Below are 72,089 nucleotides of genomic sequence, written 5' to 3'. Positions count from 1 at the left end.
TAGTATATATGTAGTATGTATGTAGTATGTATGTAGTATGTATGTAGCATGCAGTATGTATGTAGCATGTATGTAGTATGTATGTAGTATATATGTAGCATGCATGTAGTATGTATGTAGCATGCATGTAGTATTTTTTTTTTTTTTTTTAACATTTAACACATTAGCCGGATGATGGGACTACTACTGTCCCATCATTGGCTAATGTGTCAATCACTGTCATGGTAGCAGGCATCGCCCGATGGGACTTGTAGTCCCATCGGACGATGCTTGCACAGACCCCCGGACATCAGCACAGCCCCCCGGCAGGCCGGCACAGCCCCCCGGCAGGCCGGTACAGACCCCCACAGGGTGCACAGACCACCGGCAGGCCGGCACAGCCCCCCGGCAGGCCGGTACAGACCCCGGGCAGTCCACACAGCCCCCCGGCAGGCCGGCACAGCCCCCCGGCAGGCCGGCAGAGACCCCCGGAAGGCCCGAAATGACGGCGCATCATGATGCGCACACACCGCGCATCATGATGACGTCAGGCCGTCAATCAACTGAACTTCCGATTCCGATGCCGAATTCCGATATTGAAAAAATATCGGAAGTCGGTATCGGAATTCCGATACAGCAAGTATCGGCCGATACCCGATACTTGCGGTATCGGAATGCTCAACACTAGCTGGGACCAATGTAACAAGGCCTACCATAAGTAACACACTACGCCACCATGGACTCAGATCCTGCAGTGCCAGACGTGTCCCACTGCTTAAGCCTGTACATGTCCGGGCCCGTCTGAAGTTTGCTAGAGAGCATTTGGATGATCCAGAGGAGTTTTGGGAGAATGTCCTATGGTCTGATGAAACCAAACTGGAACTGTTTGGTAGAAACACAACTTGTCGTGTTTGGAGGAAAAAGAATACTGAGTTGCATCCATCAAACACCATACCTACTGTAAAGCATGGTGGTGGAAACATCATGCTTTGGGGCTGTTTCTCTGCAAAGGGGCCAGGACGACTGATCCGGGTACATGAAAGAATGAATGGGGCCATGTATCGTGAGATTTTGAGTGCAAACCTCCTTCCATCAGCAAGGGCATTGAAGATGAAACGTGGCTGGGTCTTTCAACATGACAATGATCCAAAGCACACCGCCAGGGCAACGAAGGAGTGGCTTCGTAAGAAGCATTTCAAGGTCCTGGAGTGGCCTAGCCAGTCTCCAGATCTCAAGCCTATAGAAAACCTTTGGAGGGAGTTGAAAGTCCATGTTGCCAAGCGAAAAGCCAAAAACATCACTGCTCTAGAGGAGATCTGCATGGAGGAATGGGCCAACATACCAACAACAGTGTGTGGCAACCTTGTGAAGACTTACAGAAAACGTTTGACCTCTGTCATTGCCAACAAAGGATATATCACAAAGTATTGAGATGAAATTTTGTTTCTGACCAAATACTTATTTTCCACCATAATATGCAAATAAAATGAAAAAAAAACAGACAATGTGATTTTCTGGATTTTTTTTTCTCAGTTTGTCTCCTATAGTTGAGGTCTACCTATGATGTAAATTACAGACGCCTCTCATCTTTTTAAGTGGTGGAACTTGCACTATTGCTGACTGACTAAATACTTTTTTGCCCCACTGTATATGTGTGTGCTCTAAGCCCTACATTCTCAATAGCTATATGTGTGTGCTTTGAAGCCCGATATTTTCAATAAATATACTGTATATGCCCAATTTTATTGTTTTTGTATGAGGGCACTATAAGGCTAATAATTTATTCTGTGCATACTATCACTATAGGTTGAATGGTTTCTGCACATATTACATTAGAATGCCTATCAGAGGGAGCACTTAGATAATCCCAATACTTCCTCCCAAGCGCAGGTTCACAATTTCATATTTTAGTTCTGAAAACAGGTCTCTGATCCGATGTAGCAACTCTGAGCACTGTTGCTTTTGGGCATGGGACAGTGTCTCTGCCATCTTTACCTCTTCCACGTCAGCTTCAGGAATGGACTGACACTTGGCCAGGAATTTGCTCTCCATCATTGGTGCCAGCACCAGTACCCAATCCCCAGGGTTGAAGTGTCTCTCCCTCGCCAATCTATTCTACACCCTCGACTGTGCATCTTGTGCTTTGAGGAGGTGTTCTTTCACGATGAGCATCACCTCGGCAATCCTCTTGCATCTGGGCCCCATGTTTGATTACAGTCCGGTAGTGTGTAGACTCCACCTCCCATGTCTCCTTTGCTACATCCAGGAGCCTATGGGGGTGTTAGTCATGCAATAGTTCAAAAGAGGAGAACCAATAGAGGCCTATGGGACTTCTCTGATGGTGAATAGAAGGTGCGGCAGTAGACAGTCCCAGTTTTGGCCTGTTCCCTACGACCTTCTTCAACATGGCCTTCAAGGTTTTATTAAACCTTTTCCACCAAGTTATAAATCTGTGGATGGAGTTGTGTGATCTGCAGGGTTTTGTACAATTTCATCATCACCTTTGACCTGAATGGGATCTCTTGGTCCGTTAGGATCTTCTTGGGAAACCCCGTTCTAGAAAAGATGTGGATCAACTCCCGTGCTATACACTTGGCGGAGGAGTTTCATATTGGTATAGCCTCCGGGCACCATGTAGCATAATCCAGTATGAGGATCTGTAGTAGGAGACAGTGGTCAACTATCAGATTCAAGTATATAACCTTAGCTAACACTAGGCATGAGATAACCCCTTACGCGTTTCACCACTCTTTTGTTACTGCCATGATTATCAGAAGCTAGCAGTGTACATGATATCTCAATTCAGTTCAGTAGCATGATAGTTTTACTATAATGTATTGGCATGGTTGCTGGCCACGTCTGGAGGCCAAACCTGCATATCTTTATAGGTAGGAAAGTCCCACCTTCTTCCTCCCTAGTTTCCTCAATAACCAATCATTAAATGGAGGTGTGTCATATGATATCCGCTTTCCAACCTATCGCCATGCGTAGGGCTTGTCCCTGTCATCCAATCAGATGTAGTCATTGAGCTGACACAGCATAGACATCATGTCTCCAAGTTTTTAATTGTAAATTCACAGACTAATCCAATTGGAGTGATATATAAAAAAATACTTCTATTCTAATTCTTTAAAATTACACTCGTAAAATTAAAATCAACTCTATAAACAAATCAAAATTTCCAGCATCAGACATCTAATTCAGACTTTTCTTGTTCAAGAGGCTCATCTAGATCATTTAATCATGGTGGATAGCAAAGATCGAGAAACTATCAACGTTCAAAAAGAGGTTTTTAGAACAACAACGTCTGATACATACGGAATGAAAAATACAAAGGAGATACACGAAACGTTAGATATGAAATCAGTCATATTAATATTGAATACTAATAATATCATAAATATGTCTTCTCATCACCTAACAAAGGAAGAAATTACGCTGTTGTCTAAAGGCCTTTCATTTGTACCTGCAAAAATATTAATAAACAACAATGTGAAGAACTTGATATTTCAGACGATGACTTTTATATCTTTTCCACTTTAAGATAGCTATCACCAGAGGGTCAGTGGGAGGAAAGAAAAGGCCCTTTTACTAATCTTAAAAAAAGGAGCATGAAATCTCCCCCATCAAGTGAAAGAACTCATATTGATCTCTTTGTGGAACTTGCCACAGAGAGATTTGAAGAACATGAAAAACAAAAAAGTAGACATGTCTCTGCAGAGTAATCTGGATCCAAGGTATTCTCATGCAATTCAATCATTGACATTAAATAATCATATAATGGGAAAACCAGCAGATGAAGGCCCTGGTTATCATGGACAATGATAAATACTAAACAATGTGTCTTAACATTCTTAAAGATCGGAAGTATTATAAGAAATTAGATAATAATCCACGCCCCCAATTTCAAGAAGAACTGAGGAAGCTTCTGGGGGAAGCTAGGATCAATGGCCTGAGAGACAAAAGAGAGCATGACTTCTTACTTATTGATTTTCCACAAATTTCAAAGGTTTATAGTATCCCCAAGATACATGAGGGACTATTGAATTTGAAGGGACGTCCTATAGTATCTGGGGTTCGGAGTTTAACTCAGAATATCAGTATTTATGTGGAGAAGATATTGAAGAATTTTGTCACTAGTCTGCCCTGATATGTGAGGAATACTATGGATATACTTCAGAAAGTTGAAGGATTTGAAAAACCACCGAATATACTACTGCTCAGTCTAGAAGTTAAGGCACTGTATTGTTTCATTCCTCATACTTTGGGACTTGAAGCGGTACATTTTTATCTGAAACTGATGGGAACGTACTTCAGAGACCATAACATCTTTGTTCGTCCACTGTTACAATTAATTTTGACAAAGAACGTGTTTACTTTTGGCGACCACTTCTACCACCAACAGCTCAGGACTGCAATGGGAAGTACCTGTGCACCAAGTTTCGCAAAACTTTATTTGGATTGGTGGAAAGACCGAATAGTGTTCTCTGACTCAATGAAACAAAATACCTCATCCATACTATTATGGGCGAGTTATATGGATGATGTCTTCATACTCTGGTTGGATACAGAAGAAAAGTTCATAGAGTTTGTTGATTGTCTCAATGACAATCAAAGTGGCCTGTTTTTCATGAGTGAGATCCAAAGGGAATGTCTCCACTTTCTGGACATCATAATTATGAATACCACCTATGGTCAATTAGAGAGAGCACTTTATCGGAAACTGTAGATCACAAATAGTTTGTTGTCCTGGAAGAGTCACCACCCAGCCCCCTTCTTAAGGGGATTTCAAAGAGCCAATACATCAGACTGAGGAGGAATTTCTCCGGAATGAGTGACTATGTGGTGTTTGCAGGTAACGAGTCGCGAAACAATTTGGTGCTTTCTATAGTAACGTTTATAAGACTACAGGGAACTTTCCTCAGTCATGGCCTGATCAACAAAAGGGAAAACACGGATTGCCCTCGCAGGGGCTCTATACAAGCAAACACAAACAGGTAGAACACAACTACTTCCGGCAGTAGCCGGTCACTATAGGGCAGTGGTATGGTCGACTACGGGTCCTTAATTATATAGTCAGCTTAGCCGTCCAGATGTCCCTTGCCATTCGGGATGGTGGTCTTTCGGCGTAGTAGTCGCTGGGCCCAGTTGCTGAGGCGTTGACGAAGTCTTTGCACGCTTCGGCACGCTGATGACACTGGAGCCCCACAGGCCCCGGTGGAGTCCTTGGACGGATGGGCCGCATCCCCTGGACTGGGGCAAGCGGCAGCGATGCGGGGTGGCGGGTGATAGGCCACCTGTGCAACTAGTGGCTGCGACGGGGACTCCGCGGTGAGCAAAGACCCAGCCCTTGCCGCGGACCGGAGCAGGATAATGGTGGCCGCCGACGGCACTGGACTTGCCGCGGCCACGGGTGAGAGCAGGGCAGCTGCGGGTGGTGGGAGACAGGCCGCAGCCGCGAGCTGGGGCGAGGCGACAGCGGCTGCGAGCGGCCGCGGGCAGGCCGCAGTCGCGGGCTGAGGCGAGGTGGCGACAGCCGCGGGCTGAGGTAAGGTGGCGGCGGGTCTCGGACGGTCGTCGCGGCGCCGTCCCTCTGATGTCCTCCGTGAGCGTCTCCCCTGGCACTGGTAAGTCTCTCTGGCTCTCAGTCGCTCCCATGGTCTCCTGCTGCTTCTGTCCCGGTCTGCTGACTCATCGTCCCAGGAATTCCCCGCCTCCTTTATACTGGTCCCTCCCCCAGTCCATCTGTCTGTCACAACAGTCCGTCCCCGAACTCTGTCCCCCGGGGACAGTTCCCCCGGAACCTAGATGGCTCCCTTGGTTCCGGCCTGGACACTAGATGGGGGCTGTTCCTCCCACACTCCCCCGCCCTGTATGCTCGCCAGTCCTCGGGCGAGGGTTTTTGTAGACTCGGGTTAGTCTTTGGAGATGACAGTTCTTGTCGCCATACGAACTGGTCCTGTTCGTAGCGTTCAGGGGGCTGGCCAGCGGTTGACCGCTTGGAGCGTCTAAGTTCGACTGTGGTGGGACGTTTTGGGATGGTAGATGGGGGTAGGCTGGTCGACTCTGGCGGGCTAACTGGGTTTGCTGCAATGTCACTACTTGGAAGGCTCGCGGATGTGGCTGGGATGTCCTCTTCGTCATCCAGGTCCCAGACTGGTGATTGGAGGCCGGGGACCTGAGGGATCGGCTCGGGTCGCATGGGATCAGTGGAGGCACAGGGGCGCAACATATTTCGGTGCACAGTACAAGTGAGAGATGCGTCATTTCCTTCAGATTGTATTTCATACACAGGCCCGTCGGGGCTTATCCGGCGCAACACTCGGTACGGTTTCTCCTCCCACCGTGGTTCTAACTTGTTCTGGGGGCGCTGATCTAGTACGAGTACCCGATCCCCAGTCTGGAAGTCAATTGGTTGGGGCAGCGCTCCCCCCGGGTGTTCTAGATCCTGGAGCTTTGTATGGACGATTCAGTGGAGGGTCTGCAGCTGGTGCCGGTGGTTTCGGACCCACGAGGATACTCCGGTCCAGAGTTGGGGTTCCCCCGGGTTTATCTCCACTTCCGTGATTCCTTTGCCCTCCTGTCCAAACAGCAATGAGTAGGGGGTGTAACCAGTCACCCGGTGTACCCGGTTATTATATACCCACACCAGCTCAGGGACGTATTCAGGCCAGCGGGCCTTTCGGTCACTCTCTAGGGTACGAAGCATTTGGATTAGTGTCCGATTGAATCGTTCGCAGGCTCCGTTCCCCTGCGGGTGGTATGGTGTAGTCCGAGACTTATCAATACCGTAGAGACGATATAGTTCTTCCATGACTCTTCCTAGGAAGCACGCTCCTTGGTCTGAATGTATTTGTTGCGGGCAGCCGTACATTTGGATAAAGTTTTTACAAATCGCGTAGGCAGTCGACTCCGCTGTTTGGTCTCGGGTGGGGGTGACCACGGCGAACTTGGTGAAATGATCCACCATAACAAGGCAATGTTCATACCCCTGGTAGGCAGGACCTATGGTCAGATAGTCCACTGTGAGGAGCTCGAGGGGAGCTGATGTTACAATTGTCTGCACCGGGGCTCGTTGTGCGGGAGGCTTAGCGAGCTCGCACGGGCGGCAGGTTCGGCAAACTTCTTCCACAGCAGCATGCAAGCGTGGATGGTACACTATCTGCTGCAACCATTGCAAAGTCTTTAGAGCACCAAAGTGAGCCCCCTTTTCGTGGGCTTCCCGAGCCAGTTGGCTGAGATGGGTTCCGGGCACGATCACCTGCCATACTGTTGCAGACGTTGTTCGTGACACGGCTCTCCGATATAAAAGTCCCTTTTTGATGACTAGTTTCTCAACATTACAGTATCCCGGGCTTCCCCGTCCAACACCATCAGAGCCACCTCTGCCTCTAGGTCAGGGGCAAGCAGATGCATCCTAAATAACCCACGCATATGCCCCGTCCAATTCCACAGCATAGTATTGCTGCCGGAGAACCTGGGTAGATTGCTTAGCTTAGCCCCCAAAGAAATCCTGGGCCGGGGGCCCTCGTTGTCCGCACTCGGAGACTGCATCCTGCCGACAAATGTGGTGTTTGCAGGTTCGCAGGATGCAGTGACGAGTTGCGAGACAATTTGGTGCTTTCTATAGTAACGTTTATAAGACTACAGGGAACTTTTCTCAGTCACGGCCTGATCAACAACAGGGGTAACATGGATTGCCCTCGCAGGGGCTCTATACAAGCAAACACAAACGGGTAGAACATGACTACTTCTGGCAGAAGCCGGTCACTATAGGGCTGCGGTATGGCCGACTACGGGTCCTTAATTATATAAAGCCATCCAGACGTCCCTCGCCATTCGGGATGGTGGTCTTTCGGTGTAGTAGTCGCTGGGCCCAGTTGCTGAGGCGTTGACGAAGTCTTCGTGCGCTCCGGCGCGCTGATGACACTGGAACCCCACAGGCCCCGGCGGAGTCCTTGGATGGAATGGCCGCAGCTCCTGGACTGGGGCAAGTGGCGGCGATGCAGGGTGGCGGGTGATAGGCCACCTGTGCAACTAGCGGCTGCGACGGGGACTCTGCGGTGAGCAAAGGCCCGGCCCTTGCCGTGGATGGGAGCGGGACAGTGGTGGACGCCGATGGAACTGGACTTGCGGGTGAGAGCTGGGCGGCTGCGGGTGGTGGGAGACAGGCCGCAGCCGCGAGCTGGGGCGAGGTGGCAGCGGCCGCGAGCGACCACGGGCAGGCCGCAGCTGCGGGCTGAGGCGAGGCGGCAACGGCCGCGGGCTGAGGTAAGGCGGCAGCAGGTCTCGGACGGTCGTTGCGGCGCCGTCCCTCTGATGTCCTCTGTGAGCGTCTCCCCTGGCACTGGTAAGTCGCTCTGGCTCTCAGTCGCTCCCATGTTCTCCTGCTGCTTCTGTCCCGGTCTGCTGACTCATAGTCCTGGGAATTCCCCGCCTCCTTTATACTGGTCCCTCCCCCAGCTCATCTGTCTGTCACAACGGTCTGTCCCCGAACTCTGTCCCCCGGGGACAGTTTCCCCCGGATCCTAGATGATGGCTCCCTTGGTTCCGGCCCGGACACTCGACGGGGGCCGTTCCTCCCACAACTAAATGAACAAATCCAAAGAAGAATAATGTCTTCAAAAAAGGCTACCTGAAAAAGATTCTGGGTGAAGCCTATAGCCACGCATTATCTCAGAATCGGGATTCTTTATTATCCCCTAAAAATAGGGTTGAAACCAATAATGAAAATCTATGGTATAGGCAGTTTTGACAATTGCAATAGTGAAGTGCGGAATATTCTGAAAGACTTTGGGGAATACTAAGGGCTGATAAAGATCTTTTGTACGTACTTCATAGTAGATCCAGGGTCATCTAAAGGAGAGCTAAAAACCCCAAAGACCACCTTGTACACCGCCACTTTGTAGAGACGAAGACAGCAGGCGCGTGGCTAAATAAAAAGGTGGTGTGCACCTAGAACTGTGGTGGATGTAAGGCCTGCAACTAAGTAAAAAAAATAAGTTATTTACGAGTGCCTCTACTAAAGAAACCTTTTGAAATCGATATTTTGTGAATTGCAAAACAAAAGGAGTAGTCTACACTAGTGGCCAAAATTGTGGATACACTTGAAGTTTTTAATAATTTTCGAGGCTTCTGGAAATTTCAGCGATATTACTAGCTTGATTAGTTAATTATATTTATAGCTCAGGCATACAATCTGTTACTAAAGATATTGGGAGACTTGTTTTTGATATTTTTTTCAACTTATTTTTATTGAGTTTAAAGAGCATAACAAAAAAGAAAATTGTACATATCCTTGAAGGAACAAAATTTTATAACAATCATAAACATCCTCCCTCCCACTACCCCCCCTCCAACCTTACGCTCCCCCCTACTTTCTCCAAATTCAATTATTAAGCCAATGTCTGAAGGTATAGGATTGGATCCGCTGATTCTCTGAAGAAGGTACCACTAAGTGTTTTTGAATTGTGTCCTGAGTTTGTTTCTAGTGTCTTGAGGGAGTAATGGTATGAACAGTGACCATGTACGTAAAAACTTCCCAGTTAATTTTTCCTTGCTGGTTAGTGTGTTAAGCCAATCCATCTGAAAAAGAAACATTATTTTGGAGTGTATGAGTGATTTGGGTGGTAGCAGTGGACTCAGCCAATGTTGCAGGATACTTTTCCTGGTAGCTGAGGCCCAAATTACCAACATGGCCTTAATGTGTTTTGGGAATTCATGTTGACTCTGAGTAGTGTCTAAAATATTAAAGGTAGCCCACTGCGGCATAAGTGGAAATATGATCCCGCAGAGATTCTGGAATTCAGCATGAATAGACTTCCATAATTTTTGAACTTTGGTGATACATATGATGATATATGTCAGTGTTTCCCATACCACACTTGGTGCAAACAAAAGTACTTGAGGGAGACATTTTAGACTTGATGAATGGAGGAATATAAGCTCTACGAAGGAGTAACAAGATCATGTCTGTATAACTACTGGAAGGGATGATTTTCCATTGTAATATAGTGGCTTCTATTATATTCCTGACCGTGATGTCATGGATATCATTAACCCACCGTGCAGGGCCTGTATTTCTGCCTTCCCACGACCATTGCTTGCATAACAGTATGTGGCGCCCCTGAGGCTCAGTCGCCACACAGGTACTGCACCTTCTCCTGAGGTGTAGTGCCCCACCATCCTGGTAAGTTGGGAGCTCCTTTCCGCACTCCAACACCTGCATCCCACACACAGGATAGTTCAGCACTGATCACATTGCGGCTCATGCTTAGAGGGTAGCAGAGCACCTCTGGTGATTCCTTGCTTCGTAACACAAGGTGTGCTGGGAGGTGGGTGGAGTTGAGATTCATATGAAAGAGTGGGAAAGTTTAGAATTACAGTTCAGTCTGACAGAAGGTCGGCGGAGTAGGAAGCCACTCAGTGAGGAGTGGGGATCCCGGGAAGAAGGGATGGAGGAAGGAGTGCTGCAGCTGCCTCAGTGACCTGAGCCAGCTGGCACGGGAAAGTAAGAAAGGTGGAGAGATGTAGGACTGCAACCTAAGCTTCCATGAGAGAGAGAAGGAACAGTGCGGAACGAAGGAGTAGGAGAACAGAGAGGAGGAGTGGGTTGGATAGGATCCCTGCCTATAGGTTCTTAGCGCAAGGCCGGGGCCCGGGCCCCGAGGTTGTATGGACACTTATGGTTCTGCAGCAGACACCGGTGGAGTAGTTGGCTGTAAATGCACTACTCCCATTCAAGACTTGGGACACAACAGCAAACTGATAGAGAGCCGGGATCCAGGAGCATCCCCGAGCAGGCTACAGCTGTCTGTCATACAAGTAGAGTTGTTAGGAACATCTGACAGGAGGAACTTCAGGGAACCACGGTACTGGAGTTCTTCACGCTAAAAGGCGCAATAGAGGAGTCGTTCAGGAAAGGCACATGTTGGCGGAGTGTTGGAGAGGAGAGCCCTGACTTGCCCAGGAGGTTGATTGAGTCTCTACCCCGGAGGACACGGCACGGAGGCAGGCACCAGTGTGCACCACGAACTGTGAGTAAAGCTTTGAAACTGCAAGCTCTGGTGTCCTCCATTCATTCGTCACTAACACCTTCAGCAACGCTACATCTGGGTACCAGCATCCACACCGTCCTGCACCTATCCTCATCCATAGCGCCTACACTGCCTTGGGACTACAGCTCCACCTGTGGGGAGCTACACCATCTTTGCTGCATCACACCATCAGTCCCAGTGGATCTGCAAGCAGCGTTGGCTTAACATCTTACTTGCCAAACACCACGGGTGGCGTCATGAACTTTACATATAAACTACATTACAAACATCATCCGCCATTGATATTGGGCGCCCAGGGCCACGGACCGGGTCACCGCTGCTGTGACACATCTCCCCCTGACACCTGCCCGGTACCGAGTACCCCACAGCCCTGGGTGAAGCCTGGGAGGGCGACCCAAGTATATAAATACTGCTTGTCGAGGCTATTTGCGTCCTTGCGGTCCTAAGGAAGCCATCTATAGTGTTCCTCCCCCCTCCTTCTCCTCTATCTGCTATGCTTTTTAGCGTTAGGCTCCTTGCCCGAAAAAGAAAGGGATTATATACAAATATTGGAAAACTTTGTGCTGCAACATCAAATGTAAGCGTGGAAACCCTGTCATCTAGCAGGTCAGCTGCCAAGTTGCAGCCTTGCCTAGCGAGCAATGTATAAGACGAGGGTGGGTTGCCTCTTATAAAGCCAGGGTTACCCAGGAATGGTAGGAAGGGAGAGGAATCAGATTTTAGATGATAGAGTCTCCTGCTTTTCCTCCAAGCTTGCATAGTCTGCCATAAGGCGGGGTGGTCTCCTATGTCTTTTGGAAGGTCATCATTGGTCAAATGTAGTAATGATGGTAGTGAGATGTGAGAGCTTAATTGTTGATCTAAAAGTACAGTCGCAAAATGTGAATTTCCTCTTATTCAATCAATAATGTATCTAAGATTTGCTGCTAAATTGTACCTCCCAATATCTGGGAAGTTTATGCCGCCCTCCTCCTTTAGGGCTTGTAATTTTATTAAACCTATGCGTGATTGTCCTTCTTTTCCCCAAATAAAATTCTTAAAAGCTGTGTTTAGGACTTTAATGTCTGCTTGCGACAACAAAAGGGGTAGTGTTTGGAAAACGTACACAAGTTTTGGAAATATTACCATCTTAATTAGATGGCATGGTCCCAAAAAGGACAAGGCAAAATGCTTCCAGGAAATTAAAAGGTTAAGTGTTGAAGTAACCAAAGGTCTAATATTAATATAGTATAGCGATGACAAATCTGCCTGGAGATGGATGCCTAAATATTTGATGGAGCATGTGCTCCATTGGAAACGGAGTGTAGGATTGTTCAATTTACCTTGTTTAAACAGAGCCAGAGCTTCAGATTTGTTATAATTTATTTTAAAACCTGAACATTTGCCAAAATAACTTAGGACCTTCATGAAAACTGGTATGGTCTTAATTGGATTTGTGATAAATAGAAGGATGTCATCGGCAAATGCCGCAATTTAAAGTGGAGTGGGCCCAATCTCTATGCCTCTATACATTGGTAAATTTTGAAGAGTTCTAAGTAGTAGGTCCAGGGCTATGTTAAAAAACAGGGGCAATAAAGGGAAGCTTTGACAGGTGCCCCTCTGGATATTGAATGTGGGTGAGAGTATGCCATTTATGGCCAGCCTGGACAACGGGTTTCTATATATCATCTTGATCACCTCGCAAAACCCTGAGCTGAAATTTCTGAAAGCCAGGACATTGAAAAGATGGTCCCAGGCTACCCTATCAATTGATTTATCTGTGTCCAGACTGACCACAATAGACCCTAGACACCCATGAGTTTTTCCATAAGAGATAGCCCCCAAAGCCATCCTTGTATTGTACGTTATAGATTTACCATGAATAAAACCAATCTGCTGAAGAAGTATCAGGTTGGGAATTATCTGTTGAACTCTATTTGCGAGTATTTTAGTGAAAATGTTAAAGTCTTAGTTTAAGAGCAAGATTGACCTATAGCCCTCCACCTGTGAAGAGTCTTTGCCCGGCTTGGGAAGCACTATTATATCTGCTTCATTGAAGCGATCCTGGAGCTGCCCAGTCTGAACCAGCTGATTGAAGACCTCAAAAAGGTGTGGAATAGAGTTGAGTGAAATGGGTCGGTCAAATTCAAAAGTCGGCGACTTTCGCTGAAGTCGGGTTTCATGAAACGAAACCCGACCATAGCGTGAGGTCGGCCACGAGGTTGGCGACCCGAGCGCCAAAGTCACGTTTCAAATGATGATTCCAGCGCCCTTTTTTAGCCAATGATGGAGGATGCACACTGTGGGCAGCGCGATGACATAGGCATCGGTCACCACCATCTTTGAGAAGGGCATGCAAGTGATTGGCTGGCTTTGTGTGGCGTCACAGGGGCTATAAAAGGGCGTGCACACCGACCGCCATCTTACTTCTGCCGATCTTAGCATTAGGGAGAGGTTGCTGCTGCTGATTCAGAATAAGGGAGAGAGTTAGGCAGGGAAGAAGAACCAAATAACTGCTTCTGCTGTTAGCGATTTCCACTGTACAACACAACAGTTTGTGTGCAGTGACAGGGGAGGCTATATTTTTGTGCATCAGCTCTGTTGGTTATTAGGCTGCCTTATAAGGCTCCCTGATAGCTGCATTGTTGTTTGCACACTGCTGTGCAAACTGCTTTTTTAAAAGCAAAAACACTTTTCTTCCTCTTTTCTGCACAGCTACCAAGCATTCATTTTTCCACCCTTTTGTGTGCAGCAGTGCTGCTTATTAGGCTTCCTGCGTCCATACTTGGACTGAGAGCATCATTGTCAGCCTCCTAAAACCTCTAGTGAGATCCAAATTCTCACCAATACTATTTACACCCTCCACTTTGTCGTACACCATCCAATTTCATCCTGTTACATTGAGGTGTAATCTCTTCTGGGCCTGAGACGACAATAGTTCAGTGTCCTCAAATCTATAGTGAGATTCAAATTCTCACCAATCCTATAGACACCCTCCACCTTGTCATACACCATCCAATTTCAGCCTGTTACATTGAGGTGTAATCTCTACTGGGCCTGAGACAATAGTTCAGCGTCCTCAAATCTCTAGTGAGATTCAAATTCTCACCAATACTATAGAAAAATATTCAGAATTGAGAGTCCTCAGTGGTTGATACCTTTTAATGGCTAACTGAAAAGATGGTAACACATTGCAAGCTTTCGAGACTACTCAGGTCTCTTCTTCAGGCTAGACTAATACAAAATCTGAATTGTATTAGTCTAGCCTGAAGAAGAGACCTGAGTAGTCTCGAAAGCTTGGAATGTGTTACCATCTTTTCAGTTAGCCATTAAAAGGTATCAACCACTGAGGACTCTCAATTCTGAATATTTTTCTATCTACTGGCTAATACGGTACAAAGATATACATCTTTCCTGCACCAATACTATATACACCCTCCACCTTGTCATACACCATCCAATTTCAGCCTGTTACATTGAAGTGTAATCTCTACTGGGCCTGACACAATAGTTCAGCGTCCTCAAATCTCTTGTGAGATTCAAATTCTCACCAATACTATATACACTGTATATATACTATATACATCTGTTCATTCACCTTTTGTGTCCGAGGATCTCCCTCTTCTGGTGAAGGAAGGTAGTGAGGCTGATTTGGATGAAAGAAACCAAACACCTGATCAGGTGGATTGTGACTGGGTAACAGGAACTTCAGACTGGATATAAGGCAGCCGACGCCCTTCTGAGTGGCTGGTGATTTCTCTGCTGGATTCTTGGAGACCAGTCTGATTTCTGCTTCCCAAAGATAAGTTTTTGCTCTGCTATTGAACTTATTAGTTTTGGTTTTGTTTACCTTGTTTTTTTTAGTTCAGCCATCCCCGGCCGGGGGTGTGCTGGATTCTTATTCCTTGATCAGTGTTCTCTTTTGCTCTGCTTTCAGATTATTCTGAGTGCTGATATAGGGTTTGAAGTCTAGTGACTTCAGGGTCCTTTTTGCTTATCAGTTGTGTTGGTAATATTTTTAGCAGGGTTTTCTCGGAGCTTTTCTGTCCTGTCCTTTTTAGTTAGCTTGGGCCCCATCGTTTGCTCAACCTATCTTTCTATCTGTGTTAGTGTTTTCATCTAGTTTCACCATCATTATATGTTGGGGGCTGCCTATTGCTTTGGGGTCTGCTCTGGGGCAGTCAGTTTTTCTCTTTTCTCTCTTTAGGTTTATTTAGATCTCCGGCTGTGACAAGGTGTCTAGGATCACCGTAGGAACACTCCACGGCTACTGCTAGTTGTGTGATAGGATTAGGGGTCTGCAATCTGCTAGTTTCCAACCTCTCTGATTTTCTGGGCTGAGCTTGTGTTTTGTTTTTTCCTCCTCGGTGACTCAATCATAACAGAATCACCAGCCAAACCGCAGATTCTAGGGTACTCAAAAGCAGGAAGGAATTGTTAGAAAAAAGTGTCAGGTTTTTTTTTGTGTATATTTTTTCCTCTTTTTCTCTGAGGCCGTAGGAGGAATATTTTTTTTTTCCTGATGGAGTTTAAGCAATTGTCTGATCGTGTGGAGCAGCTTGCTGCTGAAGTTCGAGGAATTTCTGCCTATCTTGCTCATTCACACGCTGCTGAACCAAAAATCCCCACTCCTGATGTGTTTTTTGGGGATCGGTTTAAGTTTTTGAATTTTAAGAATAATTGTAAATTATTTCTTGCCTTGAAGCCTAACTCATCGGGGAGCTCTGCGCAGCAGGTAAAAATTGTCATCTCCTTGCTGCGCGGCGATCCCCAGGATTGGGCGTTTTCTTTAGTACCAGATGATCCTATTCTAACTAATGTGGATGCATTTTTTCAGGCCTTGGGGTTGTTGTATGATGAACCTAATGCGATTGATCAAGCTGAAAAGACTCTGTTGGCATTAAGCCAGGGTCAAGATTCTGCAGAACTGTACTGTCAAAAATTCCAAAAGTGGGCGGTCCTCACCACTTGGAATGATGGTGCCTCGGCAGCACTCTTTCGGAAGGGTTTGTCAGAAACCGTAAAAGATACTATGGTGGGATTTCCTGTTCCCTCTGGTCTTGACGATTCTATGTCATTAGCTATTCAGGTTGATCAGCGTTTACGTGAACATAAAATTACACGGGAAATGCTGCCACCTGTTGAACAAATGTCTGAACCTATGCAATGTGATAGAGTTTTGTCTAGGGCGCAACATCAGGAGTTTAGAAGGCATAATAAGCTGTGTTTTTTTCTGTGGAGATGCCTCTCATATTATTTCTGTCTGCCCTAAACGAGAGAAATGTTTTGCACACACATTTGCTGTAGGTGTTGTACAACCTAAGTTTCTTCTGGCAATTACTCTGATCTGCTCCCTGTCCACACTTTCTGCTAAAGCCTTTGTGGATTCAGAAGCGGCCTTGAACCTAACGGATTTGGATTTTGCTAAACGTTGTGGTTTCCCTATGACACCCCTGCGGATGCCTATTCCCTTGAGGGGTATTGATGCTACTCCTTTGGCGAAGAATAAACTTCAGTTTTGGACCCAGGTGGTAATGCGGGTCGCCCCAGATCATCAAGAAAATTGCAGATTTTTGGTGTTGCATAATTTGCATGATACCATCGTGCTGGGGTTCCCCTGGTTGCAAATCCATAATCCAGTTTTGGATTGGAATCTGTGTCTGTGGTGAGTTGGGGTTGTCGGTGTGCTCTTAGTGACACTCCTGTTTTCTCCACCTCTCCCCAGTCGCATGAGGTTCCTGACTATTTGGCTGATCTTTATGATGTGTTTAGTGAGAGTAAGTCTGCGTCTTTGCCTCCTCATAGGAGTTATGACTGTGCAATTGAGCTGAGTCCGGGGTGAAAATTTCCCAAGGGTCGACTTTTTAATTTATCTGTACCTGAACATGAGGCTGTACGTTCTTATATTAAAGAGTCGTTGGAGAAGGGTCATATTAGACCATCCTCTTCACCCTTGGGTGCTGGGTTTTTTTGTGGCCAAGAAGGATGGTTCATTAAGGCCCTGTATTGACTATCGCTCCCTTTACAAAATTACTGTTAAATATCAGTATCCGTTACCCCTGATTTCTGACCTATTTTCTATAGTTGAAGGTGCTTGCTGGTTTACCAAGCTTGACCTCAGGGGGGCGTATAATCTTATTCACATTAAGCATAGGGATGAATGGAAGACAGCATTTAATACTCCGGAGGGACATTTTGAGTACCTGGTGATGCCTTTTGGGCTCACTAACACCCCTTCTGTCTTCCAGTGCTTCATGAATGATATTTTCCGGGACTTTGTGGATAAGTTTCTAATCATCTATTTGGATGATATTTTGATCTTTTCCAGGGATTGGGACTCTCATGTGGAACATGTTCGGACTGTGTTCCGGATTTTGAGGGAAAACTCCCTGTATGTTAAGGGATCGAAATGTCTTTTTGGTGTACAGAGGATTTCATTTTTGGGATTTATTTTGTCTCCGTCAACTATTGAAATGGACCCGGCCAAGGTACAGGCCATTTATGATTGGGTGCAACCCACTTCTTTAAAGGCTCTCCAGAAGTTTTTGGGTTTTGCTAATTTTTATCGGAAGTTTATAGCCAATTTTTCTGTTATTGCCAAACCATTAACTGATTTGACTAAGAAGGGCGCTGATTTGCTGAATTGGTCTCCAGAGGCTGTTTCTTCTTTTCAGGAGCTGAAGCGAAGGTTCACTTCTTCTCCAGTTTTGCGACAACCCGATGTCTCACTTCCATTTCAGGTGGAGGTGGATGCTTCAGAGACTGGTGCAGGAGCTGTTTTGCCCCAAAAAGATCCTGTAACATCTAAAATGAACCCCTGTGCCTTCTTTTCCCGAAAGTTCTCTCCTTCGGAACGCAACTATGATGTGGGGAATCGAGAACTGTTGGCCATGAAGTGGGCATTTGAGGAGTGGAGACATTGGTTGGAGGGAGCTAGACATCAAGTTGTGGTCCTCACTGACCACAAGAATTTGTTCTACCTTGAGTCGGCTAAACGTTTGAATCCGAGACAGGCCAGGTGGGCCTTGTTTTTCACACGTTTTGATTTTGTGGTCTCCTTTCTTCCGGGCAGTAAGAACGTTAAGGCTGATGCCCTCTCTAGGAGTTTTTTTGCTGATTCTGCTATTGTGACCAAGCCTGCTACCATCTTAGGTGAGGGGGTGGTTCTTTCTGCCATCTTGCCTGATTTGAGACGTGCTCTGGAGAAGTTTCAGGAGGATAAGCTTGAGTGTTGTCCCAGTGGTAGGTTGTATGTTCCTGACCAGTGGAGGAGGAAAGTGATGTCTGAGGTTCATTGCTCCGCGTTGGCTGGTCATCCAGGTATTTTTGGTACTAGAGATTTGGTGAGTCGGTCTTTTTGGTGGCCTGCCTTGTCTCGTGATGTCAGAAATTTTGTGCATTCCTGTGGGACTTGCTCCCAATCTAAGCCTTGTTCTCGTTCTAGTGGGTTGTTGATGCCTTTGCCGGTGCCCAGGAGGCCAAGGACACATATTTAAATGGATTTTATTTCTGATCTGCCTGTCTCTCAGAGGATGACTGTTATCTGGGTGATTTGTGATAGATTCTCTAAGATGGTCCATCTTGTACCACTCCCTAAGTTGCCATCTTCCTCAGAGTTGGTGCCCTTGTTTTTGCAACAGGTGGTTAGCTTGCACGGGATTCCTGAGAACATTGTATCGGACAGAGGAGTTCAGTTTGTCTCTAGATTCTGGAGGACCTTTTGTTCCAAGTTGGGAATTCAGTTGTCCTTCTCCTCTGCATTTCACCCTCAGACCAATGGGCAGACGGAGAGAACAAACCAGACTTTGGAGGCTTATTTGAGATGTTTTATATCTGCTGATCAGGATGATTGCGTCTCAATTTTACCCTTGGCTGAATTTACTTTAAATAATAGAGCTAGTTCTGCCACTTTGATGTCACCCTTTTTCTGTAACTTTGGGTTTCATCCTCGATTTTCTTTAGGGCAGGTGGAGTCTTATGCCTGTCCAGGGGTTGACACTGTGGTGGAAAGAATGCAGCAGATTTGGGACCAAGTGGTGGATAAGTTGTCTCTTTCCCAGGAAAAGGCCCAGCGGTTTTCTAACTGGTATAGGACCATTGGTCCCCGGTTTAAGGTGGGTGATATGGTCTGGTTGTCATCAAAGAATATCTCTATGAAAGTGGCTTCTCCAAAGTTTAAACCTAGATTTATTGGACCTTACAAGATTTTGGAGATTATTAATCCGGTCTCTTTTCGGTTGGCTCTTCCTGTCACATTTAAGATTCATAATGTGTTTCATAAGTCCTTGTTGAAGAGGTTTGTTGAACCAGTGGTTCCTATGGCGGCACCTCCTGACCCTGTGTTGGTTGAAGGTAACATGGAATATGAGGCAGAGAAGATACTGGATTCCTGTCTGGCTAGACGGAGACTCCAGTATTTGGTCAAGTGGAAGGGTTAAGGTCAGGAGGATAATTCCTGGGTCTCTGCCTCTGATATTCATGACAAAAGATTGGTGCGTGCTTTTCATCGGGCTCATCCTGATCGACCTGGTGGCTTGGATGAGGGTTCGGTGACCCCTCCTCAAGGGGGAGGTACTGTTGTGAACTCATCTGTTCATTCACCTTTTGTGTCCAAGGATCTCCCTCTTCTGGTGAAGGAAGGTAGTGAGGCTGATTTGGATGAAAGAAACCAAACACCTGATCAGGTGGATTGTGACTGGGTAACAGGAACTTCAGACTGGATATAAGACAGCCGACGCCCTTCTGAGTGGCTGGTGATTTCTCTGCTGGATTCTTGGAGACCAGTCTGATTCCTGCTTCCCAAAGATAAGCTTTTGCTCTGCTATTGAACTTATTAATTTTGGTTTTGTTTACCTTTTTTTTTTTGTTCAGCCATCCCCGGCCGGGGGTGTGCTGGATTCTTATTCCTTGATCAGTGTTCTCTTTTGCTCTGCTTTCAGAATATTCTGAGTGCTGATATAGGGTTTGAAGTCTAGTGACTTCAGGGTCCTTTTTGCTTATCAGTTGTGTTGGTAATATTTTTAGCAGGGTTTTCTCGGATTGCAGACAGCAGCTTTTCTGTCCTGTCCTTTTTAGTTAGCTTGGGCACCATCGTTTGCTCAACCTATCTTTCTATCTGTGTTAGTGTTTTCATCTAGCTTCACCGTCATTATATGTTGGGGGCTGCCTATTGCTTTGGGGTCTGCTCTGGGGCAGTCAGTTTTTCTCTTTTCTCTCTTTAGGCTTATTTAGATCTCCGGCTGTGACGAGGTGTCTAGGATCACCGTAGGAACACTCCACGGCTACTGCTAGTTGTGTGATAGGATTAGGGGTCTGCAATCCGCTAGTTTCCAACCTCTCTGACTTTCTGGACTGAGCTTGTGTTTTGTTTTTCCCTTCTCGGTGACTCAATCATAACAATACACCTTCTACCTTGTTTTACAGTACCATATAGCTGGTGGTATTTTGGGTACATTTTCACAAAAATGAGGAAGTATGGTGGAAGAGGCCGTGGAAGTGGGCGGGGGTTGCCAGCTGGTCCTGATAGTGATGGTGTTGGTGGTGCATCTGTTGGTAGTGGCAAAAGCACAATAGCACCTAAGGCAGGAGGTGTTGAGCCTGCATCATCGTCTGGCTCCACAAGGCCTCGAAGGCTCTGTTTTCTGGGAGGAGGTAAACCGCTTTTAAGGCCGGAGCTTCAGGAACAAGTTTTGGCTTACATTGCTGACACAGCCTCCAGCTCTCTCGCCTCCTCTTCTGAAGTTTCAAAAAATAAAAGCAGTGTCGTCAGTGGAGGCTCCTGGTCAGGAACAACACCTTTCCTTGTGTCCTTCATCCCTACCAAAAGTGAAGGATGCAGCAGGCCACACTACAGATTACTCCATGGAGCTCTTTTCACATAACATGCCTGGGTTATCAAGTCAAATTGTGAATTCCCCAGTCCAAGATGAATCTGACATGGAGTGCAACTTAGGTGCCCCTTCCCGCATACTATACCACCTTACACGGTGACACAGAGGAAGGTGCACATGAAATTGCAGAGGAGGTGATGGATGACCCAGTTGTTGACCCAGATTGGCATCCATTGGGTGAAGAGGGTGCCGCTGCCAATAGCTCAGAAGAGGAGGAGGAGGATCCGCAGCAGGCAATGACATCGCAACAGCTGTTATCTGGCAGGACCGTAGCAGTACAAAAACGGGTTACAAAAACCAAAAGAGTTACAGGACAGCTTGGCCAGATGGTCAAATTAGCACAGCGTGCAAGGCCTCAAAATGTCTTCCATAGTAGGAAGAGTGCAGTGTGGCACTTTTTTTAACAAAATCCTAATGATCAGGCAAAAGTTATCTGTAAGAAGTGCGCAAAGACCTTTAGCCGAGGGAAAAATCTGAGAAATTTGAATACATGTTGCATGCTTAGACATTTAACCACCATGCACTTGCAAGCGTGGACAGAGTACCAAACCTCACGTACCACATGTGCACCTGCTCCGAATGAAGGTAGTCAGCAACGCTACATCGCTTCCCCCACTGTATGCCCACCGGTTAGCACACCACCAGCAGCAAATGTCGAGTTGTCGTCGCAAGGGCAAAGCAGTCATGGAATCACAATGTTATTGCTGCGAAAGACTGAATCTAGGCCATCAGCAACACCACCAACACCATCACCAACCCTCTCTCAGTCCGCCATGTCCACCGCTAGTTCCACCATATGCAGCTCTCAAGTCCAGCTCACCCTACCAGAGACTCTGAGTAGGACAAGAAAGTACTCATCCTCTCATCTGCGTACACTGGCTTTGAACGCCCACATTACCAAACTAATCTCGTTAGAGATGATGCCCTACCGGTTGGTTGAAAGCAAAGCTTTCCGCGAGCTCATGGACTACGCAGTACCACACTATGACCTACCCAGTCGGCACTTCTTTTCGCGAAAAGCCTTCCCAGCCCTCCACGTGCATGTGAAAGACTGCATTGTCCATGCACTCAAGCAATCAGTGAGTGGAAAGGTGCACCTCACAACAGATGCATGGTCCAGTAGGCATGGCCAGGGCTGTTACGTGTCCATCACTGCGCACTGGGTTAATGTGGTGGATGCAGGGTCCACAGGGGACAACGGCGGTGTGACAGTGCTGCCTAGCCCACGGTATAGGAAACAGTTGGCTTTAGGCATTCGACCTTCCTCCTCCTCCAGAAGCGAAAGCTTGTCCACAGAGCGCAGTCACATGAGCACTCCATCCGCAGCTGCCAGCGTTGCACACGAGGTGTCCCACTATCGAACAGTTAGTGGTAAGCGTCAGCAGGCTGTTTTGAAGATGATGTGTTTGGGCGACAACAGGCACACCGCGGAGGTACTGGCTGACTACTTGCAGCGACAAACTGAGTCATGGCTGGGCAGTCTACATCTTGAGGCAGGCAAGGTAGTTAGTGATAACGGCCAGAATTTTGTGGCAGCCATAGCCCTTTCAAAAGTCAGACACATACCTTGCCTGGCTCACACCTTGAACCTGGTGGTGCAGTGCTTCCTCAATAATTATCCGGAGTTAACATCCCTGCTCCATAAGGTGCGAAGACTGTGCTTGCACATCCGCCGGTCGCCCGTACACTCCAGTCGTATGCAGAAGCTGCAGCGATTGCTCCACCTTCCCAAGCACCGCCTAATTATCGATGTTGCAATAAGGTGGAACTCCACCCTTCACATGGTTCAGAGGCTATGCGAACAGAGGCAGGCTGTAAATCATTTGTGGGAGGATACACGGTCAGGCGGTTTTCGGGCAGACATGGAGTTGTCTGGTGTGCAGTGGTCGAAGCTGAAAGACCTCTGTAAAGTCCTTCAGTGTTTTGAGGCATTCACACGGCTGGTAAGCGCAGACGACGCCATCATAAACATGAGCATCCCACTTATGCGTCTGCTCATGCAAACTTTGACGCACATTAAGGAGCAGGCGTCTGCAGCCGAGGAGGAAGAGGAGGAGGGAAGCCTTGATGACAGTTAGCCATTGTCTGCTCAGGGAAGTCTCGTGGACGAGGTGAAGGAAGAAGAGGAAGAGGAGGAGGAGGAGGATGTTGGGGATGTTTATTTAGGGGAGAAGGATGCTTCTCAGGGGGCAAGACAAAATGTTGGCGTGACTGGAGGGATGTTGATTTGCCAGAAAGTGCTCCTCCACCCAGCACTCCCAGTGCATCATTGACACCTGGAACATTGGTCAACATGTCTGATTATGCCTTGCAGATCCTAAAAAGGGACCCCCGCATTGCCAAAACGATGAACGATGACGACTACTGGTTGGCCAGCATCCTGGATCTACGCTATAAAGGCAAGTTTCAAAACATCATGCCACAGGAGAACCTAGAGATAATATTGGCTAACAAACATGCAACTCTGGTAAACCGTTTGTTTGAGGCATTCCCAGCACACAGCGGCGGTGATGTGTCTCCCACGAGCCGTAGGGGGCAACATGGAAGAGATGTTCGTGGTGCACACAGCCGAAGTGGCGTTGGACACAGGGGTTTCATGACCATGTTGTGGACTGATTTTTCGAGTACTGCTCACACGACTGGTAATACTGCATCGAATGAAAGTGACAGGAGACAGCAGTTGTCAACTATGGTAACAAACTACTTCCCCTCCCATATCGATGTTCTCCCTCACCGGTCATTCCCCTTTGACTATTGGGCCAGTAAACTTGACACCTGGCCTGAATTGGCACAATATGCCTTACAGGAGCTCGCTTGCCCTGCTGCAAGTGTGTTATCTGAAAGGGTCTTCAGTGCTGCTGGATCAATCTTGACAGAAAAAAGGACCCGTCTGTTGACCCAAAATGTTGATGATCTAACCTTCATTAAAATGAACCATGCATGGGTTTCTAAGGATTTTGTCCCACCCTCCCCTGCTGACATGTAGGTTGCCAGAAAAATGGCTCGCTTTTGTCCTCCTCTTCCGCGGACTTCTCCAATTAATCCATTTGCAGCTGCTGAATGTCCAACATCAACATATGCCATTTTTTCCACCTCCCTAACTGGGCTGCCTCCCCCCACAAGGCTGGGGTCACCCCCTGGCGCACGCACCCGTGTGAGTGCCGTTGCCCTGGACAGGTGGGTGGGCCCACTCTTGGGCAACGGCACTGGCACAGGGTCCCTCATAGTACAATCAAGTGTTTCTGACGGTGGGGGTGCACATCCGCCGTCAGACACACTGGCGTACTATGAGGGGCCCTGTGCCAGTACCGCCGGCCACGAGTGGGCCCCCCCTGCTTGCTCAGGGCACCAGCACTTGCAATACTTACCTCTCCCTGCTCCACCACTGTGTAGTCTGGCCTGTTAAATACTTCACTGGGACTGCCAATACAAATTTGGTGAAATGATAGATGATGGTTAAGACATAGCTATGCCCTGTCCTGCTGGGCTCTATCTTCAGATGATCAATGGCTTCCTTTTGTTATGGACGTCGACTCACAATGAGATGCAGTGGTGGTTTATCATCAGCTTTCACAGTTTTCTGACTCACAGACGTGTGACATTCCTGCCCACATTTTTAAATGTGTCCTCTCATGCCAATCTAATAGAATCGCCTACGGCCTGTGGCTTGTGTCTTTTGCACTCCAAAGTTACCTGACAGATCATGATAGGCAGTGAGGACAATGTCTACATCTCTCCCTGTGATCACAATTTGATGGAGATGAGTAACGGTGATTGATGGTTTCCACGGTACTGCGATACAGCAAACATTTCTTCACAAGAACTGTTTTCGCTGTCTCCACAGACAAAGTAATTGAAGGTCAGCATCGCCTCTGAGAATTCTCCCTGGAGTTTTTCCTGTGATTAGTAATTCCAAAATTTCTGCAATCACTCGACTTTCCGCCTGTACTTGTATCCATCTCGTTTCCTCTTGCGGAGAGTCTGGACTGTCTTACTGAGACTGAAATATATATGAAGATTGAAAAATACCCCAACAGTGTATACTGGTGTACACTTCGAATTCATAACCCTTTTTCTACTTTTTAGATTCTTGTCTAATCCATACTGAGGCTGTGAGTGTCTTTGTCGGACTCCGGAAATATACACGCAGATTTTTAATGTTTAAACTGTGCTATATATACCTGCTATCCAGTGATACTGTACCCTTTCTCAACTTTCTACAATCTTGTCGAATCCATCCTGGGCCTGAGAAAGTCTGAGTCTGCCTCCTGATTAGAGATGAGCGGTGTTCGAGTCGACCTGTTTGCCAAGTTAAAATTCCAGCTGTTTTGGGCGGTGTTCGAGCCGTTTGTCGAACTCGAACACTTTGCTTAAAATTCGGCTGTTCGAGGTTCTGTTCGAGAACGGTTCGTTCACCAAAAGCGTAACTTCATTTTCACATCAATAATGGTTTTCAATGTTAATAGACTGTTTCATAGCATAGTAGCGGTGTGGTAGCAAGCGGTGTAGTGCACCTGTCAAGGAGCTACACCGTGTGTGCTTCTAATATTTTTTTACCGCATCTTGTCCAGAAAATCCTTTAGGGCCTTGTAGCACTGTCTGCTACTCAGCAGAGGAGCCCACTAGTGAACCTAGCTATGCCGCCTGTTTATGAAAGAACCAGTTTTTGACTGCATTTAGCACAGTTAATACTTTGGGTCTAGTAACTGTGTATGCTACTCATCAGAGGAGCCCACCCGTGAACCAAGCTGTGCCGCCTGTTTATGTAAGAACCATTTTTTTAACTCCATTTAGCCCAGTGAATACTTTGGGACTAGTACCGGTGTCTACTGCTCAGCAGAGGAGCCCACCTGTGAACCTAGCTATGCCGCCTGTTTATGTAAGCACTGTCTGCTACTCAGCAGAGTTGCCCACCCGTGAACCAAGCTATGCCGCCTGTTTATGTAAGAACTGCGTGCTACTCAGCAGAGGAGCCCAGCTGTTAAGCAAGCTGCAGCACCTGTGGTTTGGACACTTAATTTTTTCATTCTTTCTGGAATGCCGGTTAGGCCTAATTCCGGAATTCCGGTTGACCTGCACTTACTGGGAAATCCTCATTCGCGGGGAAGAATTGGAATCTCAGATCCCCATCACTAACAGTGTTCAGCGGGTTATCTGCACCTGTAAGCGACACACGCTGGTCCTTTCAGTGTAGCGCGCATGCAGCCCCAGACATGTAAGGGCATGACAGACCTGTTATTGATCGATCTCGCGTGCCAGAGCCTCGCGTGTCCCTCTAGTAAGCTTGACGCGTACCGCGGGGGCATGCCGGAGTCTCGTTCGTTAACGGAATTAAGCTGACAAATCGCTAGCACAACTAAAAACGGACATACACCACTATCTACTGAATCGACAAAGCTTGCAATGTGTCTATATTTTCTGTAGCTGGCATGGTTGAGGTTTCCTGGGTGGAGTCGAATTAAGCCACAGGCTCCACTCCTGGTGGTGCCCTTCTGGACATTCCTTTAAGGTTCAGCTTTGCAACCATACTGCCCCCGGAAACCAAACACTTTGCCTTCATGGACGCTGTTTGGAGGTTCGTGGGAATAACGCCGCCCAATCGGCAGTTGGCATAATTTATGGTGGGAAGTCCGACGGTATATGATCGTCTTCGATTTTAAATTTTTAATTTTTTTTGTATTTTACATTTTTATTCCAGCCTTTCTTGACTTCATAAGGGCATGACATGCCTATATCTCCTCCTCCTCCTTTTACTCCTCCAACTCTTTTCTATATGGAGTTGCCCTTTTCCATATGCTATTTTTGTATTCTGAGCATTTTGTCTGCTTTGGGACACCTTTTAAGGTGTTTTGTAATTGTTTTCTATGTGTTAGTATGTGTTTGTGTTTGCCTGCCATTGTTTTCAATGGTGTTCGACGGTGTTCATCGAACGTTCGACGAACATTTGACGAACTTGCCTCCTGTGCGACGAACCAAAACACTAGCGGGGTGGCTCAACACTACTCCTGATATATAGACATACATTGTTAATGTTTAAAGTATGCTATATATACCTGGTATCTGGTGATACTGTACCCTTTCTGTCAGGAAGTCCTCCTCAACCCACCACTCTAAGTGTATAATTGACACCTGGAACATTGTCCCACATGTGTGATTATTTCTTGCGAATCTTCTTGTTATATTGTGGTGTGATCCATCCTGAGTGTGTGACAGTCTGTGGGTTACTCCTGCAATTTAGATGTACATTTAAAAATTACGCCAACACTAGTGTATACAGCTCTACGCTTGTGATACATTACCCATTTACTGCATTTTATATTATGGTCTAATCCAAAATGACCAAGTGAGAGTTATTTTCTGACTGTGGAAATAAATACTGAGATTGACAACAATGACCCCTACACTGTGTACAGCTGTACTCTTCAGATCCATTACCGTTTTACGGCTTTTTATATTGTGTTGTAATCCATACTGAGCCTGAGAGCGTCTGTGTCTGCCTCCTGAAATATCTATGGAGATTTAGAATATTTAAACTATACTATATATACCTGCTATCTGATGATACTGTACACTTTTTCTACTTTTTATATTCTTGTCTAATCCATACTTAGCCTGTGAGCGTCTCTGTGTGACTGATGGAATATATAGGGAGATTGACAATTATCCTTTCACTGTATAGAGCTGTACGCTTCTGATACAGTACCATATATCTCATGTTATTTTGAGTTGAGTTGCTGCAAAATTTTGAAGTTTGGTGGAAGAGGCCGCGGACGTGGGTGTTGGGGGGCCAGCTGGTGCTGATGGTGGTGGTGCATCTTCTGGTAGTGGCAAAAGCACAATAGCAGCTAAGGCAGGAGGTGTTGAGCCTGCATCATGGTCTGGCTCCGGAACGCCTGGAAGGCTACCTTTTCTGGTAGTAGGTTAACCACTTTTTAAGCCGGAGCATCACGAACTGGTTTTGGCTTACACTGCCGAAACAGACTCCACCAAATATGCCCTCCTCTTCTGAAGTTTCAAAAAATGCAAGCACTGAGTCGTCAAGTGCTGGCTCCTGGTCAGGAAGAACCCCTTTCCTTGTGTCCTTCACCCCCACCAAAAGTGAATGATGCAGCAGGCCACACTTCATATTAGTCCATGTAGCTCATTCTATCATACCATGCCTGGGTTATCAAGTCAAATCGTGAATTCCCCAGCCCAAGATGAATCTGACATGGAGTGTGGGTGGCCAGCCAGGGCACTGGGGTTAATCGGTACCGGGTCGGTGTCTCAGAGGGATGTGTCACGTTGGTGGTGATGACCCGTTCCGTGTCCCTGGGCGTCCATGCAAAGGGGTGAATAACGTTTATAGGTGAATGATACGTGACACCACGTGTGTTTTCTGATCAGATTGACCCGCGCTGCAGTGTCGCTTCTCTGAGACAGATGTTGTGGTGCAGCTAAGATGTAGAAGCCCTGCACAGGTAGGGCCGTAGTCGCAGGGCAGATGAAAGAGTTGGTAGATGGTGTGCAGTGCAGGATGTAGCAGAGCCGTGCGCCAGGTGCAGGAGAAAGATGACAGACACAGTCGGGCAGTTCCTTTACCTGTACTTGGTAAGTGCCGTCCAGGACCCAGAGTACAGATGGAGAAGGAGTTGGTCAGCCTGGAAGCAAATTTGGAATTCTCTCTCTGCAGATAGGTAGTGTGGCCTCCGTTCTAGCACTTATCTGAGGTACTCGCAGTACTGAGTTCACTGAAGTTCCCCCTGTTGACTCTCTTTTGGAACTTTCTCGTATTGCAGGCAGCCATAGCCTTTTCCTTCTGGCTCACACACGTCACTGCTGGGGCCTCCAAGCCTTAGTTGGGAACAGAGCATTTACAGCTGCTACTTCCTCCGGTTTCTGCTGCAGGACCGTCAGTGTCCCTATCAACTCGGAGACCGGAATCCGGACCATGAGCTTCAGCTAGGAGTGAGCCTTAACTCTGCTCATCCTCCAGCTCCCCTTCTCATGTCCACACACTTCCCCTTCCCTTCACAGACTGCCCTAACTTCCTTCCTCCCGACCACAGAGAGCAGCTCCTCAGCAGTCAGGTTCAGAGCTCTCCCTGCTGGCCTGGAGTGGGAACTGTGTTGTGTGTTTGTTTAACTGCTAGAGAGATCCTTCGTTGCTCCCAAGCATGACATCACACTCCCTAGTAGGAAGGTAATGCCACTGTGGCGACCGTACTCCAGGGGGCGCCACAAGTGCACTGATGCCCAGCTAGATGATTCTGCTGGTACATTGACCCAGACCACTACATTCCTCTTGCACTCTACACAGCCAGAATCTGACCCTGATGAAACTCAGGTTCCCCTTCCCGCATACTATTCCACCTTACACGGTGACAAAGAGGAAGGTGCAGATGAAAGTGCCGGTTCCTTGAGCAGGAGGGGGGGGATACTCATGGGCGATGGCACTGGCACAGGGCCCCTCATAGTATGCAAAAGTGTCTCTGCCAGTGGGAGGGCCCACCCCCCACCCCCCACCCCCCACCCCCCTGGCGCACGCACTTGTGTGAGTGCCGTTGCCCTGGACAGGTGGGTGGGCCCACTCTTGGGCAACGGCACTGGCACAGGGTCCCTCATAGTACAATCAAGTGTTTCTGACGGTGGGGGTGCACATCCGACGTCAGACACACCGCCGTACTATGAGGGGCCCTGTGCCAGTGCCGTCGCCAACGAGTAGGCCCCCTTGCTTGCTCAGGGCACCAGCACTTGCAATACTTACCTCTCCCTGCTCCACCACTGTGTAGTCTGGCCTGTTAAATACTTCACTGGGACTGCAAATACAAATTTGGTGAAATGATAGATGATGGTTAAGACATAGCTATGCCCTGTCCTGCTGGGATCTATCACAGCATTTGAAAAGTTGAAATAATTATCTCTCCCTGCTCCACCGCCGTGACATCTTCCGCATTTCCTGACAGTGACATTCTGGTCAGAGAGTGCAATGACATCACATCTGTACGCCCTCTGTCTAAACAGTCCAAGTGCAGTGAGATGGAAGATGGGGACGACGAGGAGTCCAGACTAGCACAGGGATTCCCTAGCGAGGAGACTTATTTAATTGTTTTCAATGTTGGGACATCAATTTTTGGGGAGCACTATACTCTGGAGAATGATATATGAGGCTCACCATACACTGGAGCATTCCAAAGGTGGACATCAGACACTGGAGCAGCATTTACAGGGCCCATTATACACTGGAGCATTAGAAATGGGGCCCATTATATATGGAGCATTATTTGGGCCCATAACACAGTGGAGCTTCATCCATGGGGACCAACATATACTGTAGCATTATGTGGAGCTCATCATATACTGTATGGAACATTATATGGGACCAATGATTCTGTATGGAGAAATATATGGGCCTCATTACTCTGTATAGCGCACTATGCGGTGGCCATAATATTGTATGGAGTAATATACTGTCCGTTTTTGGAGCTATTGGAGAATTTGAAATGGATATCAGTCATGAGATGTAAGAAGTGAAGTATTTTTCATTGTACTATACCGCTATTTCTCTGCTGTATGAGAGGATCATGAATTGTGGCATGTGTTAAAGGAGCCCAGTGACACTCTTTGGCCCAGGGCCCACAAAAATCTGGAGCCAGCCCTACCCCCCCCACTACTTTAGCCAAATAACCCCCAGTTTTCAATGCCTAACTATTATTATAAAGTAAATTAAGGTTGACAAGCTTAAGTAATAAGAACTGATGTTTTTGGCATTAAAATGGGCACTGTAGGTGTGTTTCCTGTCCTCCACTCACTGCCGACCTTGGTTCCCCATTGACTTGCATTGGGTTTCGTGTTTCAGTCGGCCTTCGACTTTTCACGATAATCGGCCGATTGCGTTCGACCCGACTTATGAGAAAGTCGGGTTTCATGAAACCCGACTCGACCCGAAAAAAGGCAAAGTCGCTCATCTCTAGTGTGGACCCACAGCTGTCCCCAGAATTCTGTAATATTCATTGCTATACTCATCGGGGGCTGGACACTTAGAGAGCTTCAATGTGCTAATGGTTTTGATGACCTCCGATGGGGATATAGGGACGTTAAGAACCTCCCGATGTTCCTCTGTCAGTAAAGGTGCCACATCCGATTGTATAAAGTTTGAAATATCATCCCCTTCCCTTGTCTCTGCTTTGTAAAGAGAGCCAAAAAATGACCTAAACTCTTCTGTGATCTCCTCATTCTCAGTCAAGACAACACCATCCCCATTCTGAATTTTGTGGATCCTTGTGGCGTTCTATATGGTCTAGTGAGAGATGCGAGTAATTTGCCCCGTGTGTTGCCCCATCTAATATATAAAGCTCGATGTGGATGTGTGTGTATGTATGTATGTGTGTATGTCCGGGATTGGCATCCGCACCGTCGCCCTGGACAGGTGGGTGGGCCCACTCTTGGGCAACGGCACTGGCACAGGGTCCCTCATAGTACAATCAAGTGTTTCTGACGGTGGGGGTGCACATCCGACGTCAGACACACCGCCGTACTATGAGGGGCCCTGTGCCAGTGCCGTCGCCAACGAGTGGGCCCCCTTGCTTGCTCAGGGCACCAGCACTTGCAATACTTACCTCTCCCTGCTCCACCACTGTGTAGTCTGGCCTGTTAAATACTTCACTGGGACTGCAAATACAAATTTGGTGAAATGATAGATGATGGTTAAGACATAGCTATGCCCTGTCCTGCTGGGATCTATCACAGCATTTGAAAAGTTGAAATAATTATCTCTCCCTGCTCCACCGCCGTGACATCTTCCGCATTTCCTGACAGTGACATTCTGGTCAGAGAGTGCAATGACATCACATCTGTACGCCCTCTGTCTAAACAGTCCAAGTGCAGTGAGATGGAAGATGGGGACGACGAGGAGTCCAGACTAGCACAGGGATTCCCTAGCGAGGAGACTTATTTAATTGTTTTCAATGTTGGGACATCAATTTTTGGGGAGCACTATACTCTGGAGAATGATATATGAGGCTCACCATACACTGGAGCATTCCAAAGGTGGACATCAGACACTGGAGCAGCATTTACAGGGCCCATTATACACTGGAGCATTAGAAATGGGGCCCATTATATATGGAGCATTATTTGGGCCCATAACACAGTGGAGCTTCATCCATGGGGACCAACATATACTGTAGCATTATGTGGAGCTCATCATATACTGTATGGAACATTATATGGGACCAATGATTCTGTATGGAGAAATATATGGGCCTCATTACTCTGTATAGCGCACTATGCGGTGGCCATAATATTGTATGGAGTAATATACTGTCCGTTTTTGGAGCTATTGGAGAATTTGAAATGGATATCAGTCATGAGATGTAAGAAGTGAAGTATTTTTCATTGTACTATACCGCTATTTCTCTGCTGTATGAGAGGATCATGAATTGTGGCATGTGTTAAAGGAGCCCAGTGACACTCTTTGGCCCAGGGCCCACAAAAATCTGGAGCCAGCCCTACCCCCCCCACTACTTTAGCCAAATAACCCCCAGTTTTCAATGCCTAACTATTATTATAAAGTAAATTAAGGTTGACAAGCTTAAGTAATAAGAACTGATGTTTTTGGCATTAAAATGGGCACTGTAGGTGTGTTTCCTGTCCTCCACTCACTGCCGACCTTGGTTCCCCATTGACTTGCATTGGGTTTCGTGTTTCAGTCGGCCTTCGACTTTTCACGATAATCGGCCGATTGCGTTCGACCCGACTTATGAGAAAGTCGGGTTTCATGAAACCCGACTCGACCCGAAAAAAGGCAAAGTCGCTCATCTCTAGTGTGGACCCACAGCTGTCCCCAGAATTCTGTAATATTCATTGCTATACTCATCGGGGGCTGGACACTTAGAGAGCTTCAATGTGCTAATGGTTTTGATGACCTCCGATGGGGATATAGGGACGTTAAGAACCTCCCGATGTTCCTCTGTCAGTAAAGGTGCCACATCCGATTGTATAAAGTTTGAAATATCATCCCCTTCCTTTGTCTCTGCTTTGTAAAGAGAGCCAAAAAATGACCTAAACTCTTCTGTGATCTCCTCATTCTCAGTCAAGACAACACCATCCCCATTCTGAATTTTGTGGATCCTTGTGGCGTTCTATATGGTCTAGTGAGAGATGCGAGTAATTTGCCCCGTGTGTTGCCCCATCTAATATATAAAGCTCGATGTGGATGTGTGTGTATGTATGTATGTGTGTATGTCCGGGATTGGCATCCGCACCGTCGCAGCTACAGCCACAAAATTTGGCACAGTCACACGTCTGGACCCAGAGAGCGTTATAGGCTATGTTGTGAGGCGAAATTTTAATCTCGCGTGTTCCAATTTACCAAACAATTTTACCCCTATCTACATAATGGGGAAAAAGTGTATGTATGTATTGGAATCTGCACCGTCGTAGCTACAGCCACTAAATTTTGCACAGTCACACGTCAGAAGAACAATGTGGAAATTCTCATGATGCAGATAATTTAAGATTCTTTTCTCCTTTTGACTGGGGAATTTAATCCATGAACACCATAAAAGAGATGTCACAGCAGTCTTTTCTTGCCCAGTGATATCTGCCACTAACCAACTCCAGTACGTGAAATTAGATTTATTTTAAGCAATACATGAGATTGGGATCCCTGCCTATCCCAACAAGTAGGCATGAGAATCCCTGGGTTGTTAATTTCCTGAGATTGAATGCAGAAACCCTCCCCCCCAAATACCCCCCTAACGATAACATTCTTAACTGCAAACATAACCTGGGCTCTCCCTTTAACCTGCATCGCAATATATGATACAGAATTTGGAAAGCAAAAAATATCAAAAATATGACGAACGATTGTCAGTTGACATCACCTTATGCGGTTTATGATAAGCCACACCATATGCTGCTCATGCTGCTCATGGCAGTTAAGTGGTTTCTTGGACATATTTCAGGGCTTTCCCTGGGTCGTCAAAGACCCAGCTTTTCCCCGATATGTTAAAGCGCAACATCGCAGGGATTTGAAGGCCTAATTTAATGTTCTAATCTAATCTAATGTTCTAACCTAATGTTCTTATCTGACAAAATCTTGCACAAAGGGTTGAAGGCCCTATGTTTGGCCATCACTAAAGCTGAATAGTCCTGGAACATCAGGACCTTTTGGCCGTTGTAGGTGAGTGGTGTTTTCTTCCTATAGGCAGTGAGTAGGCGAATTTTTGTCGAGGATGAGGTAGATGTTTTGGAAGAATTAGAGTCCAGGTGGTAGGACCTCCTCTCACGATTAATCTCAATGGAACGCTCCTGAAAATGCAGGTCAATCCGGGTCGCCAAGGAAATCAGGTCATCCAAGAAGGTAGGCCTGTCCCGTCCTGCCAGCTCATCCTTAATTTTTCCAGATAGGCCCTCCCAGAAGGTAGCCAGCAAGGCCTCATCATTATAGGATAGCTCAGACGAGAGGGTGCGGAACTGAACAGCATACTGAGCCATCGTGAGGGTTCCTTGGCGTAAGCAAAGCAGGGCAGAAGCGGTCGACGTAACCCGGCCGGGTTCATCAAAGGTCCTGCGAAAAGTCTCTAGGAAAGATTGAAGATCATTAACCAGCGGGTCTCCTCTTTGCCATAACGGATTCAACCAGGCAAGAGCCTATCCTGCTAGATGTGACATAATGAAGCCCACTTTGGCACGGTCAGAAGTAAACATACGCCCCAAGATTTCGAAGGGCAGGGTACACTGATTGAGAAAACCCCGACAATGAGTGGGATCACCATGGAAGCGGGTAGGAGCCGCCAGGCGGGGGCCCTTGCTTGTCATGACAGCAGGTACCTGGGTGTTGCTAGATGAATCAGGAGCAGCCGGGTTCTGCAGGGAATCTATGCGGGTGGACAGGTTACGTAGATACGTCGTGATCTTATCCTGTTGATCTCTTAAACGGGTCACCTCTTGGCACAACTCCAACGTTGGAGGCCTCTGGGGTCCAGCGGATTCCATGGCCGGAGCAATCTGTAACGAATGGAAGCGGAGGCAGAGATGGTGAAGTTCACATTCGTTTTTATTTTTTAAGTGGAACCTCGGGACCACAGTCCGGGGGGCTCCGAAGGGGGTGTGACTAGTGAGCCCCGGGCACCCGTAGTAAAGCTCCTCAGACAGGGCCAGAGTGGAATACCCCGAACACATGGCAGCTGTCACAGCGGGACCAAAAGGGATAACAAAAGTTACAGCAGAGTCCATAATGCACTGGGTCCTGGATCCGGTTAGTTGGTAAGGAGTTGGTTCCAGTGACCTTCACACAGTCCTTGGACTCGGATGGCTTTAGGCGGAAAGGGATGGCTTAGGCCCAGATGGTTGCTGATATAACCAGGTAACACAGGATACTGATGTGCTGTGGAAACAGAGAGCATTAGACAATGCACAGAGACTGCAGATGCAGTGCAGACAGGTTAGCATGAGAACCGGAAGTAGCAATGATAGATACTCGTTGCTCCTCCGCTCTCCCTATGGGGGAGAGGCCAGAAATAGCAGCCAGTGAGCTGCCATTGGTTAATTGTATTTTTTGAATAATGCGCGCCACCCCTTTAAGAAGGCAAGAGAGCGGGCGGGCGTGCCCTAATAGTCTTAGCTACAGATCTCCTCACAGGGCACCAGGAGGAGGAGGCAGGAGGGAGGACAGAATGCTGAACAGCAGCATGAGATCCAGAGGAGGGCTGCTGCTGCCTATGTGTGGCTCGAGGTGAGTGCCCAGAACGGAAAGCAGCGGCAGGCATGGACACAGCGCCAGGACGGGGACCAGGTGTAACAGCGACAGACCTGGGCGCAGCGCCAGGATGGGGACCAGATGTAACAGACCTTAAATAAGACTAGGTCTATCGTTATCCCCTCCTCTCGGTGGGCCTACTCTGTGTACCCTTTCAACAGCAATCGATCCCAATGTCAGGTGAATATCCAGAGTCCTTGCCAGCCACTCAAATGTCAATTTTAGCAGCTCGGAGGGGTGGATAAATTCCGGCAGCCCTACCAATTTCAGATTGTTGCATCTAGATCAATTTTCCAAATCGTCCACTTTAGTTTGGAGCTCCGTGATGACTCTCTCCCTTTCCTCTAGATGCTCCCCCAACTCCCTGGTGGCATCCTCCAGATCTGAGATGCGTTGCTCAGCCTCAGCCAGGCGGGTGCCCTGATTGTTTACTTGAGTCTATTGAGGTCTGAAAGATAGCAAATCGGGAGTCTTTTTCAGGCATGAGGCGCTCCATTATGGCATCATCTACAGAATGTGAAGTCTCGCTGCCGGCATCAGGAGTAGATTTAGGTGGAGAGGAACCCTGTTGATTTCGAGATAAGTTTCGTCCTCCTTTAGTTTGCTTGCCTATGAATTTATCCATGACCAGTGAAATTAATAATGTGACAAGAAGGCGGTAATGTCGTTTTTAAGTAGCATTTACATCAGAAGCTGCAATATAGTAATTAGCTCACATGGGGAGCAAGTGGAATAGCAAGCTCTCACTGCTGACCCCGACTCACAGGGGTTAATCAGACTTCAGGAGCAAATTTGATCATTACGAGAAGAAATATATAGGCTTCAGTGTAGTATTTATAGTTGCTTGTGTCCTCTAAAGCAGATCGGTATGACTCTATGGTGGTAGGACCACAAGGGGTTAATTATATAGCAGGGAGTGAGTTAGCCTGTCTCCCAAGCTTTCTGTTCTATACTGTCTCTGCCACCACAAGGGTTAAATCAGCTTGTGTCCTCTGAAGCAGATTGGTATGTCCAATGGTGGAGGGACCATAAGGGGTTAAGTATACAGTGCGAAGTGAGTTAGCCTATCTCCCAGGCCTCATATGGTGTACTGCTTCTGCCACCCCAAGGGTTAAATCAGATGCTGCAGCAATTCAGTTTATGTAATAGATATTTGAGGAGCTGTAGACAGCTCAGCCTACAGCCCGATATATCATACAGAGTTGCAGCTGAATTCTGTGAGCAGCGGGGAAATGACACCGGCTATATTTGTCCCACCCCGCCACGCCTCTGTACTCACCGCCACTGGCCTTGGTTGTTTTACAGACTAGAACTTCAGGGCTCCACCACTCCTCTCCTGGTGTCCAGCTGCCTGGTGTTTTGGGGTCTGCTGCCCGGTCCCTTGCCTCAGGAGTCGAGAGGGGCAGATGCTGGGGATCCCCGCTGCCTCTGCGGCCTGAGGATGAGTGGTGCCCTTGCTGAGTGGCGCTGCCTGCGCCTGTAGCCTCTCGAGGAGCCTGGAGAGATGGATCCGATGGATAGGATCTTTGCCCAGGTACTATCCCCACTTCCAGAAGTTTCTCCCCTTTGGTAACTGGCAGGATGGCCATAGATTAGGATAGGCCAGTGGGGAGCTCGGATAAGAAGCGGCCAATCCTTGATGCCGCCTCACGGAAGTCGTTTTTGATATTTTGTCTGTAGTTTTTATAATTTTGACAAGAAATTCTCGACTTCATTATCTGTGAATAAAATTCATAAATTGTTAACTTTCCTTTATGTCCACATTAAATTAAAAATAGTGTTTTAAAGCTACAGTCGCCTCTTGATACTTTCAGTATAGGGCCTACAGGCTTTAATTTCTCTACAAACTATTGAGAATTTGTATTTCTTGCATTGTATTAATATTTAAATTTAATATTTTAACTGAATAATTATAAATGTCTGTTTTGAGCTCACAAACTCCTGAATGATTGTTTTTTTTTAGATTTTAATCATGCCAGCCACAAACAGATCTGATTGGTCTCCAAAAGGAGAGCTACGGCTATTGCTTTGAGGAAGGAGGGATACAGTTTCAGAGAAATTGCTAGGAAGATGGGTGGTGGAGTCACTGCTTTTGGAGTGCAAAAGCTGTGTTCACGTTTTGCTGATAGTTGCAGCATCAAAACTAAAAGTGGAAGAGGAAGGAAAAAGGCAACAACTGCAAAAACAGACAGAAGAATTGTTAGGTTCACTGTTGTGAGTTCATTTTCCCCTTCACTACTGAGGCCCGAGGAACTCCCTCTTCTGGTGAAGAAAGGTAGTGAGCCTGATTGTCAAACACCTGGGGCTGATGATGATGACTGGCTGAGAGGAGTTAATGACTGGATATAAGGCTGCCGACGCCCTTCTGGCCTGCGGGTGATTTCTTTGTGGACTTCTAGGAAACCTGTCTGATTCCTGCTCATCTAAAGCTAAGATTTCTGCTTTGCCTTTTTGCATTAGTGTTTTGTTTTCCTTGCTTTTCTGGATTCTGCCATTCCCTGCTGGGGTGAGCTGAATCTCCTTTTGCCTGTTGCTCTGTCTTCAGAATATTCCTGAGTACTGACATAGCTTTTTTGAAGCCTAGCGTCTTCAGGGCCTCTTTTACTGTCAGTTGGTTGGCTCTTATTTTCATAGGGTTTTTCACGGATTGCAGACAGCAGCCTTCCTGTCCTTTCCTATCTAAGCTAGCGTGGGCCCCATCTTTGCTCAGTCTATCTTTCTGTCTGTGTTTTGTTCTTTCTTCTTGCTTCACCGTCATTATATGTGGGGGGCTGCCTTTTGCTTTGGAGTCTGCTCTGGGGCAGTTTAGATTCCCTTTCTGTCTTTAGGCTATGTAGTCCTCCGGCTGTGATCGAGGGGCCTAGGGCATCGTAGGAGCCCCCCACGGCTACTGCTAGTTGTGTTGATAGGTTCAGGGGTCTGCAATCCGATAGCTGCCAACTTCTCTGGTTTTCTGGACTTAGCTAGCATTTCTATTTTTGCCTCCTACGGTGACTCAATCATAACAGTTAACCTTGCAAAACAGAAGAGCATAAGCCAAGGAACTCAACCAGTTCTTGTACGATGGAGGAGTTTCGGTATCGGATAGAAGTGAACAGTATGTCGCCGATTACTTGATGCCGGTCTGAAAGCACGAACACCAAGGAAAAAGCTATTCCTAAAAATCTTTCCTGGGCCAAAGAACATCTTAGCTGGACAACTGAAGATGGGAAGAAAGAAATCTGGAGCAATGAAACGAGAATAGCAATTTTTGGTTGTGACGGAGTGCGTTATGTTCGGAGAATGCCAAAGGAAGACTGTCTTCCAGAGTGTATGACAGCTACAATGAATCATCCTGAGTGTGTTATGATATGGGGCTGTATGTCCTTGCATGGAATTGGGAGAATACATGTTATTGAGGGAACTGTAAATGTTTCGAAATATATTCATGATGTCTTTGAACTAAAGCTCATCCCATCAATTCGTGATCTAGACAAGGAACAGACCGAAATTCTTTTTCAACAGGATGAAGCACTATGTCACACTGCAAGGAAATGTCTAAAATAGTTTGAAAGCAAACAAATTTCTGTGCTTTTATGGCCAGGAAACAGTACTGATCTGAACCCTATCAAAAATCTGTGGTCAAGATTAAAGCGATTGGTTTCTAGTAAGCTACCGAGCAACAAACAGGCATTGATTGCAGCTGTTATCAGTTCCTGCTACCATGTTATAACAACAGAGAACCTGAGAAGTCTTCTTGAATCAATGCCAAGAAGATGCAAAGCGGTTATTGATGCTAAAGGATACCCTACACACTATAAAGAAAAAACACATAGGAATGGCATGACATTAGAGTTGAGCGATACCGTCCGATACTTCAAAGTATCGTATCGGATGGTATCGGCCGATCTTTAAAAAAAGTATCGGTATCGCCGATTCCGATACTGGAAGTCCCATTCAAGTCTATGGGACTTCCGGTATCGGAATAAGAAAAACCCTTTCCTGCCCTTGTACAGCCTCTCTGGGGTCTGTACGGGCCTTTCGGGGGGCTGTGCCGGCCTGCCAGGGGGTCTGTGCAGGCTCCGGTGGTCTGTGCCGGCCTGCCGGGGGGCTGTGCCGGCCTGCCGGTGGTCTGTGCAGGCTCCGGTGGGCTGTGCCGGCCTGCCGGGGGGCTGTGCCGGCCTGCCGGGGGGCTGTGCAGGCTCCGGGGGGCTGTGCCGGCCTGCCGGGGGGCTGTGCCGGCCTGCCGGTGGTCTGTGCAGGCTTCGGGGGTCTGTGCAGGCATCGTCCGATGGGACTACAAGTCCCATCGGGCGATGCCTGCTACCATGACAGTGATTGACACATTAGCCAATGATGGGACAGTAGTAGTCCCATCATCCGGCTAATGTGTTGAATGTAAAAAAAAAAAAAAAAAAATTACATGCTACATACATACAACATGCATACTACATACATGCTACATTCATACTACATACTACATACATGCTACATTCATACTACATACTACATACATGCTACATACATGCTACATTCATACTACATAAATACTACATGCAACATACATACTACATATATACTACATACATACTACATATATACTACATGCATGCTACATACATACTGCATGCTACATACATACCACATATATACTACATACATACTACATGCATGCTACATGCATGCTACATGCTACATACATAACACATATATACTACATGCATGCTACATACATAGTACATGCTACATGCATGCTACATACATACTGCATGCTACATACATACCACATATATACTACATACATACTACATACATACTACATGCATGCTACATGCATGCTACATGCTACATACATAACACATATATACTACATGCATGCTACATACATAGTACATGCTACATGCATGCTACATACATACTACATGCTACATACTACATATATACTACATGCATGCTACATACATACCACATATATACTACATACATACTACATACATACTACATGCATGCTACATGCATGCTACATGCTACATACATAACACATATATACTACATGCATGCTACATACATAGTACATGCTACATGCATGCTACATACATACTACATGCTACATACTACATATATACTACATGCATGCTACATACATACTACATGCTACATACTACATATATACTACATGCATGCTACATACATACTACATGCTACATACATACTACATATATACTACATGCATGCTACATACATACTACATGCTACATACATACTATGTATATACTACATGCATGCTACATACATACTACATGCTACATACATACCACATACATACTACATACATGCTACATGCTACATATATACTACATATATACTACATGCATGCTACATACATACTACATGCTACATACATACTACATATATACTACATACATACTACATACATACTACATGCTACATACATACTACATATATACTACATGCATGCTACATACATACTACATGCTACATACATACCACATACATACTACATACATGCTACATGCTACATATATACTACATATATACTACATGCATGCTACATACATACTACATGCTACATACATACTACATATATGCTACATACATACTACATATATACTACATACATACTACATACATACTACATGCATGCTACATACATACTACATACATACTACATGCTACATACATACCACATACATACTACATACATACTACATGCTACATACATTCATACATATATACTACATGCATGCTACATACATACTACATACATACTACATGCTACATACATACCACATATATAATACATACAATACATTCAATACAATACATACATAGACATACAGTACATATAACATAGAGTAACATACTTACCAATACTTGTCACATTGTTCCCCGAAGCCATTGTCTTTTCCGGAATAAATATTAACATAACAAACCACAAAAATACTCACCCACGATCCGAAGCAGTCCACGAGTGTGTCCCACGACGATCTTGGGTAGAGAACTGCAGCATCAGATGATGCTGCCGTTCTCTACGGGCTGCAGGAATCCAATGACGGAAGGTAGGTATCCTTCCGCACTGTATTCCTCCGCCACTTAAAAAAAAAAAAGTCCCTAGTCTCACTTTATGCCATTGCTGTGTGGGAATTTCCCACACAGCAATGGCATAAAGTGAGACTAGGGACTTTTTTTTTTTTAAGTGGCGGAGGAATACAGTGCGGAAGGATACCTACCTTCCGTCATTGGATTCCTGCAGCCCGTAGAGAACGGCAGCATCATCTGATGCTGCAGTTCTCTACCCAAGATCGTCATGGGACACACTCGTGGACTGCTTCGGATCGTGGGTGAGTATTTTTGTGGTTTGTTATGTTAATATTTATTCCGGAAAAGACAATGGCTTCGGGGAACAATGTGACAAGTATTGGTAAGGCTGGTTTCACATTAGCGCATTTTCAGCGCGCGCACGGCCGGGGGTAGCTCCACCCCCGAGCCGGCTCTCTGCCCGGCGTGCCCGCCCCTTCCTTGTAGCGCCGCCTCCTAGCGGACAGCGGCGCCTGCGATCGGCGCACCCTATCTTTAGTATGTATGTAGCATGCATGTAGCATGCAGTATGTATGTAGCATGCATGTAGTATATATGTAGTATGTATGTAGTATGCATGTAGTATGTATGTAGTATGTATGTAGTATGTATGTAGTATATATGTAGTATGTATGTAGCATGTATGTGGTATGTATGTAGCATGTAGTATGTATGTAGTATGTATGTAGCATGTAGTATATATGTAGCATGTAGTATGTATGTAGTATGTATGTGGTATGTATGTAGCATGTAGTATGTATGTAGCATGCATGTAGTATGTATGTAGCATGCATGTAGTATGTATGTAGCATGCATGTAGTATGTATGTAGCATGCATGTAGCATGCATGTAGTATGTATGTAGTATGTATGTAGCATGCAGCATGTATGTAGCATGTATGTAGTATGTATGTAGTATATATGTAGTATGTATGTAGCATGTATGTAGCATGCATGTAGTATGTATGTAGTATTTTTTTTTTTTTAACATTTAACACATTAGCCGGATGATGGGACTACTACTGTCCCATCATTGGCTAATGTGTCAATCACTGTCATGGTAGCAGGCATCGCCAGATGGGACTTGTAGTCCCATCGGACGATGCTTGCACAGACCCCCGGACATCAGCACAGCCCCCCGGCAGGCCGGCACAGCCCCCCGGCAGGCCGGTACAGACCCCCACAGGGTGCACAGACCACCGGCAGGCCGGCACAGCCCCCCGGCAGGCCGGTACAGACCCCCACAGGGTGCACAGACCACCGGCAGGCCGGCACAGCCCCCCGGCAGGCCGGTACAGACCCCGGGCAGTCCACACAGCCCCCCGGCAGGCCGGCACAGCCCCCCGGCAGGCCGGCAGAGACCCCCGGAAGGCCCGAAATGACGGCGCATCATGATGCGCACACACCGCGCATCATGATGACGTCATTTAGGCTGTCAATCAACTGAACTTCCGATTCCGATGCCGAATTCCGATATTGAAAAAATATCGGAAGTCGGTATCGGAATTCCGATACAGCAAGTATCGGCCGATACCCGATACTTGCGGTATCGGAATGCTCAACACTACATGACATTAACATATTATTATTATTTATTTATATAGCACCATTGATTCCACGGTGCTGTACATGAGAAGGGGTTACATACAAATTACAGATATCACTTATAGTAAAGAAACTAACAATGACAGACTGATACAGAGGACCCTGCCCTTTTGGGCTTACATGCTACAGAATGGTGGGGAAGGAGACAGTAGGTTGGTGGGTTGCAGCAGTTCCGGTGTTGGTTGAGGTGATATCTCTGGTAGTGGTGAGAGAGAAGGAGGTAGCGGGGTCATTGCAGGCTGTAGGCTTTCTTGAAGAGGTGGGCTTTCAGGTTCCGTCTGAAGGATCCAAATGTCGTTGATAGTCGGACTTGTTGGGGCAAAGAATTACAGAGGACAGGGGCAATTCTTGAGAAGTCTTGGAGGCGGTTGGATGAGGAGCGAATAAGTGTGGAGGAGAGAAGGAGGTCTTGGGAGGACCGGAGATTACGTGAGGGAAGGTATCGGGAGATTAGTTCAGAGACATATGGGGGAGACAGGTTATAGATGGCCGTGATAGGATGTGATATTTTGATTCGACCATTTTGCTGTTCTTATGGAAGCAATAAGATATTTTATATTATGGTAACCTTTTTTCTATGTAGAGGTGTTCTAATCTACCTTGGACTACTTGTGGCATTATTGTTATAAACACATTGTACGATTGCATGCTGAAAACTTTTAAAAATGACCAAAATTTGAAGTGTACCCACAATTTTGCCCACTAGTGTACATGGCTACCTGTCATAATTATATCGAAAAGACAGCTGTTAGGTACCACGATTCTTCCACTGTATGGGATGGATCCCAAGCCTTGTCTGCCTCTGCAGTCTCCCATTTGGACCCAGCCACTGGGATTGCTGCTCAGCAAAGACAATGGTCCCAGCATCTTGCACTGCTTTGTAGTGTCCATGTGGTTACCGTTAGTTCTCCAGCTATGTCTATGGTAACCAGTGGCATACAGAGGCAGCCCTACCCTCTGGAGTCTAAGTCCAAAAATCATCTTTCTGAGCATGTCCGTGATGTGCTCGGACGTCATCTGCTCTGGTGATGTAGCAGCTCCGAATTGGCCCACGGGCGACTCCCTGTCCAACTGGGCGTGAGTGTTTGGGGTGGAGCCTAGCACATAAAAGGCTTCCAGCGGTGCACGCGGGCGTGCTAGCGTCATTTGTGTTTTGGTGTGTGTGGGTGGATACTCTACCACTCAGTATGCTTTTGTGTGGTTTGCACTGGTCAGCTTCAGATAGGTGTGTAGATTTTGCCTTTCCGCTTGACTTAGCACCTGTCTCGGCCACATGTGAGGTTAGCACGGGTCAGTTGCGGGGCAAGCTCATCCCACATGCTTATTCCCTGCGGGTTTACAGGGTATAGCACACTTCTTATTTTTCCGTGCCGCTCGGTGGTTAGCTGAGCTTGGGGCTTATATTTTCTTTGCCTCTCGGTGGTTAGCTGAGCTTGGTAGTCTGCATCCCATTCGCTCTTTGTGGTTTTAACCCAGTGTGTTCGCTAGTTTTTTATATCCGTCATTTGTTCACACTAGCAGCAGATTAGCATCTCTGCATGATGGACCCTGGGTTGCGATTGCACTCTATTATTAATTTTATTTAGTGCAATCCGTCAACCCTAACAAGAGCTCAGAAGTTGCATTCTCGACCATATAGAATATATAATGAAAAAGAGAGACCACCCTGTCAAGACGTATGTTTGATATGCACTCTGAAAATTCCTTTGCTTTGCAATTGTGGAACACCCCCTCAGGGCTGTGGGTTACTTGGTACCGGGCCGGTGTCTTAAAGGGATGTGTCATGGCAGCAGTGACCCGGTCCACGGCCCAGAGTGTCCATGAAAAATAAGAATTGATGAGGAATAAAGTCTATGTGTAGATAAGTTTGTGACACCACATGTGGTATTCGACAATAAAGGTGTTATCTGACACTGCTTGTACAGACCGCTGGGGCTCATGGTGCTGCAGCAGAGTTGGTTCAGCTTTCCATAGGCAGAGCTTAACCCCAGGGCAGTTGTAAGGGCACGATGGTGGATAACTGTAGTGCAGGGTTGCGTGTGTGATCAATAACTGCAGACACAAGAGTTACTGTTCCTTTTACCTTTTACTGAAGGCTTGAGGTGCAGACCAGAGCACTGGTACAGATGGCAATGTAAATCCAGCAGCCTGAAAGCAGATCAGTGTCCCCTGAACCAAATGTTGTTGGAGGCCTCCTTTCTGCGCTATTGTCTGAGGTCCCTGCAGCTTGAAGCTATACTCTGTCCTCTGTTCTCTACAGTCCTTAGTACTTGCCCTTATGGCAGGCAGCTTGAGCCTCTTCCTCTGTGGCAGCTCCAGGCTCTCGTATGCTGCTGTGCCTCAGGGGTTTTCGTGAGGCCAGGAGCCTGCAGTCTCCTGCTCTCCGAATTTTCTACTGAGACTGTCATTCCCAGACAGCCATGGACTCCAGTGTCCAGTACCAGTTGCTACTTCAGAAGGAGTGCAGATGGACCCATAGGCTGCATTCCTGCAATCCTTTGGGAATCAACAAATCAGTTTCATTTGCGTGTTTTATCAATCCCTGGAAAATTTCTATGCATCTGTTTGCTTTGTTTACAGAATCCTCCTTTGTTCTTCATAATAATTATCTACTTGAAATAGTATTGAACCTGTATCCTTCACTCCCATAGTTTTATTCTTATATAGAAAATAAAACTATTTGCTTACTTGCAGTTTGGAATTTATTTTATTGCATTTAAAAAAATCACTTAATTTTACGTTTTTATAGTATTTGAATACATTTTTGCGATCTATGTTGTGTAGAGACTATGAGAAATGTATTAGCAATACAAACATATGATAATGCGTAGTTGAAAAGAAAGGGAGATATGCTTCATGTAACCAATACTTAATATGTAACTATGTTTCACTAGGATGTTCAAGAAATAAATATAAGGCAGAGACGCATCATGAGATGTACGCTATATCAATAAGCCTGAATGACGCCAACTAATTGAGTTCCTGCTGCATTAGCTTGATGACTGCATTTGATTGGACAACGTGGATGATCCTCTATTTAAATCCATGATGTCTATGATGCATCGTCTCAGTGACTGCATCTGATTGGATGATGGGGACAAGCCCCTATTCAAGCTCTGCATGTTGATAGGTTAGGAGGCGGGTATCATATGACGCACCTCCACTTAATGATTGGCTAGTGAGGAAACAAGGGAGGAAGGAGGTGGGACTTCTCTACCTATAAAGATATGCAGGTTTGTCCACCGGATGCGGCCAGCAACCATGCCAATACGTTATTGTTAGGCTGTGTTCACACACAGCGTTTTTTTAGCGTTTTTTTAGCGGTTTTCCCTATAAAACCGCTAAAAATAAGTTTCCCAGTCATTTCTATGCATTTTATACTTTTTGTGCACATTGATGCGCTTTTTAACGCGCAAAAAACCGCATCGCGGTAAAAAACGCAGCATGCTCATTAACTTTGCGGATTTTTCCGCGTTTCTGGCTAGTTCAATGGGTTTTGAAAACGTGCAGAAAAAAAACGCTCAAAAAACTTGCAAAAAATGCGCAGCAAAAAAAACGCGGTTTCTGGGAAGGGAGTCAGGTTTTCTAGCAGAAATTTTCTGCTACGTGTGCACACAGCCTTAAACTGTGCTACTGAACTGAATTGAGATACCATATGCAATGCTAGCCCCTGATGATCATGGCAGTAACGAAAGAGTGATGAAACGCGTAGGGAATAACTCCTGTGTAGTGTTAGCTAGGGTTATATACATGAATCTGATAGTGCTCTATCATAGGCAGAGCAAACGGCAGGCTGCGAGTACAGAGAAAAATCACTAGGGATATGATTATATGGGAGCTTGTTTAACAATTTATAAAAGAGTACCAGATAATAGCGGTCATTACTACTGCAAAATTGAATGAGGATTTTGGAATAGTTGTATTGCTATTCGAGCTGTTTCCTGACTGTAAGAACACATTACCACTAATCATCGGGCAGAAAACTGTTACCAAAACAAACTGGTCAAGGCTGTGAATGACCCCCAAAGTCAATTCAAATATGGTGTTGTCCCTTAAAAAATGGTTTGGTAATTTATGTTGGAAACATAAGAAATCGCTGGTTAACTTTTAACCCTTATAACTTCCTAACAAAAAATATATATATTTAAAAAAATCATGCCAATGTAAATTAGACATATGGGAAATGTTATTTATTAACTATTTTGTGTGACATATCTCTCTGGTTTAAGGGCACAACAATTGAAAGTTTGTAAATTGCTAAATTTTTTACATTTTACACAAATTTCTGAAACTTTCACAAACAAATACAAGTCATTACTACTATCATGAAGTACAATATGTCATGAGAAAACAGTCTTTGAATCAGTGGGATCCATTGAAGCGTTCCAGAGTTATTACCACATAAAGAGACAGTTGTCAGAATTGGAAAATTTGGCCTGGTCGTGAAGGTGAAAATAGTTTCTGGGTTGATGGGGTTAAAACCAAAAAAGGCCGGCTGCTTCAGGGGTTAAATAGAATAACAAATGGTCACAAAGTCTAATATTTAGTTATCTTGATCCAGCAATTCTAAAGAAGAATCAATATATGTGTTAAAAGTGCAGATTATACTGTTTATAAAGGGTCAGTAATCTTCTGGAAAGTGTCCAAACTTATTAGCAAGAGACTAGGTGTAAGTTTACAGAGTGACAGAGCTCATGGACAGTCACAAAGCAACTCTTTGCCTGAAAATCCATTACATGAAATGTGGCTGAATAATAGATGAATAACGCATGGCCTCAGTGTGGACTATGAAGTGGAGTGAGGACTTAAGTCTTCTCCTGAACTAGTTTTCATGATGAGTTACGCTATGTTCTACTATATCTACCTTCTACACCATAGAGTCCAAGGTTCAGAATGAAAGCTAGACTTTCCATAGTAAAACCTTCTAATTAGTGTCCCATATCTTAATATACTGAACAAGAGTGGTTTATCAGTGCCCCATTTTAAAAAATGGGGCACATTCTCCTCTGGGTCCATCAAGGTCTATAGACCTAAATACACCTTCTGGGTAACCTCCTCTAGAAATGGTTATCCTTATGTTATGGGAAGAAGTCAGGAAGAAATGTCTCCAGTATGGAAATGTTAGCTAATTAGCTGGTTAAGACATAAGCTGTCGAAACGCGTTGGTTTGACTTGGGCCAGCCAGTGGTATGCCGGTGTAATATTTTTTCATCACCATTGGAATTATAAGTTAAGTCTTAGCTAACATTTCCACCCTGGAGACATTTCTTCCTGCCTTATTCCATTGATATCCACTCCGGAAAAGGGCGGCTCGTGTGAGTAAGACAGACAAAATGTCACAACGGTGAAGTGCTGTTGAACTGACTACTCTTCTTTTCCCCCCTCCCCATGTTTTACCTATCCTTATGTTATGGTTCCTATCCTGAGTATAAAAGTTCTCAATTTCAGACTTTGTTATATTTGTGCAACATTGTTAGTGTCACAATTCATTTATGGATTTGTGACAGCTCTGGTTCTGCTAGCATTTTTTGTCCTTTTGGGCCAGCAAGGGTTAATGTCAGTATCCTTGCTGGCAGCTGCTTTTTTTCTGGTCAGCTGATGTGGGTGGTGCCCACTCCCACCATCCTTTATTCCATGAAGACCAACCTGGGGTTAGGAGCTCTCTCGCGTCAGCAGTGTATTTGCTGCTTCTGTGAAGTTCGGATCCCTGGTGCCGTATCCCCTGCTATTTGGAGCTTTGCAGCAGAGCCAGTAGCTGAGTATTGTTTCCCTTATCTTTGTCTGTCGCATGTTTGTCACTTCCTGTTAGGCGTCGGGTTCCTGCGGCTGCACAGCAGGAATCCAGAGCCATGCATCCAGTGGTCTCCCATTCTCCACTGACCGCTCAGGAGCCTGCACAGCAATCTCGGCATCCCAGATGCTCTGCTCAGACCAGCTCTGTAGGACTCGTTGTTGCTGCCACCTCTGGGTCAGCAATAGCAGCGCAGGCTGTCCTGCAACAAGCCACCCCAGAGGCTAAGTCCTCTCATCGCGCTACTGGGCATGCTCACGAGACGATCTCCCATTGGAGATTGGGAGTCACGTGCTCAGGTCCTTCTCCTGATCTGATTGGTCCATCTCAGAGATCTGGAAGGTCCCGGAAGTGCACGGCTATAAAAGGTCCGCATGGCCGAGCGGTCATGCGCTAGTATAGACTCTAATTGCTACTGTGTGAATGGTGATTGATGTATGGACTGCAAATGACTCATTAAGATTCCCCTCCCTCTGATATTACGTGTGTGGATAGGGACTTAGTCTTAGAGTCAGCGCCAGTCAGTGGCACGCTACAGGCCTCAGTGCATATCATCACCTAACTAGCGTCCGACAGTGCGCCCCTCCTGGGCACTGTCATATAGCAGCTGTGTAAGTCGCCGCGCTGCAGTCAGCAGCACTTGTGGGCGTCCGCGGTAGCGACACCGCACGCATGGTAGGTCTAGACGGACTCTGACCCTCGGCCTTCTGCCCAGCTCCTGTGACCATATACCGTGCGTGTATTTATCTGAGACCTGTGAGTCCAACAGGCTCAGCATTTATGTTTATGCCTTAGGCGTCTCTGTGAAGCTAACAGAGTACGCTCAGTGCACACCGGGTGACATTCAACCCGAGTGCGATATACCGCCATATTGTGCGTCTGTCATTATCTAGCAACAGTGTTAACACCTTCTGCATGGTGGACCCCGGGCGGCGAACGCACTTTACGTTATTTAATATTTAGTGCGTTCCGATATCCCTAACACTTCCCCTGTATTGATATAATCTGCAGTGGTGACGCTAGCGTTCTTGCTGGTCAGTGCACTAGCCAGGGTATATTGAAGTGACAATTAGAGACCAGACATGTGACGCCGGCATGGAGAAGGACCCGCGTAGGGCCTTAGGGGAGCTTAGGGATAGGCACAGGTTGGAGTCAGGAGGAGCTCCATCCCTCACTCCCTACTGTTAATGATTTTCTCCTCTTTTTCCATCTCGTCATTGGTGTATGCTGTGTCGATCGCCGGACAGAAGGACTCCCCAGAGCAAGACTATATGATAGTTAGGGTCCCAGTTCAAGGGGCAATTTGAGGCCCCCTTTCTAAAGACTGTCGCAGTGACACCATTCCATCACGGTATCTGACTTGCATCTCACAATCATCTAAAGTTGTTGCTCCCTTTACAATGTCTTTATTTTTGTTGACTATAAACCAGTCCTGTAGAATCCATCGTGTTGACCTCAAAGATTAGATTTTGAATACATAACAGGAATATGTGCTTCTCTCTTATAAAGCCCTTTAGATTTACTGAAGGTGTGACTATCCCTAATAAAATAAACATAAAAGCTAAAATAAATAATCACTAAATCTTTAATCATACAATGTCTACATTCTCATGGAAGCATGCAGTAGTGAATGTATTGGGACTGTACGGTGAGCAGTGCAAGAGTGGACTTCTCTCAAGGTACGTTCCTAAATCACTGGATATATAGTAAAACATGGTGGGTTAAGGAGCTGAAAGATGGGGACAACAAATATTAAAATAATATACCGTACCTGCTCATCTAAGGGTAAATTGTGCAGATATACAGTAAATCGAAAGTTTGTGACATTGACCATAAGTCAAAGGGCAATCGCCTTGCGACTTAGGGACAAGTTTGTCTATTTTGGATGTCTGTTTAGAGTTCACGTATCTTGGATTTAAACTTCAGGAATTACTGCTGGAACCCCCATTAATTAAAAGAAAAGGCATCATGAAACAGTATGAATTTTGTTCAAGCTTGGATTGGCAAGCTTCTGCAGGAGTACCGTAAGTCATTTACTCACCAACATGACCAGTAGCTTACACAATACATTTGATTCACACAATTCAGCTAAGAGCAGCATCTCATCACTCAACAAACTACCAGATGCATTATCATATAGAAGCGTAGAGTAGGTACATTTGTGAATAAGGGTAATGTAATATTTGCATGTAGCTGTACAGTCAATGTTACTTGTGGTCCTTGCTACCTAATTCAGACAATGGTCTTGTATGTTTTTACAATTATATTTGATACCCTCGAACAATGATTTCTCAATGATTCAAAAAGTTATTTGGTCATAGAGTATTTTAGAAACACTCTAATAATGAAGAACAAGGACTAATAAAACTAAAAACATTTTATGTACAATACTAAAAAATGAATTTTATTTATACAGTATATGACAAAGAAAAATACAGCAAGGTCTAATTTTTTTATTATTATTTTTCTGTAGCCCTAAATTACAGACAGTTCCAGATTACGGTTTCTTGGACCCATTCAGGAAATGGGTGACCCTGAACAAATTATGTTTATGTGGTTTAATAAGAAACAGACTCATGACACCAAATAGAATTTTTGTCCACTAGACCCTTGGGATCATGTTGTATTAGGGATCCAATATCATGCCAAAGCTTTGACCTCCGGTGGATCCTCTGGTACCCTGATGGGCTAGCTTTACTCTGTTTACCAGTAAATAAATGTATCTAGAAGATGTTAGGTATCTAAACAAAAGTCAAGTTGGGGTCTATTGTCAACCAATTGTAGTCCATGTAGCTCAAGCTTAATTCTAGAAAAATGTGAATGTGAAAGTTATAGTCATTGGGTCAGATATCTTCTGAAAACACAAAGCATAACAAGCCTTGGGCAATGTGGTCACGGAAGAAACTTAGATAAAAAAAGGAACAAAATAACCACAAAAATTCTTTTGGTCTTTGTTCATGAAGACCCCTTCGGTTATTATGACAGCTGCGATGTTAGTTTTTAGAGGGAAGTGTTAGAGTATTAGGTAACAGGAAGCTTTTCTCTATACTTTGTGCCGCCATCCTGAGATTATCTACACTAGTTTTTTTTGTGTATTTCAAAGAAGAAATAGTCAATAAAAAAGGCTTTTTAACTTTTGAATTAAATTTAAAATTTTATGGAACCAGGGATCATGAAGTTTAGGACCATGGTACATCCATGCCCTTAAAAAAATATAATAAATACAATTTTCGGGGTGTGAACTTCTGCCATGTTAAGATCTATTAAGTCAGAGAATTGAATCTAGTCATATGATGTTCTGTATCAGGATTAGTTACATAAAGACATCAACAGCTGCAGTTCCGTACAAAGAGGTCAAGCTTTTTCGCTAAAATTACTGGAAGATCTTAGTGAAAAAGGTGGCACCAACTTATAGTTTCACATGGATTTTTCATTAGATTTTAGGAAAAAATATTGTGTTTAATAACATCTGAAATTATACTGAAAGTGTAAGTAATATCCTAATAAATAAATGCTTAAAGAGGACTCATCACCTCCTGGGAAACTTCATGGGGAAATGTAAAAACATTTCAGAATCATTATTAATTTGGTAATAAAAGCCCTGGACATTTAAGAGAGGAAGGCTGAAGTTTGACTCTCCACAATGGCATACTTTGACAGCTTTGTAAGAATTCCTACCTTTTAGCTGAGATATGCTTCTGTTTTGGGAAAGACTGTGTCGAAACATAGGGAAGACCTGCGCTGCTGTCCTCTGTACTGCATGTATTGAAGTATGGTATGAAGCATTGTAAGAAGTATTGCTGCGTATTATTGAGCAGCAGGGGAGGACGAGAAACAGTTGCAAAGCTAAAATCTGTCACTTCTCCTCAGGGTGTCTGCAGTTGTCTCTGTTTTTTACTGAGAGACTCAGATATACCCCTAGGGAGCAGCTAGCTCTCCCCATCATAAATATACAATTTACAGGAAGTTATTTCCTCTTCTAGTAGATGAACCCTTTAGCGGCACCTTTGTCCTCCTCTTGTAGATTTACCCTTTAGAAGCAGCTGTATCCTCCTCTTTTATTTTGACTATGTAATACATAGGGACATCTTAATATATGGCTAATAAATAACAATATTCTGTATGAAGTAAAGTTCAGGCTTCTGGCTGGACGTCAGGAAAATGTCCAAATGATCTGCTTTGTGTTCACTCACAGCACACTGGGATGCATTGGTTAAATATTTCGTCATGTTCTTTGCTTTTAGCAAAGTTATAATAAACATCGGTGAATCGACTCTTCTATTATATTCTGTGGAGCAGCAACATGATAAAATGGCGAAACAGGACAAATTTGCCATATGAGCATAAGGATCCATTTAACATTCAGATGCTAATTAGATTCAGATCCCCCTCTCAGTTGGTATCTCCCAGAGAAGAGAATCTTACCAGATTTTGTGCTCACTCGTAAAATGAAAGTAAAACCTGTGTCCCTGCAATTCTGATGGAAATAATCTGAATTAGTAATGACATATATTTGAGAAAAGTCTTAGAATTTCATCATCAGCCACTTTTTGTGTTTTTCTCAGACATGATATGTTCACTGTAAATTCTGATGTTACAACTAAATGTCCTTATACTCATCTATTCATAGGAAATGGAGATGATGATCATTCTACTCATTTTTGCAAGTGTTTCTGGCATCCTGGGTCAGACAGGTAGGTTTATATTGCTGTTTAACTACTGCAAAAGTGCACCAAACCACGCTGGTGCGCATGCTAAAGAGAGGGCCGATAAGAAGGATAAAGAAAGAATCCATCTTGTATTCACAGTCAGGGCTGGTTTTAGGCAAATTGGGGCCCCAAATGCTAACATATTGCACATCACACAGAAGCATTTCGGTTGTATTTACGTGCGCTGAGTTAAGGCCGCTAAACGAGTGTGATCAACAATATTGAAATCGTTCAACGCTTGTTTCCTGACCTCTTTACACCGGCTGAGGAATAATGATGAGAACAGAACAATCACAAATAGATCAATCTGTCCCCATATGGTATCATGTTCTCAGCAGCACATCTGCAGTTTACACCGGGTGATGTGCTGCTGAGAACAATGATTTTTGTTCCTGCATAAACAATCCAATCACTCGATGAATATGCCGCATTTTGCTTGTTTAGTATATATAGTATACAGTCCCCCATATTGTAAAATGCACACCCCATAGTCTTCCATATAATATAATGTGCCCCATAGTCCTCCATATAGTATAATACACTTCCCATAGTCCTCCATATAGTATAATACACTCCCCATAGTCCTCCACATAGTATAAAACACTCCCCATAGTCCTCCATATAGTATAATACACTACTTATAGTTCTTCATATAGTATAACATACTCCCTATAGTCCTCCATATATTAAAATACACTCCTCAGTCCTACATATATTATTACACATTTTCCATAGTCCTCCATATAGTATAATGCACACCTCAGTCCTCCATATAGTATAATACACTCCTCATAGCCCTCCATATACTAAAATACACTCAGTCCTCCATATAGTATAATACACTCCTTATAGTCCTCCATATATTAAAATACATGGCTCAGTCCTACATATAGTATAATACACTCCTCATAGTACTCCATATAGTATAATGCGCCGCCATAGTAATCCATGTAGTACAATTCAATTCCCATAGTATAATGCACCCCATAGTTCTTCATATAGTATAATGTATTCTCCAGAGTTGTCGATACTGTATAATGCAGCCCACATATAGCATAATGCAGCCACCCCAGAGTATAATGCAGCCACCCAAAAGAATATAATGTAGCCCCCTCAGAGTATAAATGCAGCCCCCCATAGAATATAATGCAGCCCCCATAGAATATAATGTAGCCCCCTCATAGAGTATGATGCGATCACCCCTCCTAGAGAATAATAAATATAATACAGCCCCCATAGAAAATAATGTAGCCCCCATTGAATAAAATGCAGCCCCCTCAGAATATAATACAGCCCCCATAGAATATAATACAGCCCCCCATAGAATATAATACAGCCTCCCACATAGAATATAATACAGCCCCCCATAGAATATAATACAGCCTCCTCCATAGAATATAATACAGCCTCCCCAATAGAATATAATACAGCATCCCCCATAGAATATAATACAGCCTCCCCCATAGAATATAGTACAGCCTTCCTCATAGAATATAATACAGCCCACCTCCCAGTCCCCATAGAATATAATGTATCCACCCCCCAGTCCCTATAGAATATAATACAGCCTCTCCCATAGAATATAATTCATAGAATATAATACAGACCCCCCATAGAATATAATACAGCCCCCCATAAAATATAATACAGCCTCCCCATATAATATAATACAGCCTCCCCCATAGAATATAATCCATAGACTATAATACAGCCCCCCCATAGAATATAATACAGCCTACCACATAGAATATAATACAGCCTCCCCATAGAATATAATACAGCCTCCCCCCAACAGTCCCCATGGAATATAATGTAGCCACCACCCCCAGTCCCCATAGAATATAATGTAGCTACCCCCCCCACTAGTCCCCATTGAATATAATGTAGCCACTCCCCACCAGTCCCCATGATATATAATATAGCCATCCCCCACCAGCCCCCATAGAATATAATGTAGCCACACCCCTCCCCCCCAGTCCCCATAGAATATAATGTAGCTCCCCCCATCGAGAATGTCCCCACAGTCCAGTACTCACTGACATATTACAAAAAAAAAACCACAATCCTCACCTCTCCTCGTGCCCCGCGCTGCTCCCGGCTCCGGTCTCAGCAGCTGCACTGCCCGGCGCACAGCGGGTATGCGATGAAGTGATGTCATCGCGCACCCGCAGTGTCAGAGGCAGAGGGGAATGATGGGAGAGGGAGCGTCATGTGATGCACTCTCCTCCATCATAGCATTGAACTGTACCGGTGCATAGACGCCGGCATAGTTGAATGAGGTGGTGGCGGCGGGGGGAGTTGGTGCTGGCGGCAGGCTCACGGGCCCCACAGCGGCCACTGACTTGGGGCCCCTGGGAGAGCAGGGGCACTAGGCAGCTGGCTGGTCTGCCTGCCACTAACACTGGCTCTGCTTGTAAATACAACCAAATTGCAAGTTGGTGCTTATTAACATTTTTAGCTGTTCTTGAGATAGTACCACTTTTCTTTTGTCTACATTTCATCGCCATGGAGACCGACCACCGCAGCTAGATAGCAGAACATGCACAGTTCAAGTGCTTGATTTTACCAGCACTATCTGACAATATCCAGCCCTGAAGATGTGAATAACTATTTCAATATTTGAAAATGATAGCGGATGTGGAACCAAACAAAAAAAAAATACTGAAGTTATAGTTGCTAAAAGCATGTACAGATATTATCTGGGAGAATGATGAAGTGATGTCTAGCAGTGCGAAGGTTGGCAAGGATAGTCAGCCATAGATAGGTGCTGATCCTGGGCTGAGGCGTAGCCATGAAGCCTATGATTAGGAAACGGTAATGAAGCAGATCCAAGTATGTGGTACAATTGCAGTTGTCAAGAAAGTAGTCAGACAAGCCAAGGTTCAGTAATGGTGATATAGTTGGTGTGTAGTAAAGGAAACATGAAATAGAAGAGAGTTTACAGTAGCCAGTTTATATATGTGGCAACTTAGTAGAGATGAGCGAATTATATATTTGAGCAGAATTAAATTCTACTCAAATTTCACAAAAGCAAATATGGATTTCTTGTAACACGCTTCCATGTGGGTTCAGCAAAATGGCAGCTGCCAGACACCATCTCCCTGAACTGTAAAGAACCATCAAAAGGTTAAACATTTTTTTTAAAATAGCTATACTCACCCTTCTGCTCACCTCTCTGGCACCTCTGCTCCTCATCATCACCAGTCCGGCTCTCATCGTATCTTCTGATTGCCGCCGCGAGAGCTGAAATCCCCAGTTCTGTGCATATAATGTCACGGGGATGTCATGCCCTTTCATGCAGAATCCTCTAGGAAGATGCAGTGAGAACTGTATAGGTGATGATGAGGAGTGGAGGGGCTGGAGAGGTGAGTGTACAGGTGAATATAAGTATTTCTTTTTTCTAACATCTTAAGTTTATTAGACTCTGGTGTCTGAGGAGACCCCAGAGCATAGTAAAGGACATTAAATTCAGGGAGAATAACTTCTCTGCAAATCAAATTTACAAGGAATACAGCAAGACCTGGCAAATTTGAAGTTTGCTTGATCCTCTCATCTCTACAACTTAACCTTTTAGGGACAGCTAATATCTTAGAGTCATACTATTGATATATTGTGCCTTATAGTAACTGTGATGATTAACTTGTTCCAATACAGATATGGCTCGCAAGTCACTCATTTTCTCCAAGAACTACAGTTTCCCTGCAGAACTCACTTATGATGGAGGCCAACTTTCCAAGTTCACAGTCTGTCTAAGGTCTTGCAGAAATATGACTGAAAGCGTCATGTTCAGCATTTTGAGTGGAGCCCGACATGACTACTTCTTTATCATTCTTGGTGGAGGTCCCGACGCCAACACTGGCCTTATCTGGGTGAAAGGACGAAGAGTGGATATTAATTTTCCAACTGATGACCCCAGACCAAGGAGAAGTATCTGTCTGAGCTGGGATTCTCCTAAAGCCAAGATGGTGCTTTGGGTCAACGGAAAGATAACTGAGAAGAAAGTGTTTGAGAAAAGAGGAATTGAATATGTGGATCCTAGGATTTTTATAGGACCAGGACAAATTTTTCTAGGTGGTAAACCAAAGATGGGTGTGGGAGAGATCACAGATGTCCACGTGTGGGACAGAGTGCTGACCCCACAGGAAGTCAATGATTATTATCGTAATAAGAAGGGGAAAGTTGGTAACATCATTAATTGGAGGGCTTTAAAATATGACGGAGCTGACGGGGATTTCATTATTGGTCCATTTCAGTGTAATTTTTAGAGTTTTTCAACCTACGGTAAATGTACTCTTAGAAAAAAAAACTAATTAGCAATGCTAGCTAAGATGAAGAATGGCATGGTATGACTAAAGCTAAAGTTCTGTCCACATTACCTGGGGTTTTGTCATGCTTTCTGGTATTTTTGGAAAGACTGATGCAGTCTACAGAGCTATTCATGCTGTAAAAAAAATACTGGAAACTGTTTGGCATCAACAAAAAAAATAGTTATGTGTCAAGGTTTTTGTCTAGATTGTAGGCTGAAGTCTTAAAAGGGTTTTAAAGGGGTTTTCACGATCATTCTTCAGGAGCTCACTGCTCCTGTCTCTTGTCTCCCTGATTGCTGGTGAGGGGGCAGTGCACTCCTGAATGATTGATAGTTTTTGTCAGTGACACAGTTGAGCTGCTGGTTCTAATTGGGGGCTCTCTGATACATCAAGCAGAGGCAGCTTTGCCTCTGGACCATCAGAGGAGCGTTATGGCACTGACTGGCTTGGCCACCTTCAAAGCAGTGCCTATAGGCTTTATTGCAAAAATCTTTAAAGCACTGTGCTTCATGCTAATCCACCTCTGAGAATGCTAATCCACCTCTGAGGATTTTTAATAACGTTTTTGCAACGTTGCTTCTTTTTACAAGAACATTGAAATCTTTCCAATTTTTCTTGTTGAATAAACACTTTTAACTCTTGTGTGAACAGAACCTAAGGTTCCCATATCCCTGCACATAAAACATTGGCAAATACGTCTTAAAGAGGTTATTTTATCTGGATAACCAACAGATTAGCTCGGGTCCTGCTCCTGTAAATTATGGCAGATAAAGAGATACATTTTCTGAAGAAAAAAGTATCCAGCCATACAGTTACAATAACTGATGACCAAATGATCATTTGGCCAACATCCATCTCCTCCAACTGCCCCATAGACATGAGCGCTCAGCTTGGCTAAGGTTTCATGTGTTTTCAATGGGGAGCATCTCATCAAAAACATCAAATGGTTGTCAAAAATCAGCTGGTTGGGTCAACTTTCATCTCTGTATTGGGTCTCTAAATCTGTGTATAGTCAAACTTTACTGGCTGGGAATATGCCAAAAAGAGAGCTTTTTTGTATACAACAGAACAAAGGACTCCTATGGACTTGTTTGGTAAATGTCTGCAAAATTGGTGAAAACATATTGAGAACATAGCCGTAATATGATTACACGCCTGAAGGCTTTTGTAACACAAACCATATCAAGGGTGAATATGTTCTTTACTGTGGGCAGAGAAGGATGAAGATGGTCCAGAAATATCCAAACTATGCCATTCTCTGGTTCATACTGCACTATTAATCAGATTTTTGTAAAAAAAAAAATACATTTTAATACATTTGGGTGGAAGTTTTTATTATACGTTAAAAATCCTCATTGGTTGGTGGATCCTATCGAAGACAATCACCTAAGGTAATGGCAGGTTCAACATGTTCCTGAATGTGAAGAAATGCTGCAAAACCTTGTGGACCTATAGCACATGATCCTTTGTGTCTATTAATTGTCTTTTCAGAAGCATGCTAAAATATGAAATAAGCTCATCTATATACACAATCCACTAACAGAGAGACAATGAGAGATCATGCACTCAGCCGTATTACAAGCCAGTAAAAGCTGGAGCAGAGCCGACCACCCCTCCCCGTGGCATGGGCAGAGGCCGGCATGACAATGGGTTGGAGTAAGTGGGGGCATTAATTAGTGGGATGACTCTTTGTGGGGTCATTTATATGGGCAGATAAGGGGTGGGGCCCCTCCGTTCCCGCTTTCTGGGGTCGAGTCTGGTCACCCTACCCGCACGGCTCACCATGTCTGATGTGGAGCGGGTCCTGGAGAGCCTCAGGGCTGCAGCATTGTTGCATACCCTGGCTGGCTGGAGAGGCAGGTAGCCGGCATCATCGTGGGGGAGCAGGGTTGGCTGCGGAGTTCTCCCCATGCAATCGACGTCCCTGTCAGGTGAGGCCTCCGGAGCGGTTATCGCCAAATGCAGCTCCCTGGACTCAGTGAAGGCGCAGGAGCCCCTCCGGGGACCTTCCAGGCTGCGCGCCAGTCAGGAAACACGCCAGCAGGCCTCGATCTCGAAGGAATCCCACTGCCAGGCAGGGTCCGGTGGCAGTGAGCAGGCCTTCACCTCGGAGTGTGTTGGGGCGGAGCCGGCATGTGCCGAGCATCATGGGAAGAATGACGTCATGGGGGAGTCACCACGGCGATGCTCCTGTTGGGCGGCCAGCTTCTTCGGCACAAATTGACAGCGGGATTGGACCAGGTGATTCGGCAGCGGGCGGTATGTCCCTGTTACAGGGGTTACCAGCCCTTTCACTTCCCTCAGCGGGGTGCTCCTCTGCTCCTGCTGGAGGATTTATGGCAGCCACTTCCCCTTTGCTGCGGAGCGGATCGGACATTCGGCTGTGTGCTGCAGGGTCCTCAGCGTGGACCCAGCTTGCTGGTTTAGGACGTCTGTTGGGATCCCCCCTTTCCAAGTGTGGCTCAGCTTCCCAGGGGATCGTCCTTCATGGGGGACATCGAGATTCTGGATTTACGGCTGGAGTGGTCACAGCTCCCTCGCAACCTGGTGAGTATTACTCTATGTCTTGTCCTTTTCCGCAGATTTTGATGTCTCATGGGTTAGGTGGGAGTCAGGTAGTGGGAGTAGGTGTAAGCAACGGGGTTGGGGTTCAGTCAGATCTGGCTAGTGGGGGAGTAAGGGATATTCTTGAAAATGTGCAGGATTTGCTCACCCAGTTGGAAGGGGGGCTTCAGCGCCAGGGTATTTAGTGGCGTGGGTTGGTCCACAGGTTAGTGGGTACGTTTTGCTAAGTAGGGCGTCAGAGGTATCTGGTAGGCATTCTGATCCCGTTTCGGTGTCAGTGCATTCAGAAAAAGAAAAGGAGTGTAGGATTCATTTGAATGATAGGGTGCATGGGGAGGTTTATGCTTTTTTTGAGTGTCTGTTTAGGGGGTTCATCTTAAAAAGGAAGTTAGGGAAAAGATATGGAAGGACGAATATGTCTAGATTATTTCTTTGCTTCTGCTAGAAAAATTTAATTTAGATAAAAGCAAGAAGGATGACAGTAAGAAGGAGGAGGAGAAGCACTGGTGGCGTCTGATCCCTCAAACGTTTGTCAATTGGCTACAGGCTTTCGCCATTTTGGCAAGCATTACAGGAGAAAAGACGCCAGAGAATTGCTCTTCCCTATTTTGTTACATGGACTTCATTGGTGAGGCCCATAGTACTTTTGGGGGACAAGCATGTCTCCGATATGATGAGCAATTCCAGCAGAGGAAGGCAATCAGGCGTGTGATTTGGTGGGATCAAAAGGATATATGCCTTTGGTTGCGGGTCATGGCTCCTACTAGGATCGGCCATACCTTTCCTGTGGGGCCAAGAGCACCGACCAATTCAATAGTCAGTCCAGCACACAAGGGACTGCGGGATAATCAGGTCAGTCGGGTGTGCAAAAACCGGGCTTATGCTGGCAGTTTAATGAAAGCCAGTGTAAGTTTGGAGCCAACTGTTAATTCAAGCACCTTTGCTCTCATTGCAGTGGCTCCTCTCATGGGGCTGCTTGATGTTTTAAGGAAAACAAGCCCAAAGTAGGGGGCAACAATACCCAAGGGGGAGACGCCAGTGAAGCTGGTAGAGATGGTCCCTTATCTAAATAGGTGTCCGGACAGAGGCAAGGCAGAATTGTTGTTTTCAGGTTTCGAAGAAAGTTTTGACATCCCCGGGTTCTTAAAAATATTCGGTCAGCGGAGATTTATGAGAACGTGGTTTCAGAGAAGTTGGGTAAGGAGGTCGCCTTGGTCCATATGGTGGGTCCATTTAGTGATACTCCATTTGAGGATCTGCTAGTTTCTTCTCTGGGGGTTGTGACTAAGAAGGAGCCGAATAAGTTTCAGCTCATTCATCATTTGTCGCATCCTCGGGGCATGTCTGTGAATGACAGGATTGATCCGTAATTTTGCTCTGTGGTCTAAAAGTCATTTGACAAAGCAGCACGATGGATTAGGAGGTGTCGAAAGGGTGCTCTGATGGTGAAGACAGATATTGAATCTGCAATTCGGTTGTTCATCCGGACTGTGTTAAATTGTTGGGTTGTTATTGGAAAGGGAAGTTTTTCATTGACAGATGTTTGCCTATCGACTGTTCTTTATCGTGTGCTTTCTTTGAGGCATTCAGTTCTTTTTTGGAATGGGTTGTACGTAATGTTTCAGGTTTTGATTCTCTCATTCTTTATTTGGATGATTTTTTGTGCATTGGCCTGAGCAATTCAGCTTGTTGTGAAACCATCCTAAGGCGACTGAGTGGGTGGTCGAGTGTTTTGGGAACCACTAGCCCCAGGGAAAGTGGAAGGTCCAAGTACATGCTTGAGTTTCTTGGGCATTGTCATTGACACCATCAATTGAGAATTCAGATTACCAGAGGAGAAGGTGGTTGCATTGGGAGAGAACGTGGCTAGGGAGCGTTGTGTTAAGAAACTGTCTCTGCATGATCTTCAGTCGATGTTAGGTAAGCTTAATTTTGCATGCCGGATTATCCCGATGGGGAGACTTTTGTCGCGGAGGTTAGTCAGAGCTACCACAGGAGTTTGAGCTCCTCACCATTTTGTCCGGCTGTCAGCGGAACATAGAGCGGATTTGGTGGTTTGAGGTAAATTTTTAGAGCAATATAATGGCATTCATTGCTCATGTAGAAGGCGGTGGATAATTGCACTTTGGATTTGTTTTCGGATGCGGCAGGAAGAATTGGTTTGGAGCATACTTTAGAGGTCAGTGGTGTGCAGAAAAATGGCCTGAGGATTGGGTTACATCAGGTTTGGTTAGAAATATTGCGCAATTGGAAATCTTTTCCATTTTGGTGGCTGTACGTTTATTGAAACATGAGTTTCAGGACAAATGGGTGCGTTTTAATTGTGACAACATGGGGGTGGTGTGCACAATTAATAGTCTCACTGCATTATTACTTCCAGTTATTCGAGTGCTTCGGCAGTTGGTCCTGATGTGCTTGTTGATAAATTCACATGTGACGGCATCTCACGTGCCAGGGGTTCGGAATGCCATTGCTGATTCTCTCTCGTTCACAGTGGAAACTCTTTTGGTTATTGGCTCAAGAGGCGGGGGACGAGGGGATGGAGTGCCTGGCGGAGCTTTGGAGTGTGGTCTTTGGGCCGCGGAGTCCCTAATTAGGTCTTTGTTGGCTCCCAAGACCAGGGTGGCTTACCAGTTGGTATGGTATTTATGGGAGGGTTTTTTGGTAGTGAGCGTGGGTCAACTGGCGGTTGATGATCAGGTAGGAGTATTACTTTTGTGGTTAAGTCGCAGGACCAGCGGAAGGCTGGTCATAAGCGAAGGTATCACGGATTATGGCAGCTCTGGCATTTGGTTTTAAGTTACGAGGACAGAAGGATTTCACTAAATCGTTTTTGGTAAAGAAGGCAGTAAAGGGGTTTCAGAGGAGTAATAGTCAAGGGGACTGTAGGCATCCTGTTTCTTTCGATTTATTAGAGTGATGGGGGGGTGTTGGGAACTTTATGCAGCTCAGACTTTGATTATTGCCTTTTTAGGTTGGCATTTTCCCTTGCCATTTTTGGGGTTTTGAGAGTTGGGGAAGTGATATCGCCGAGCAAAAATAAGATAAGGCTAAGGATGTGGTGGCTACATCTAATGGCTTAGAGTTTTGCATACGGAGTTTGAAGACTGATCAGGAGGGAAAGGGTAAGCATGTAGGTTTGGGACCGGTAAAGGACTCTTTTATGTGTCCATTGAGGTGTTTTCAGCCGTTTAGTGATTTTCAGCCCAGTCGGTGTTGAGGGAGGATCTGAAGTGGCCCTTCACGGTTGACCAAGTGATTTCCAAATTAATCCACAGGGTGTTGCTAGCAACTGAGTATGACCAGACGGAGATGTGTCTCTGTATGGGAGGATCAAGGCAGATTGCTAACCCTGTTTATTATGTCACCTTTTTTATAGTATTCTGCTTAGTTATGCAAAGTACACAGCTACCAATAGCAACGTCGTAACACATTTATTTTATAAACCAATAGTATTGCAAGAAAATAGGAATATGTGCCTAGATACGTGACATGGAAAAAAGTTACAGAAATTTATAAGTCAAGGCCGCTACACAACAACTCCCTTTGTTCATACTGGTGTGAACTAGTCATAACAGCTAACAGAATTTATCTTGTAAACAACAGGATGAAATTACAAGCACAAAAATGGTTTTGATTTTAGTTTAACCTTTCACATCGGGAGGGTCCCTTGTTGTGTCATGTAGATGGGTCTTTCTTGTCTAGGTACCAGTTTACAGCAATCTTCAGAAAGGGCTTGCAATTGCTGGGTTTGGATGAATCGCGCTTTGCACCACACTTTTTTCATATTGGGGTGGTGACGGAGGCAGCAATGTGTGTGGGCTTGGTGCAGAAGCTGTACAGCCAATCGAAAGATGGCGTTCTAGGCATTATCGCAGTTACATTAGGTCTCAGGGGTTTGATGGCTGAAGGTCCATGTAAAATGTTATTTTGATGTGGAGGCGGGTGTTTCAAATCCTTGTGTTTCGTTTCAGGTTCCAATCCATTGTTAATGTGGATTGTCAGCCATTCATACACCCATTGGGGAGCATTGCGAGCTGACGTGAGGAAGGAGAGTAGACAGCTCGGTTTTCCCAGGAGTATGGCAGTGATCAGGTGGCTCGGTTTTTGGGGGATAGGTTGGAACAAGGTGTTACAGGAGGTACATCGCAATTCTAGGTTTGACAGGGCTCCTGATATTCTGGTTTTACATGTGGGCGGTAATTATTTTGGGGTTCGGCCATTTAGGGAATTGGTGAAAGACATAAAGCACGATTTGTTAAGGCTTTGACGTCGTATTCGGGGATCATCACGGTGTAGTCAAATATCGTGCCACGTAAATGTTGGCAGAATGCGAGGTTGATGTAGAAGATTAATAATGCCAGAATAAAGGTCAGTTTTCTTTGTAGGAATGGGTGTGTTTCGGTTCGGCATTTTGAATTGGAAAAAAGGGAGGATGATTTTTGGTTGGCAGATGAGGTTCATTTCAACGCAGTGGGTAGTGACCTATGGGCACTTGGTTTATAAACTGGTATTGAAAGGGCCATAGCATATGTGGGTCTCAGGCCTTTGAGGTGTTCAAAGGCCCTTGTTGTGACGGTTGGGGGGGCCTTGAAGTTGGTTATAAATTGGTCAGGGGGATCTATTAAATATGGATTCCTCCTTTTGGAATTTAATATGGTTCTGGATCTGGTGAAATGTGGAGGGGCGTTTCTGCAAGCGTTTGTCGGATCCCTAGGAAGTTCAAGTGAACATTGGAACCCTTGTGGTTATGGTTCTCCCGAGCTAGTGGGGTAACGGCTGGGAGTAATTGATGGTACATTTTATGTTCACTTTATGTTTGGTAATCACCAGATTTTGGGAGCTTCAAGGGCTCCTCCCAGTGTGTTAGTGTTATTTATGCTTTGATGTTTTATTGTATATTTGTTTTAATAAAGGCTGCTGTGGCAATAACTATCCAAAGAATTCTGGTGTCACTGTTTATTTTAAGGGTAAGTAATTAAGGGTTGTTATAATCAAAGGGTGCTATATTGTTAAGGGTTATCCCCACAAGTGAAACATTGTCAAGTAAAGGCCAAAGCAGAGCCGACCACCCCCTCCCCATGGCGTGGGCGGAGTACGGCATGACAATGGGTTGGAGTAGATGGGGGCATTAATTAGTGGGATGGCTCTTTGTGAGGTTTATATGGCCAGATTAGAGGTGGGGCTTGAGTATGTATTTGGCGTGTTTTTCAAGGGAATTGTTGGGTCATGGTGGCTTTTGGTGGTTGGGGGGTCGTTGAAGTTGGTTATAAATTGGTTAGGGGGATCCACTGGGATATGGATTCCTCCTTTTGGAATTTAACCCCATAGTGACGAAGCCAATTTTTTAAATTCTGACCAATGTCACTTTATGTGGTGATAACTCTGGAACGCTTCAACATATCCCATTGATTTTGAGATTGTTTTTTCGTGGCACATTATAATTTATGATAATGTTAAATTTAGGTCGATACGTTTTGTGTTTATTTATAAAAAGTTTCAGAAATTTGACAAAAATGTAAAAAAAATAGCAATTTTCAAAAGTTGAATCATTATCCCTTTAATCCAGATAGTCATACCAAACAAAAACATTAATAAATAACATTTCCCACATGTCTGCTTTACATCAGCACCATATTTAAAACGCTAATTTATTTTATTAGCCTTTTAGGAGGTTTAATATTGTAGGAGCAATTTTTCATTTTTTCAAGGAAATTTACAAAATTTATTTTTTTGAGGAACCTATCCAGGTTTGAAGTGACATTGGGGGTCCTATATATTGGAAGACCCCCAATCCATGCGTCTTATTGCTTACCAGGGGTAGTGGCTGCGGTGGGGTGGGGTCCGAGGGTTGCTGCTGGAGGAGGCAAGAGTGCAGCATTGCTGCAGGCCGCAGGCTGGCATAAAGGGGTGTTCGTAGTCCTACGCATAGGAAACCATGGAACTGCAGGGGTTCTGGTCTTTCACAAAATGTTGGCAGAGCCCTTGCAGCAGCACCGGACATCCGCAGCGGCGCGCAGCACATCTGAACACCCCTTCATCCCAGCCTGAGGCCTGCAGCAAAGCTGCACTCTTGCCTCCTCCAGCAGCAACCCTCGGACCCCACCCCACCGCAGCCACTACCCCTGGTAAGCAATAAGACGCATGGATTATAAGAAGCACCACCATTTTATGTTTTAAAACATTTTTTCCTATCTTTCTCTTCAAAATTTGAGGTATAATCCGGAGCACCTATTAATCCGCAAAATATGGTAAATAAAATCGAAAATCCCGAACTGGAATTTCTATAACGGCTTACCCCTGTAAAATTCACTTGCAGATCTGCAGCGATTCAGTGTGGAAAATCTGCTGCGGATCCGCAGCGGATTTTTCGCGCGGAATTGCTGCAGATCTGCAAGTGATTTACAGTACAGTGTAAAACAATGGAGAAAAAAATTGCTGTGTACATGCTGCAGAAAATTCCGAAGGAATATGCAGCGGTATATTTTAACCCCTTCACCCCCAAGGGTGGTTTGCACGTTCATGACCGGGCCAATTTTTACAATTCTGACCACTGTCCCTTTATGAGGTAATAACTCTGGAACGCTTCCATGGATCCGGGGATTCTGACACTGTTTTCTCGTGACATATTGTACTTCATGTTAGTGGTAAAATTTCATTCATATAACTTGCATTTATTTGTGAAAAAAATGGAAATTTGGCGAGAATTTTGAAAATATCGCAATTTTCCAACTTTGAATTTTTATGCCCTTAAATCACAGAGATACGGCACACAAAAAACTTGATAACTAACATTTCCCACATGTTTACTTTACATCAGCACAATTTTGGAACCAAAATTTTTTTTTGTTAGGAAGTTATAAGGGTTAAAAATTGACCAGCGATTTCTCATTTTTGCAACACCATTTTATTTTTACGGACCACATCACATTTGAAGCCACTTTGAGGGGTCTATATGATAGAAAATACCCAAAAGTGACACCATTCTAAAAACTGTACCCCTTAAGGTGCTCAAAACCACATTCAAGAAGTTTATTAACCCTTTAGGTGCGTCACAGGAATTTTTTGAATATTTAAAAAAAAAATGAACATTTAACTTTTTCTCACAAAAAAAATATTTCAGGTTCAATTTTTTTTATTTTACCAAGGGTAACAGGGGAAATTGGACTGCAAAAGTTATTGTGCAATTTGTCCTGAGTATGCTGATACCTGATATGTGGGGGGGAACCACTGTTTCGGCGCATGGCAGAGCTCACAAGGGAAGGAGCGCCATTTGACTTTTTCAATACAAAATTGGCTGGAATTCTGATCGGCTGCCATGTCACGTTTGGAAAGCCCCTGATGTACCTAAACAGTGGAAACCCCCCACAAGTGACCCCATTTTGGAAACTAGACCCCCCAAGGAACTTATCTAGATATGTGGTGAGAACTTTGAACCCACAAGGGCTTCACAGAAGTTTATAACGTACAGCGGTACAATTAAAAAATCATATTTTTTCCCAAAAAAATGATCTTTTCACCCCCAATTTTTATTTTCCCAAGGGTAACAGGACCTTAAAAGTTATTGTGCAATTTGTCCTGAGTATGCTGATACCCCACTTGTGGGGGTAAACCACTATTTGGGCGCATGGCAGAGCTCAGAAGGGAAGCAGCGCCATTTGACGTTTTTGGCTGGAATTGAGATCGGACACCATGTCACAATTGGAAAACCCCTGATGTACCAAAACAGTGGAAACCCCCCACAAATGACACCATTTTGGAAACTAGACCCCCAAGGATCTTATCTAGATGTGTGGTGAGAACTTTGAACCCCCAAGGGCTTCACAGAAGTTTATAACATACAGCCGTACAATTAAAAAATCATATTTTTTCCAAAAAAATGATCTTTTCACCCTCAATTCTTATTTTTCCAAGGGTAACAGGACCCTAAAAGTTATTGTGCAATTTGTCCTGAGTATGCTGATACCCCACTTGTGGGGGTAAACCACTATTTGGGCGCATGGCAGAGCTCAGAAGGGAAGCAGCGCCATTTGACGTTTTTGGCTGGAATTGAGATCGGACACCATGTCGCGATTGGAAAACCCCTGGTGTACCAAAACAGTGGAAACCCCCAATTCTAACTCCAACCCTAACCCCAACACACCCCTAACCCTAATCACAGCCCAAACCCTAGCCCTAACCCTAGCCCTAGCCCTAACCCTAGCCCTCGCCCTAACCCTAGCCCTAACCCTAATACCCTAAACTACAGACATGCATCTACCTAAAAACACCAAAGAGAATTAGTCACTCCGGGTGGTACCGATATCTGGCCCGGCTCATGGACTATAACCCTAATGGGAAAATGGAAATAAATTCCTTTTTTGTATTTTATTATTTTTCCCTAACTAAGGGGGTGATAACGGGGCAGCTGTCACACGCTAAAAGACGCTTTTTATTGTAAAAATAGTTTTTGCATCACCACATATTGAGAGCTATAATTTTTCCGTAATTTGACCCACTGAGTCATGTGAGGTCTTATTTTTTGCGGGACGAGTTGACGTTTTTATTGGTACCATTTTCAGGCACGTGACATTTTTTGATCGCTTTTTATTTCGATTTTTGGGACGCAGAATGAACAAAAACCAGCGTTTCATGAATTTCTTTTGAGGGGTGCGTTTACATCCTTCCGCGTGCGGTAAAATTGATAAAGCGGTTTTATTCTTCGGGTCAGTACGGTTACAGTGATACCTCATTTAGGTTTTTTTTATGTTTTGTCGGTTTTATGCAATGAAAACTATTTTATATAAAAAATAATTATTTTTGCATCGCTTTATTCTGTGAGCTATAACTTTTTTATTTTTTCGCTGATGATGCTGTATGGCAGCTCGTTTTTTGCGGGACGAGCTGACGTTTTCAGCGGTACCATGGATATTTATATGCGTCTTTTTGATCACACGTTATTGCACTTTTTGTTCGGCGGTATGATAATAAATCATTATTTTTTGCTTCGTTTTCTATTTTGATTTTTAAAGGGGTTCGCTAAAGGGGTTAACTAATGGGACAGTTTTATAGGGCGGGTCGTTACGGATGCGGCGATACCTAATATGTGTAATTTTATTGTTTTTTTTATTTCCAAAAAATGGATTTATTGGGGGAATTTTTTTTTTTTTCTAATTTATTTGGCGATTTTTTAAAAAAATTATTTTAACACTTTTTTTTTTTTTTTTAACTTTATTACATAGTCCCAGGTGGGACATCACTGTCCTGTGACAGATCGCTGATCTGTCACATCACAGATCACTGTGACAGATCAGCGATATGTCACAGGCACTACTGCAGACTTCCTCCTTGCCTGCGCTTTGCAGGCACTGAGGAAGTCAGCTCCCTGCAGGCCCCCGAAGACCCCTGTCGCAATCTTGGAATCAGGGGCCTGCTGGGAAGGAGCCCCCCCGCAGCAGCGCTGCACATTGCGCTGCTGTGGGGTGCTCAGGGAAGCACGGAGGGAGCCCCCTCCCTGCCCGGGTCCCATGGACGGGATAGTATGTCTGATGTCAGAAAGGGGTTAAGGAGCATGTCAATTCTTTTTGCGGATACACATGCGTTCTTACACCCATTCCATTATAGAAATCCGCAGGGCTAAAAACGCATGCCAATCCGCAAATAATCTGCAGTAAATCTGCATAAAAAACAGACAAAATCCGCAAAAAAAAGCACGGATTTTGACCTGTGGATTCTGTCAAGAGATGCAGATTCTGTGCAGAAAATTCTGCAGGCAAATCTGCAACATGTGCACATACCCTAAGAAAATTCTGTTTTTTAACCACTAATATATGCATGTAAATAATTTATTTATATATAAATATTATAATTTTGGTATCGCTGTGATTGTACTGACATGAAGAATTATATTACTAGATCAGTTTTACTGCATAATGAATTGTAGTATCTGGGATCTATTACTGAGGCCACAATTAATGACAATGACGTCCTCCATGCATTTGCATAAAGAGCATTAGCGGGAGGCTTGTGAGCTTTGAAGAAATTCATTACGAGATCTTTACAAGCCAGATTTATGTTAAGACCTTAAGTATCTAATAGAAATCGCAAGTGGCATCTCCCCTGGGAGCTTAAGTGTCTCGCAGCCCCACATTCAGCCCACACACTGCTCAGGTCCTGCCCAAGCCTTTGTCTGTCACTTGTTCAAGATGGATTAGAAAATAAGGACAATTTCCTGAAACGAATAATTGTCCCCGGAGGTCACATTGTCTGCACAAGCACGTCAGAGCCGAGGAAAAGTGGCAGAACCAGGACAAATATTTATAGGTGTTTACACCGTCCAGCTAAACCGAAATACTGCAACAATAAACATAAACTGGGGAAGCGCTACAGGAATCGTCAGATCATCTATTATCTATCTATCTATCTCTCTATCTATCATCTCTATCTATTATCTATCTATCTATCATCTATATCTATTGTAGGGATTCGCTCTGGTAGGTAATAGCAGGGCTGCAGTAACGAGGCAACACACAGGCTCAAAGTCCAATTTCAGTGGTTTAGGCTGTGTTCACACACAGCGGTTTTTTTTAGCAGTTTTTACCACGGTTTTCACTTTAAAACCACTATAAAACCGCTAAAAATAAGCTTCCCAGTCATTTCTATGCATTTTGCACTTTTTGTGCACATTGATGCGTTTTTTACCGCTAAAAAGACGCAGCGCGGTAAAAAACGCAGCATGCTAATTAATTTTGCGGATTTTTCCGCGGTTTTGGCTTCTTACATGCGTTTTGAAACCACTGCGGAAAAAACGCATCAAAAACGCATCAAAACCATGCAAAAAACGTGCAAAAACCGCAGAGGAAAATAGGTGCGGTTTCTGGGAAGGGAGTCAGATTTTCAAACAGAAATTTTCTGCTACATGTGCACTTAGCCAAAATGTCACGTTGCAAAGAGCAGGTTAACAGAAAATAAGGGAGAACATAAATATACTCCAGCTTGGAGAACAACTGGTCCCAGACTCACCCCTTGCACGGGACGGGCTTAACTATGCGGCTGACAGGTCCGCGGCATCTGCCAGGTGCCATTCCCAGGGTTATTGAGAGTCTTAGGCTAGTTTTACATTAGCATTTATGGCCGCAGCGTCGGGCTGCGCACGGCCGCCGCTAAGCCCTGCCCCCTGCCGCATCTCCGCCGGTAGCTCCGCCTACTGGGGACGCAGGCCGGGCGCAGTATGCGTTTGTCGGCGCATGCGTCCTTTTGACACTGCGCCGAGCGCACCAAATTGCAACAGGTTGCGTTTGGCGCTGGTCAGCGCACTGTCAAAAGGACGCATGCGCCGCCAAACACATACTGCGCACGGCCTGCGTCCCCAGTGATAAAGATAGGGGACGCAGGACACATGCAGGGTCA

The 72,089-nt window shown here is 45.2% G+C and overlaps 1 protein-coding gene across 2 annotated transcripts; it reads left to right on the top strand.

Annotated features, from left to right (window-relative positions):
- The first annotated feature begins 50,758 nt into the window (after positions 1 to 50,758).
- Positions 50,759 to 59,000, top strand: LOC141082729 (C-reactive protein-like). 2 transcript variants are annotated; one of them, XM_073566656.1, is made up of 3 exons: positions 50,759 to 50,799; positions 53,751 to 53,814; positions 57,484 to 59,000. In XM_073566656.1, exons 2-3 carry the CDS (start codon positions 53,754 to 53,756, stop codon positions 58,092 to 58,094), a joined length of 672 nt encoding a protein of 223 aa, XP_073422757.1. In that variant the 5' UTR covers positions 50,759 to 50,799; positions 53,751 to 53,753; the 3' UTR covers positions 58,095 to 59,000. The 2 variants fall into 2 exon arrangements, with proteins under 2 accessions (XP_073422757.1, XP_073422758.1); XM_073566657.1 differs by lacking the exon at positions 50,759 to 50,799 and having other exon boundaries at positions 53,710 to 53,814.
- Positions 59,001 to 72,089: the final 13,089 nt, after the last annotated feature.

Source organism: Dendrobates tinctorius, unplaced genomic scaffold (assembly GCF_039654945.1).
Source record: "Dendrobates tinctorius isolate UK_male_01 unplaced genomic scaffold, ASM3965494v1 ptg000019l, whole genome shotgun sequence".
Lineage (NCBI taxonomy): Eukaryota > Metazoa > Chordata > Amphibia > Anura > Dendrobatidae > Dendrobates > Dendrobates tinctorius.
Note: the sequence above shows the minus strand (reverse complement) of the source record. Positions and strands in the feature narration are given on the sequence as shown.

Coding starts and splice junctions, on each gene's coding strand:
- LOC141082729 (XM_073566656.1), top strand. CDS start 53,754: ATGGAGATGATGATCATTCTACTCATTTTTGCAAGTGTTTCTGGCATC. Junction 53,815..57,483: donor TGGCATCCTGGGTCAGACAG/GTAGGTTTATAT, acceptor GTTCCAATACAG/ATATGGCTCGCAAGTCACTC.